The following is a 72,089-nucleotide window of genomic DNA, read 5'->3' as shown; positions in this document are numbered from 1 at the left end:
TGAAGCTATCACACTGAATTAAAAAAGGAAAGTAATATTCAGCAACGATCATACTGAATTAAGGAAAAAAAATGTGATCTCACCTTTCTACACCGTCATATCAATATGGTTTTTTTTGTGTATGGAGTTACAATTTTTTTACAAATGGCAATAGTAAGTAGGACATTAGGTTGAAAAATAAATTTCTTTGATGTTGAAAAGTCATATCAAATTTATCTTTTAAAAGTAATTATATACTTTCACATCGTAATTCTTTCAATTTCAAAGGCTATGTCCAATGACAACTGCTTGTTAAAATCACGTATTGAACAATTGGATTCAGAATTAACCCAATTGCGCCAAACAAACATGAGGCAACAACAAGATTTACAGGTAATTTCAGATTGATTTATGCAACATTGAAAATAATTGTATTCATATGATAACTATCTTGTTTCCCATAACAACGAGATCAATTTTGATGAAAAAATCAGAACACACTGAACATTAAGAATATGATCCAAGAAGGTAAAATGAAAAGGAATATTTGAAGGAATGTTGGGATCCAAGACTTAGAGTGAATATATTTATGCCATCGTGATTGATTCTGAGCCATTTCGCTCAACCTGTCCTACCACCAATCGCTATCACTTGGACCTCAATCAGGTAGTCTACATGTCCTTACGCTACCCAGAACCATAACCAATGACTTCATGGACTGTATTGCGTTTTGGTTTGGCTTTCCCTCAGTTGATCAACACTTAATACATTACGAACCAAGTCACTGTCTTTGCCTAATATCCTATGCCTAACCTCAACGCTGCTTACTCGACCGTTCCACAATACTCAAGCAGTGCTTCGAAGACATATATGATGGAAGGCCTAAAGCTTACGTATATCTACTATTTCTAAAAAAATTATATTATTGTATTTTGTTTTTCACACTACCGTTATTCTTAAAATGCAAACTAATTTCCCTTCCCTCAATGCTTATATAAAGGTTTTCCGGGCTGAAAACCATAAATTACATACAGAAAAAGAAACAGCTCTGGAAGAATTACGTATTAAACGACAAGCAGAGTAAGTTACTTTCCAGTTTTCATTGATTACTACTGTCTTTTATCACTATTTTTTTCATTTTCTCTACACAAAGTGCATGCTTCAATAAAGTCTTAACTATCACTTTCGTATATATTGACTGTTTGAATCACCTTCATAGTTTGTTTTGCTTTGGTAACTAGACAAAATAAAGAATTTCAATAAAAAAGTCACATTTATGAATCTCTACAACAAATATTATCTAGTATTAAAAATAATATATGTGAAGCCCCAATGAGTAGAAACTAGATTTCTGACATTTCTTGACTTGTTGTACGCCACTTCTGAGAATAAAAATAAATAACAAATTAAATTAACACGTCTAAATAGTACTAAGGACACAAAACAGAATATTTTAGTACAATCCAAATTAAAGTCGTTCTGATTATGTTAACATTATCACATCGTTTCGGTCAAGATTATTTTTATTGTATGAAACCTAGCTGTACACAATTATGTGCGTGTGTGTGAATGTAGATGAAAAGTGTAGTGATTGTAGTGTGAAAGAGATTCCAGTTCTCAATTTTTTTAATGAAAAAGAAATCCATTGTTTAAACTCTTCAGAATTCAGGCAAATCAGGATCTATAGAAAAAAACTAATGAAAATAAAAAAAAAACAGTTACTGCCAAAGTTGATTCTGATGCCTTAAGGATGGTTCATAATATCTCAGACAGAACTCTCAATAAATACGAAACCACTCTCAGGAAAAGGATTAAACTTCAAATTACACAGAAAACCACTTAACACACTAGTAACTATCCCCCCCCCAACCTCTACTCGAACAAGACGACGTATGATCACATACTTCAGAAATCACCTCACATTTTGACAAGACAGAAACGCCTCCCACCTAACATCTCAAAAGAGAAAATGCAAGCTCTACGGCCCATCAAATATCTAGGATAAAATCGCCAATCAGAATATGGACTTCTATGACCCTGTCCCTGTGTTAAACCAATGATACATCAGCTAGCACTAGCAGCCTTGAGTCAGTATAGTGTAGTGAACGGAGAGGTCAAGTGAGGAAGACTAATTGGTTGTTTAGTGCAAAATTATAGTGTATTCGTAAATTATGAAAACCATACATTAAATACACTTGGTATCGTTGGCTTGTATCTTCCCATTGTTGTATAGGACTGCAATTGATCAGTCTCTTATTGACATATATGCATCCTGTACGTATTGCCTCGGTATTGTCTTAATTCACAGTATGCGCATATGCCAATAGGAGACTGATCAATTGCAGTCCTAAACATCAATGGGAAGATTCAAGTAAAACAATACCAAGTAAATTTAAACTTCACCGCGTTGCGCAAGCAAGTGGCTATCAGGACTCAGTAGCTAAATGGATAACGCGATGGTGTTTGAAGCGAACGGTACTGCGTTCGAGTCCCAGAATGGACATCAACTCTGAGATGCAGGTACGTCCAGTTGGCGAGTCCCAAGTAGGACGAAACGCGCATCCTGGATTTCACTACTAGCCACTATCCATCTTTGCATACATTAAATACTTCATGTTCCCATATTCCATCAATTGTTTCTTACAAAATTCATCATTCCCTCATTCCTGTTGTTATTGCAATTATTTTGTGTTTACATTCTTGTTGTTCTCAATTCGATCTTCTCAACATTTGCTGCCATGCAGTCCACTTCTGATTGGTGTTACATACTACTTATGTCTGTCAACATAAGTAGCATGCACCACATTAGTTCCAATGATCCAACTTGTTTTTTTTATTACCACAGACAAGTAGAAAATGATACTGTACATATGGAGTTAAAACGTCGGTGTCATGAACTAGAACTAGAAAAACAGAAAAATCAGGTCAGTTTATTTATTATTATCTCTAAAGTTATTATTTAAATTGTGATTGTGTTGATTTTACTTTCTTGCAATGATATTACAAGAAAAATGTGTAAGGTGGACAGTTTCACATTCACTAAACTATTTGTAATTGTTGAGACTGTTAAGTGAGAAAGAATAAAACTTAAATAAAATAAGAGAACTGAAGTTGAACATTTCTATTTTTTTCTATTTAGTGTCATGATGATCAACTAAACAGTGTTTTGTGACAAGTAAATGAGGCTATGTTGCTTTGTTTTCTCTCAGTATCCAATACAAAGCTTGACACACTACAAACACTTTTTAATATTATCCAGAGATATTTTGAACAACCGTTGTTTCATTAGCGTAATTACTGGTTTTGGCACCCTGGTAGTATCACAGCCCTCACACAAATCAAACGAGATTTGTGTGGCGCATATATATCCGGTGCTCCTTTGTACCAATATTCATGTGTTTAAATAAATAAATAAATAATTACTGGAAAATCTATCAAATATGATCTGAATAACCACATGATAAAAAAGAAGAAAATAAGCAACACACTTGAAATATGATTTATTTACGGTTGGAGAAATATTCTTTTGTTGTTGAGCTTATTTTCGAATGCATGCCGCAACTTACCTATACAATCTAATTCATAGTTAGATCAGTTTTGTAAACACCTTTTATAACAGTGAGATTTAGTAATACCAATTTGTTTAACTCAAATTAAAGACTTTTTTTGACTTTTAAGAAACATTATTGTTGGATATAAAGGACATTGTGCTTAAGAGATCTGTACTTTTCAACTTATAATTAAACATACAGATTCAAAGCCAGTCATGCGTTGTTATTTACAAAATATATGATATATGGTCAGAAATTTCATCGTTTACTGATAATAAGAATAATAAAACATAAACAAATATTGCGGACACTTATTGATGAAATTATTGTTTTCAACACAAGAAATTTCACTTAATTCACATATTTTAAAAAAATTATATTATAGGAGTTGTCTATTTCTCTTTCTGAGGTAAGAGCTGAACTATCACGAAGTTTACAAAAAGAAAAACGTCAATCTGAAATTATTAGTAGTCTTGAATATCAGTTTGCTGTAAGTGAGTCTTTCATTAGTAATTTTTAATTCTGTCTCCTTAACATATATTCTTTTCTTTACAGAAAAGGATTATTTGGTATATCATTACGTTTAGCATGTTTGAGTAATCTTTAACTATAAATACATCACATGTCACACTTGAAAAGTAAATCAATCATAAGATAATGATATAAAAATGAGTTGAAAATAATAATTACTAGTTCTGTTGTCAAATACCGGACAGTAAAATACTAATGATTAGACAAAAGTCCTTTTAAGTGATCAGTAAAATAATAACATTATATGTGTTATTTTCAAAACTGTAAATTATCCTGTTAAAGACATCAAACACTAGCGACTATCGTAACCAATGGTTGGAAACTCTGTGTGACATGGCTCAGAATCGGTCACAATGGCTCAGGTGTATACACTCTTTATCTTCCCTTAAACCTTGAGATTGAAACTGCTTAATATGGCTTTCTTCCTGTACAACCTTTCTTTTATATATTAACACCCACTAAATTAACTACTTTTATGAATCCGGTGTTCATCTTGTTGTGTTAACGAGGTATGGCAAGTTGGACCGATGCATATATGTGCCTGGTCCTACGTTGTAGCTGGCTGACTGACTGACACTTTTAGATTTGTAAAAAAAAATGTATAGATAAATAAAAAAAATATTCACGTATGTACGCATGAGTTTAAACATTCTTTGTCTTTGTGACACAAAATAGTATAACTCATCTCAACTTATCTAGTAATTTAAATAGATTTTGGGCTATAGGTGTAGACTATTTCCATAACTGATTAGGAATTCTATCACTCATTCGTAAAATATAGCTTTTTAGTTTTCTGCTTTGGTACAGTTGGACTATTCAAACAGTACGAGCTTGTCATTATAATAAATGAATAACCCCAAAAATCATATCATCTACCTCAGTATTACTCACATTAACAATTGTTAACTTTCGTTAGACTCGAAACAATTTTACTCTACCTGAATACATTTCTATTTACCTCAGTGTTTTTATATCCTTGTCTAATTAGGAATTGAATGTACAAAAACAATGCCTACTTGATAATGCTAATCAATCGAAAATAGCTTATGAAACAGCATCTAGTGAATTAAGAGCACAAGTGGCAAATTTATCCAATGATTTAATGCGTATTACTAATGAATTAAATAATAGTGAACAAAAAGTTTATGAATTAACATACCAGCTAGAATCTACAGCAAAATCATCCAGTAATAATAGTGATTTAAATGGTGAACCAATCATAATTAATATTAAATCAGACGAAATATGTATTAATAAACAAGATGAACAACATAAAAATGAATTATTACATAATAATAGTAATGATAATATATATGAAGATTTACGTAATCGATTATCCGAAGTTGAAAATAATCTCAATGCCGCTGAAAAAGAACGTGCCACATTTTACAATCTTTATCGATCTGCATTAAATGAAGTGGATCATTACAAGGTAACAAACTTCAAGTTCCATAGTTTCTTTTATTTTACATAATATTCATAGAATGATGAGGTAATCTACATGCTAAATATAAACAAAAGACATCGAATCATTGAGTGCACTAGAAAATTTCTCACCCCGGCTGAGTGGTCTAAAGGTTAAGTGTTTACTCGCGAGACAGACGGTCCTGTGTTCGAGTCCCCTGTGTGGGGTCATGGATGTGCACTGCTGAAGAGTCTCGTGCTAGGAAGAAACAGCCTCCCAGTGCTTCCAGGTTTTCAATGGTAGTCTTAGATCAGTCCATAATTTTAATGAAATTCAACAATCTCCACAACCTCATACTGACAAGTAAAATAAATTACTTCGCTTGAGTAATTCTTTTCAAGGTTCGTTGATCGAACAATGAAAAGTATTTTATCAAACATTTTGTAAATTGTTACTTATTCAACCATGTTTATATGTTGATTATGTTTCTTACTGTGATTACAAGTCATATGTTTACATGCGTATTATATTTGAATTAGAGTATACACGACAATTAAGTGGATAGATTCATCTTAGTCATTATGTATGTTGCTTATCTGTGTCCGTGAAAGTAGCTGGAGCTGCACCAGCGCTGATTTGTTTTTGATGTACTATTGTGGTGTGGGTTGCTTATATCCACATAAGTAATATGTGACGATGTTCAGTCATAGAATGTGTAAGGATGGCTCGTTGGTAAACTGTAGGAAGCCTCCAAGAAGCCCAGAAAGAGCCGAAGACATTCCATTCAATCACGGCTAGGGGAATATTCTAGAATGTTGACGTGTAGCTTCCGCATCGGATGGCTAAGAATGACCCCCTATGTGCCTATTGGTTGACCGAAATGATGATTTACATTCAGCCAATAACTATAAATACATGAGATTTCTGTACTCTATTTTGACGCTGTTTTGGGGAATAAAATTTCCTACTTGCTAGTCTTCTGTCTTCTCTCTTGCGACGTTGCGGGTCCTATCGTTCAAGTAGTCTAGTAGTACGCAGCATAGTAAGAAACAAAGCTCTATATATAACAGAATGTATTTCAGTAGAAGATCAATAAGAACAGAAACGAAACGAAATTGGTATGAAAATGAATGAACAATGAAATCTGAGGCAATAGACTGATATTTCCAAAGGGAACAGTCAAGTTTGAGACGATGAACTGTTATTTTGCAAATTAACTGTTTACTGTATGGTTGTCAGATTTAAGTGAGATAGTCTGTAATTTTGTGCTCAAATAAATTCTATTATCCCCACTCGTCTTCTTGTTCACTACAGTTCACTGCAAACTATCAATCAATTGTCTCAATCTTGACCGTTCCTTCTGCAAATATTAGTCCGTCGTCTTTGATTATTGTTGTTCACGCATTTTCATACCAATTGCGTTTCGTTCCCGTTCTTTCGTTATCGATATTCTACTGGAATACATTCAATACCTGACCATCGTTATATACTACTTATGTGGATATAAGTAGCCCACACCACAGGACTACCCGGTTGTCCCAATTGAAGTAGATGGAGCGGGGTTCAAGTCAATGACTTTGTCAAACGCTCTAACCATTGAGCCACCTCTCTACTAAAATCCACATATTCTCATCGTGGATTGAGATTAAAGTGGTGGGGGCGCCTAGGATTTAACTCAGGATCTCCAGTATACGAAGCAAGCAGTCTATCACTCTAGTCTCTAACTAGATCAATATTTCAGTTAGTTGTATTTTGTTCTTTACTAAAACAGCTTCCCAAATTGGTGGTCTATATAATGTATACAAACTAAAATATATCTTGAATTTCTCATTATTAGCAACTTTCGAATTTAAGAATTCTTGACATAGGATATGTGTCTTTTCTTCATTCGTAACTTGTTTCATATTCTTATTGACTTTTAGTCAACTTTAATACAAACTGAAGAAGTTTTAGCGAAACTAGAAGAATCTGTTAAACAGACAGAAAGTAAATGGCGTCAACTTTTATCAGAAAGTGAATTTGAACAGATCCAACTTCGTAAACAATTGTCAGAATCTCAATCAATGTTGAAAGATGTAAGTTAAATCCAGTCAATTGTTTACACTGAAACAAAATATTCTGTACATTTCTAAATATTTCTCGTTTTATGTTCCCTCCGTCTATTTATGCACCCGTATTAAATACTCAAGGGTCTCCTACAGCAGTTATTGTAACTGGTTTTTATGGAACCCTTAACAGTCTATCTAACTCATTTACCTCAACCAGCTTTTTCAACTATCTGTGTTGGCGAATAAACCTCTTTCCACAACCTATCTGAACCCTACACTGTTTACTTTTTAATATAATTACGTTTCATCAGTCAGAATACTATTCCCACATGAAACTGAGAAAGAGCAATTTCGTTGACATCATTCATGATAAGCACCTTGCAAATACGATTTTAATAATAAAATTAGTTGTTTCAGCTTTGATGAAAATGCTCACTCATCTAATCTGATTACTAAATAGAGTTATCCTCCAACTGCTCTCAACGTATTTACATATGTTTTTGTTAACTTCCTCCAATTGTATCACAATATGTTCGTCTGCTTACTAAAATGTGAGTAAACTGTCCTGAAATTCGCTACATGTTAATTTATGGCTGTGAAACATAGTATACTAAATTTAAAGATTCACTTCGATTGTCAGTATTCGATCATAGATTTCTTCGAAGCAATATAGGGACGTGGTAGAGTAATGAGAATTAGTCGTTGAGGTCCTTTTAGAGATAGTTAATTGATCAATGAGGCTGTAAACCTTCACACAATAAGGTGGATGGTACTTGTGTTATGCGTGCTCAACCATCTCCAACCCTAGTTTTTTAATATTAATTAACAATCATATTATTCGTCCTAAATATATTTCCTGGTTGTTGGTTTAAATAGGCTAATATATCCTGTAAACCATGGCATAAAATAATGATCTATGCTATCCTTATATTTACTGATGTAATCCAACCGATAAACATAAATAAGTAAATAAACAGTTCCTGCAATAAAAGACCATAACATTGTATTATTTTGCTGTTGAAAAAAAGAGAGTTACCACACTCTGATAAGAAATTTAACGTACAGCTAAAAGCAAAAGTATCGTACTATTAAACAGAATAACAAATAACACTCAAACCGCTAATCTAAAAATAATAATAAATTTAATCCCAATAAATTCCTTCACTACTTATGACAGATTATCTAAATCCTATCATAATAGTGACAACCATTTACTTCACGCTCACCATTCAGCATATACGTACCTGATTCAACGTTGTAGCTGACTGACTGATATATAAGTTATCCATTTTCTTGTTGTTTCTGTTATTTTAATAAATAGATTACAGGAAAACTGAACCAAGCCGATAAAGAAGTACCTACACTAAAAAATTCTAATGTTGGAAAAAGGCAAAAGAAGTCGAAAGCACGTAAACCAGTAAGTTCATCATCATCGTAGTCGTAGTAGTAGTACATTTTATTTTTATCCCAACATGTGGTACACAAAATCAGTATATTTTAGACCATTTTGAAACTCAATTTTACTCTGTATCAATGGTTCTAGTTAAAAATAATAAATGGTATGACTCGATTATCAGTCCTAACTGTTGGCTAACTTTGTACTATAGAACTGCCTGTTATCATATTATCACTACTATCAACTCATCACTATACATAGATCCGTGTACTTTACTGTAAACCACACTCTAAATGTAAAGGTTATTGATATAGACTATTCGGTTTCCAAAACCAATATAGGGAAACGGGGTTCGAACCTGTGACTTAGTGACCAGAATTTCGAACAAAACCATGAAGCCACCATTCTACCTGAATCGAAATAATTCTGAAACTGTAAGGGGTCTTTTTAGTTTTATAACGCAAAATAATAATATGATTACTGACTGTTACTTTTATTATTATTATTATTATTATTATTATTATTATTATTAACCCAGAAATAAACCTTTGTGGCCACTTTTGCAAATTCATTACTATTTTTGCCCTCATAATTTATTAACGTATCATAGTCCATTAACTGACGAATTCTGTACTGTTTAACTTATTAATCTCCACATTTATTTGTGAATAAACTTAAATTTCTATTAAAATAGGAAAGTTCATCTAATTACTAAGGTCTTGTAAGAGTAGCGAATGAGTGTACAATTCTTATGGAACATCTCAATGATAAAGATTTGCTTAGAGTAATTAGCAAACGCTTCATTAATTTTGCTCAATTTACACTTGTTCTGTGCTTAGCGGTTAAGACGCCTGACTTGCAGCCACTAATGGAGTAATTTGAACATCACTCCACCTACTTCTTTTTTGAGAAACCGATTAGTCTAACTACTTCTCACACTTAAATTGTGGTTCATTCCCAAGTACCTGATAAATAAGTCAATCGACTCACTTGTTTTTTTTGTTCTATCCTTCTCGATCTCACTTCCCTATTTCGTCCCTATTTTCTTTTCTAGACAGATTCAGTAGCTGGATTGAATACAGAAAAAACTTCAGAGAATATTCAGCCTACCGAATAGAGAATATATATATTAACGATAAAAAGCATTACTAATAACTAGTTGAGCATGTCAAACTCCATGATTTCATTACATTTACGCATTTGCATACTTTCTGTTATTATATTAATATTATCCGTATCGATTCATTCTGCATATACTTATATCGATATGCTTGAATGCGGTTGTGTGTTCATGTAGCTCTTTGTATTGTTTCGCTTTTTTGCTCCCTTTCTTACTTACTATTTTGAACACTTTATTTTTGTTTTCTCTATCTCTCGCGTCACTTTCATGTGTTATCGAACTCTATCAGGTCAGTATTACTTATTCTAGCGTCTTGTTTTCATGAATAAAATCATTGCACAAAAATACATTGTTTTGTGCTTATTTGTATGTTAAATAATTCATTGAAAATCTTGTCAAATAATCCAAGTATTTCTGTGCAGAAGTGAATTCTTAGTGTTGGTTACTGTGTGTATTGGTTCAGCACCAACAATTTGTTTCCTTTAGAGGAGAATCAGTATTGTTATGTCGTATATCCCGTCAATTGTCTCATGATAAGATCGCTAATCAAAACACTAACTTATACAACATTAACCGTGTGCCAAACCGATGACGCGTTGACCAGCAAGAGCAGCCTTGAGTCAACTCTGGGTCTTTATTAGTTCTTCTCGCCTAGCCCTACCCGTTGAGTTCAGAACACAATCTCAGCTTCCACTGTATGAATCATGTATTTCAGAAATACGCAGTTTATATTTAAGCGAACCAGACCACATCACACCACAAAGTAGAAAATAAAAATTATACAAGATCAAACCGAAAGTGGCTGTGAGTATGGGAGACTGTAACCAATAAATCGGAAGTAAGTTAATAATGGTAAATCGTATCACAATAGCCAACAGGACAAACGAAAGGAACACGATATATATATATATATATATATATATATATATAATCTAGTAGGAATATATGTAATGATAGTCCATTTATTATTCCTAGCAGTTATACGTCATTTATTCTTCGTTTAGGATATATCAGGTTTCCTATCGATCTGTGAAAGATGAATGAAGCAAATGTCCAGTGGTTTCCTAACTCATATCATATACCTACTTCTAATTATAAATAGAATATTTAAAAAGAATCGGGGAACATATTCAGAAGAGACAGACGCGGAAATCATTCTATTCAAGCTAATTTTTGTGCATCACATTGCCGTACCAAATTTTAATGTATCTTTTAAAATTAAGTATTAAAGTAAGGAAAATAGAAACACTTGGTTTCAAAATAGGTTACTACCTTTTTGTTTTGACCATCTTTTTGTAATAGAAGTATAATGTTTATAAGTGTAAAAATAGGATTTCATAATATGAACTATTTATGATTTTCACCGTTATCACCCTTTTCTACTTTCCATCATTCTCATGTGGTTTACATGTGATCAGATTTTCTGTCATTTCAAAAACTAGTGTCACGTTTCACAAAGGTTATTTCTAATTTCTTTTTTTTAACCTTATAACGTTATACCTGTAAACTGTTAAAACAAGAATTGAATATTTACTGAAATCTCTGAATAGTTTCACTTACTTGTCCTTCTATTAAAAAGAAAACTTTAAGTAAATTCATTATGTCACAATGTTTAAACTATAAATCAATGTATGTAATAATAATAACTGTACAATTTTTTTAGATCACCAAGAAGAATAAATGTGGGATAGGAAATTTCCGTTAGGTTCTTACTATGTGCGAAGAAAAGGTGTAGAAGTACTATAGGAGTATTAGATCCAAAGTACCCTGTATATCTATGTGAGATATGATTTATAAATTTCCACATACGGTTGTCAATCAATAGGTTTCATATCTAAACCCCATCTTATCTATTTATATCTGGTCAGCTGAAGAGTATCACTAGTCTTTACACAAATATTGTAGCTGAAAGCAAGATACAGAATACATGGACTTGGTAAATGAGTTGCATTACTAGAATATATCAATGTAACTATTATGATAAGTTGGTAATTTACACAAAACCTATACCTGAACCCAATCAATACAAAAAAATACAGGATCACTGGCCAACGGACAGAATATTATATTAAAGAAATATATCTACCGTTTGTCCATAATTATAAACTAGTCAGTATCAGTTACTAAGCCGTGATATTTAAACAGTAATTCATAAAATGGTCTGTATATAGTTATATTACACATATAAGCATAATTAAAATGTACACTTCTTATAACTGTAGATTTCTAAAAACGTTGAGGTTATTAGAATGTGATAAAACATTTCATGTTTTAATTCTGTATGATTTTAGTTGATTGGTACATCCGTTTTCAATTCAATGTGATATTTGTTCATCATAATACACGTTTTATTTCTGTGTAATATTCCTTGTATTAATTTAGTACACAGTTTATTCAATATAAAATACAGCATACATTTTGTATTGATTTTGTGTCAATCCTTTTTGTATTTCTCCTGTTATTCATCGAATACCATCTAAACTAACAAATAAATAAATGCATTTGGTTTAAGTGGTTATTGTGTTTCGGACGGGTGGTTAAAATCTTTATCCCCCCATCAGTCTTTTTCTTTCCTTAAGTTGTAAGAATCTTGCAGTTTTGCCTATTCCAAATTTGAATTTCCACGACTATACCCCAAATGCCCTGGTACGACCGAGGGTGGGGGGAGTCCGTTCTCCCTCTCGAAATGCTTTCAAACGGCCAGGCGTATACAGGCGATACCAGGAAAACCCTATTCACTGCCTTCTCGCAGCAACGATTAAGTTTCAGATGTTACATAGAAGCACAAAGAGGAAGTGATTTTGAAAATACAAATATATTTTAAGTGAGGAGATATACACGTATTTAGCTAGCTCATTTAGTAAATGAAAATGATAGCTCAAACAGTATTCAAAAGTCATCTCAAATCTTTCTCCAGTTTGGCTTAAGTAACTTATGATATTTAAGTATTTTTCTGATCTAAAGGGATTTATTAATATAACATTATAAACTAGTAGTGTTCCATGTAACTGTAACTCCCTAAGGATATGAGATCCGGTTTTACCACTATCCACATGCTTAAACAATGCCTGTATTCATTCTCGGATTACTGCTGCTCTCAAGTCCGGATAAAGGAGGAGGGTTGCGCATAGAGTCAGCAATCCCACCCCGTAGAAAATAACCTTGGTAAAAAAAACGCTAATCAGAAAAAATTTAAACTTTGACCTGATCTTTATTTAGAAAAGTTATGACACCTCATGGTGAAAGCCGATATTCTTCGGAAATCACGAGGCCGATGCACCTTCTAACAACCGCAGTGACAATTTTTGTAGGTATATGGAATGTTCGGATAATGTGAGAGACCGGGAGATACAACTTGGCGGTTCTTGGAATCAGTGAAACCCATTGGACCCAAACTGAACAGCAAGGGTTAAGTACGAGAGATATGATGCTGTAATCCAGCACGAAGAATAATATGCTCCTCATACACACCTCTCAACAACAGGTTCCAAGCCTTAAAAGATCTACTGAAAACAGAAGAAACTACTATGAAGGACCATTGGAAAGAAGCATTTACAATCAGAAAAGGATTTCGAAAACACTTACTGTTTATAAAGATTATAAGTTTCTTAAGAATATTTTAATTAAATATCCATCAGTGAATTCTTTTACTGTATTCATTAGCACACAAATCAATTAAAATATGGTTATATATGAACTGATAGATGAATGAACTTCTCAACTTTTGATGGAGTTTTATTCTCTGAGCTGGATGGTTTGGTCGTGGAGCTTTCATCGTCCTTCTGAACGACATCATCAGCACAAACTTCGAGTAGAAGTGAAGTGTTTGAATTTCTCCACATGTGGTTTACAGCTTGTCCTGTGCACCTCGATGTTGATTGGTTCTTGTTGACATCAAATCTGTCATTGTTTATTTCTTTGTTTTGGTTGTATCTCCCATTGGTTTGATTTTTGTTCCTATGTTTCTGCATAATTTTCCTGATTGGTTGATAAATTGGATTGATTTCAATGTGCTTGTTTATTGCTGATTGACCTGAGTGCCAAGCTTCTGAAAATTCTCTGGTGTTTTTGGAATTGCCTCTATCCAAAATCTCCACATTTTTCCAGTCGAATGTGTGTCTGTAGTTGTCCACGTGCATGGATATAAGTGAAGACATGTCATGGTGTTTGACTGCTAATTGATGTTCTTGCAGGCGAAGATGAAGAGGGCGTCCGCTTTGTCCGATGTAGTGTTTGTTGCAGTTGGCACAATTTATTTTGTAGATGATGTTTGGTTTGTCTTCTTTTGTTATTTCATCTTTTGGTTTGCATAAGATTGAATGGAGGGATTTTGTTGGTTTGTGAGCAACATTTATTCTGAAGGCTTTTAGCAGTCTCTTTGTCGTTCCCGATATACCTTTTATGTATGGTATGGTGATCCTTTTGTTGATTTCTGTAGTTGACTTTATTTCTGATGATGGATGCGGTTGGTATTTTTTGATGAAATTGATTAAGTAGCCGTTCTTTTGAAGGATGGTTTTCAAGTATTTTTCTTCATTTTTCTGTGCTGTAATTGTGTTGCAGTGTGTCCTCGCTCTCTTGAACAAAGTTTGTACACAGTTGATTTTGTGAGCTCTTGGGCTGTTGCTATTGTAGTTAAGAATTTGATCAGTGTGGGTCGGCTTCCTGTACACTTGAGTCTCCAGTTTACCTGTGTCGGTTCTGGTGATTAATATATCCAAGAATGATAGCTTGTCGTTCGACTCTTGTTCCATGGTGAACTTGATGTCATTGAAGACGTTGTTGATCTGCCTGTAGGTGTTTTCTAGTTCATCTTTTTTGACGATGATGAATGTGTCTTCTCTATAACCAACCCAAATTTTTGGTTTGATCACTGGTAAGATCACGGCTTCTAGTCTCTGCAATACTGCTTCTGCGGCAAGTCTTGATATTGGTGATCCCATCGGTGTCCCTTTTTTGTTCGTAGATTTTGTTGTTGATTTGGAAATGTGTTGTTAGGCATAAATCTATGAGTTCTAGTAGACTTTAACTTTGAAGCTTCGTGTACTTTGAGAGATTTTCGTCGTTGGTTAGAAGCAAAGATAGCGTTTCTTTTGTTGTTTGGTTCAATTGAGGTGAATAGCGCTGTTACGTCAAAGGATATCATCAGGTCGTCGTCGTTGATTTGAATGTTCTTAATCTGATCAAGGAATTATGTGTCGGATTTGATTGAATGGTTCGATGAATCCACTAAATGTTTCAGTATTCGTGAAATTTCTCTTAACAAATGGTACGTTAGCGTTCCCGGTAGTGCTACAATTGGACGTAGTGGGATGTTTGGTTTGTGTATCATCGGCCTGCCGTAGAATCGAGGGAGTACTGGTCCATTGGATTTCATTCTCCATTGATCTTGCTTTGTTATTTCTCCTGCTCTGACGAGCTTGTTTAAAGTTTTTGAAGTACGACTGTCTAGCTTTTTGATTGGATTTATGTCTCAATTATTCAAGTTCATTAATCAATTCAAAAATAGTTACATTTTATTATTACAGTTTCCTTTAGAAGAATCATTTATTATGTATGTCAATCAATATACATTATATTTATTTAAGATATGGAAAATTTTTATATTTTTAAGAAAAAACTTCATTTTTATTACTTATTCAAATTAGTTTTCTTCAAGGTCAAATTTATTTAAAATTTAATAGTCTTTACTATTTAATTAGTTTAAATAATCAATAGAAAATGACGGAAGGTATATTTCATCTCTTGAATGTTTCACAAAAGTACAACATTGTTTAAAAACAAAAAATCTACGTTATAAATATAAAGATAAACAAAGATGGATAGTGGCTAACAGTTAAATCCAGGACGCGCGTTTCGTCCTATTTGGGACTCGTCAGCTGGATGTACCTGCTAGCCACTATCCATCTTTGCTTACAATGCTTGTGAATTAAGACTATGTCGAAGCAATACTCACAGTATGCAAATATGCTAATTAGGGACTGACCAGTTGCAGTCCTAAACATCAATGCGAACATTTAAGCAAACAATACTAAGTGAATAAAGACAAACGGTTAATATAGATTATTTATATTAAAGTTTGTTTTTATTTTGTACTTACATCAGATGGAAAAGAATTGGCAAAAACGAAAAGGAGAGCCAAACTTATATGTTTTACCCTAAATTGATATTTGTCAGTAGTACACATATATAACCTGATTTTCATTCAGCATCCACCATCTGTTTACTAAATCATATCTAGTTCATATTATTCTACATATTACGTGATTTCTGACATTTAATTACATTATTATCTCCCTTAAGCCATGTTAACCATATTTATTCTGATCATAAAGCTCATACTTTAATGTGATGTATATACTTATTCAAGTCAACATTTCATACTAGTGATCCTGACAGTAACGATTATTTTTATTTTACAATCCCAAATTCATATGCTATGATTTTAAACGATGTATTTTGTCTTAAACCGATATTATTGTCACGGTTATTATGATTCTTGACCCCTATTAATAAAAAATTTAGGGGTACGATTATAAATATTTACCAATAAGCGATTAGTTAACTTGTATTTCAAACTATGTGCTCATGTAATTAGGAAGACACTTTTCGTTACTTGTAATAATTTGTTAATCGGTTGTCAATGATCCATTGCTGTAATCTGACTAGTTGAGACTTATCTAGTATAAACTATTTTGATTGAATGACAAAATTTACATTTTTACATTAGAATGTTTCTAATTTTAAAAAATTTGTCGAATGTTTTCAGTATCGTGAAATAGTATATCGTAATTTTTCATAGTTGAAATCATGAGTCAATTGAAGCTAGACCACCATGGAAAACCTGGAAGCACTGGACGGCCGTTTTGTCCTATTGTGGAACTCCTCAGCAGTGCGCATCCACGACCTCGCCTCGAGAGATTCGAACCCAGGACCTACCAGTCTCGCGCCAGAGCACTTAACCGATAGACCACTGAGCCGGCATCCAACGGTGTTAATGTCTAACTTCAACCAATCCACGAAGTTTGAAAAATACTGAAATCTCCACAAAACCCCTTCTGAGTATATCGTCACTTAAGAGAAAAGTTACATAAATTATATTCGAATGCTATATGATGCAAGTTTTGTTTCCATTAAAATAAGTACATAGATCACTCTGGTGTAAATATTGTTCAAACCAAGTCACTTTTTTCGATCATTAATTTGGATATGTAATTATAGAATCTGAAGAGAACTGATTGAAAAGAATATTCTTCGTAAGGCTTTTGTCTCTTTGACTAACAACAATCTACCCAATGCGCAGTCTATTCGAAATTATCAAGTCAAATCTCGGTAACGATACCTATCAGTGAAAATTGTTTAAGAAGACAACGATAATATTGTCAAGTATTTCCACCCACATAGCTATTTTTTTGTAATTGTAGTGGTATGTAACAGCTGATGAGAATTTATATAATGCGCTGAAAAAATTTGTATTGTCCATGTTTTTAATATTTCGTACTGGTTAACTTTGTGATTTCCATCACCTGTAAAGGCCACCGTTAGATCTAATTCTTTTGTTTTTTCAGATGGTAAATAGTATACGAATAGTTTTAGCTAACTTAAAATGAAAAGACGATATAGCACTCTCAAACCAAAATAAAACACGAAAAACCCATAGATTTATCCAACCCTTTAGTGAAGCCTTTAAGTATGTTGGTTTAAACAATTTAGATATTAAATGACCCTCAATGTTTACTTTACAGATGAACTTGTTATCTGTTCTATTAGTCTTAGTAAATAACAACTAGTAGTATTGTGAAACTGGACCGATTTGATTGACATTTGACAACCTACATCATCTGTAGCAGATTTAAGATATATGGTTACTCATTAAAGTTTTGGTATACACATTAGCGAATAAATAAATCTAACAGAGAAATTTTGTATCTGAATAGAATGAAACTATTGAGAATAGTGGATGAAGATTAACCTGCATTATTCTTTCCATTTGTTGATATTTCATCATTGCTTCTGATGTTGATCTCCTTTTAAAATATAATGATTTGAAATCGGTCGTTGTTATGACTGGTCGTCAATAACTGTTATGTCGAAATCACTTATTACTTATACTTGTAAAAGAAGGAACCATTGTAATTTCCATGACGCGAAATAAAAACACCAAGACTGGTATAAATGAAGATTTATTAAACTTAAAACATGACAATGACCCTAGTCGAAAATACACTCATTTATAGATTAATTGCACACCTATTTTGATTTATGAATTTGGATGAAATCATATATGTGAAAAATTACCCAGAGTTATAACAAATCACATGCTACATGTCATGCTGAGCATAGCTCATGTCAATTGAATACAAGAATGTATTATGTTATACATAGGGAAAAATAAACCATGTGCTACACTAAGTAATCATCACATTGAATTAAAACGGAAGTAATGTTGAACAAAAATCTAAGTGAGTAAAAGAATGTAATTTTGCCTTTCAATCTCATCATATCAGCTCCTCTTCTTTTTTAATGGAATAAGTTTTCCGTGGAGAGTCTATTCGAAAAGTTGTTGTTCTTTTTCATACTCGCTGGGATCTTGGCCGGTCATGCTCCATCTTCCAGATGGATTTTTCAGCTTCATTTGTAAAAAGTCTATTTAACCTTGTAATTTCTTGCTATGCTCCTTCATTCAATGCATATATGATTCTTCCTCCACCGCGAAACAATGTTAGATCTTCACATAAGCACGTTACAAATAATGCGACATTATTGATCTGAACTGTCCCAACACTACTTACTCTTCCATTATATGAAAGTATTGAGGGTGTGTGGGTAATCGTAAAGGTTGAAGGATCCTTTTGTATGATTTTGATCTGTTTGGTTAATATTATACATGATGATTTTTCCACCTTTCATACGAAAAATTACGATGACATTATTCCATTCACAATACGAATAAGCACATTTTATATTTCGACTTGCCAGTAACAATGCATGTGATTCATGTTGGCTTGCTTAATTTCCAAAGCATTCGAACAAGGTTTACCTTTATGTATCTGACATTCACTTTTTCCAAATAAACAAGAAGGATATTATAAGAATCGTCAATTATTTTTAGATAGCTATAACGAATCCTGAATTTTGATAACTTCTCATCATACAGTTTTCCAGAAACACTGAATACCTTGTGCAATTTGTTCATATATAACATTTTTGGAGAGATGAAATTAACACGCTTTTTATCTTTGTTTGACCCCAGATTCCTGGGGTAAGCATGAACTTTTGAGTCAGTGTCAGCCGCTTTCTTTTAAATAAATCTTCATTCGTATCATCGCATGCACCAAGCATTACCCTGTCAGGCTTGGGGACGGAATTTAGATTTTACCACTGTATGAACGACATCACCCATGGACATTCTGGTTTCAGGACTGCTTTGCAAACACTTGTTATATCAAATGACTCATCATAGCATTGAAGAGCGATTCTACGTGACATATATGAAGTGTGAGAGCACCCAGCATCTACTACTACAAAATCTGAATTTTGATCAGGCTATGACTCATTTAAAACATATTTCTCACACTAACTAGGACTGAACGGATTGTGAGGATAAATAACATTTTATATGGAACCATCAAAACTATAATTAAATTTGAACCTATTGAGAATTTGTGTTTCATATTGACTAAGGTTTTCACTAGAAGTAAATTCATTGTGAAGACAAGCAACATTTGTCATGATATCACCAGAACTTGATTAATTTGAAATATCTTTCTGAATTTCATTAAGGACTTCATTAGAAACTAATGAATCACTAAGATAGTCAGCAACTGATATGACATCATTAGAAATCGTATCAGAAATTGATTCATTTGAAACGTTTGCCTCACAGTAATTTTGAATTTCACTCGACGTGACTGGATAATTAGAATGAGAGAAATCTGATAAAGAAACATGTGAAAATCGCCCGGAGTCAACCTTAATAAAGAATTTGTTGACGATCTTCCTCAATCACAAAAACTGTTCCTTATTGCAACAGGAAATATAGCAGTTACATCGTTAAATATATCTATAATTTCTGAGTGCAATTACGGATTTGATTGTTTAAGCATATGTTCTTTCAATGCACCGATGAGCATTAAATGAGATCTGATGAAGACGCCTTCACAAAACGGAAGCATTGATTTTACTTCTGCAACTGAAGTCAACATGTTCTTACACCAATAACCGCAGCGTTTTTTGTAACAGCGATTTGAGAAGAGAGCAGAAGTTTATTTATCACCGAGGAAACAGGGTTTGGGGTAAGTTGAACTGGCAACTGAATTATAACTGGAACCAGACAGTCACATTAAAAACTGAAACTTATACATTGACCCCTTCAGCGATTGTTTTGCCTTTCTTTTCCCCGGAATTCCCATAGCCAATTCATTATGACTGGTCGTCAATGATTGTTATGTCGGAATCACTTATTACTTATACTTGTAAAACGAGGAGTCACTGAAATCGTATTGATGTAATACATCACAATGTCATCTTCATAATATTTTTTGAGTTACCAATTGTGTTTTTTGCTCTGAATTAATTTATATGACTAAAAAATATCCTTGCTTAAACCAGCTTATGTTATTTTTGTTATAAATTGTAGCCTTGTGCCCTATCAATATATAACGCAATGATACCGCCAGTTAGAGAACAGTGACTAATCGATCGAACCAATGACGTATACAACCCGTGCGAGCAGTCTAGAGTCCTTATCGATCCTTGCTTCCCGCCTAGCCCTGCCTGTTAAGTTCAGAACACCAATATCGACCTCCACGATATAAATCATATATTTCAAATATACTAGGTTTATATACAAACCAAACAGACCACATTACACCATAAAATAGAAAATAACATTTGTACAAGATCTGGCCAGAGGTGGCTGTGAATGTGGGAGACTGTAATTAATAGACTGAGCATAACTTAAGAATGGCAAATCGTATAATAATAGTCTATAGGTCAAAATGAGGCTTATAATAAGAGGAATATAAATATACATAGTTTAGTTATTTAATAATTATACAATAAAAACATATGTATAGTATTAGACCATAAATAGATCCCAACAGTTACCATTGATTATCCTCGTCGGGATATATCGATTTTCATGAAGATAATGGAGATATTCATCTTTGATATGTCATATTCAGAAGTCATTCAACGCAGTAAATAACTTTATTTATTAATTTTGTAATCTCAATACTTCACTGGTGATTTACATTGTCATTTGCTAATTTTCACATTTAAAAAAATCATCAAAATATATTTACACTAATTAATTGATCCATGCTCATCGTACTTCTAGGGATCAGTCCTATAATTAGTATCACCAAGAGGTAAAATAAACTTGACCCTGGCCAACTAATGCTCATCATAATTAATTTCAATGAATTTATTCGATTTGATATCAAAATCAATTATTCGACTGATTATTTGTTTACAGTTGACTGACTTAATAATTTTCTCATTTATATTAGAAAAATGTCTGTTCAAGTAAATTTTTTTAGTAGTAGTAGTAGTAATAATAATGAATGCTCAATACAATATGGAAATAACTATTCTCTGGGAACTAGAACTTCACTTGTCAAATAATGTACATAAATGTTGTACAGTAACTGATACATTTTGCTATACAAGTGAAAAATGGTACCTGGAATAATGAAAAAAATATTTGTGACTATCAGAACAGTAATACTGTATTATACAACCGGGTTATTAGTATTTTAGAAAAAAGATATATAAATGACTAGCAGATTGAATTCAGAGCTGATTTCTAAGAAGTCATATAGAAAATGAAGTTAGTCATATAAGAATTCGACTAATTATAACAACTGTGCATCTATTTATACATTTTACAGTTGAATAAGTGTCTAATTAAAATCAAATTGTCTATTTACACTTCCAGTCCCTCTACTCATTTATCAATTGAATTCAATGATTTCGGCAACAATTTTTCAACTTTAGTGATATTCACATGTTTAGTTCGAATAAGTTCTTTCATTGTTATAATTTATGGATAGTATATCTAGCCTTGATATTCTTTGTTGTATTTGTTGGAAATTATTGATTGTTTTGACCATTCCTAAACATCTTTGATAGTTCAATTACCTAATCCATTGCAGATTAGGCATAAAAAAATATTTTTACCTCTACTGTTAAATTCCACTGATTATTTATTTCGACTGCTCATCAGGTCTCGATAATTCTTTTTAATTTACCTTCAGTTATTGTACATATGGCGAATTTCCTAACGAGAATTGTGATTACTAATGATTGCTTTAAAAGCTTTATTTATGGTGTCACATTTTTATTAACTGTTAGAATATATTTCTTTATTTTTTATGTATTTTATTTAAAATAAATATTAGTAAATTGCATTTGAGTTCAGAATTTTCTATCCATTACTTTCGATCTGCTCTAATATCACTGAACTTAATTAACGGTAACCACAATTAGAAGATGGAAATGGCATCTAAAAATAGAACGTGTATACGAGATCTTTTCCACTCAAAAGTGTAATCGGATGAAATAAGTAATTTTAAAGACTTTTCAAGTAATACAACATAATTCATCACCGCATCGCTTACTTTCAGCTGCACAAAATTGTCTAGTTACGATGCGTCCATAGTAAACTAATTAATCAACAAAATTTATTTTTACTACTAACAGACCTTCGGACGAAGCTAGGAAAATAATGTTGATGATCAACAGATCAATTAATGATTGTGGTGAGAAAGTTTATTGTCCTATCATGAAATAAATATGACATCATATGACTACAATGACATTTGAAATACTTACTCATTCTGATTCAGTTTATGTCGACAGTGTAAATCAATGAAGAGTGATTCTTTTATGCATGTTCACAGTCAGTTCTCAGGCTAGTCATACTACCAGTAGTGTGATAAATGATTGTAACGTGTCAGTATATAAATAAATTAGAATGTGATCAATGAATTGACATCTATCAGCTTAATAAACTGTTCATTTAATTTACATTTGTCTTTATTGACTCATAAGTGAAATAATCAATGTTGTAAGGTTATTTAAACAGTCTCTCTATGTAAGTAGTTTACCACGATTTCTCCTATTCTTTTTCTACATAATATCAATTCATGATATCTGTGAAAAACAAACTACCTTACAGTTTTTACTACCCGTTTTCAACATTATAAACAATAAAGAGAGAGTAACAAATAAAAAAAATTATTTATTCTCTTTCTATGCTTTCCTCTTGATATTTATGTGTGTATATATACATAAATACATAATATATTGGATGCATTAATTATGTAAAAAATAGCACACAAAAAATTTTTAGACAAAAATCTAACTACTAATTAATATAGTTGAAATCATCAAAACATCCGGGAAGCATTTTCAAAAATAAATCTGTCTATATTTGTATACACGTTTTCTGTATGCTACTTTCCGTTTTTTTTCTTTGTATAAATAACATAAAGAAATAACGCAATATACCTGTGAACATTCAATTGATAATAATTATATTTGTTGTAAACAAAAATGAATATGTAAATTATGTAACTGGAATATGAAATAAACTACAATTGAATAGGTAAACAAATTATGGTTTTTTTTTTAAAAAAAAAAGTGAAATTGCTATAGATGTGATCTTGTGGGAAGGGATAAGGACGAAGTGGTAAGGATAGAAACCAAAATAAGGAGAAAAAAATCAATTATTATTAACCTAAACAGGAAATATATGAAATCGTTTATTGATTCTCTATTATCTTCATTTTTATTCTTATTATAAAAAATGTACAACCATATTTGTGTATATATATACATGTAAATACGTTCTAAGTGTATAAATGCACAATAGTGCATGATTTCATTAATATAAAAGTTGTATAGTAGTAGAAATATACCATTTATTAAAAAGTAGAAATGATAGTGATATTGATGATTGAGCTTGAAAAATAAACATTATTATGTAATTCATGTACGAGTTGTTAAATATATATTCACAGTATATTTATGCAATTTGATAATTCATAGTTAATTAGATTGTTATAATTTTGTTCTAATAAATAATCCACATATCTACTTAGGTGATAAAATCAATTCTTGTTCCAATACAAAAGGCAAACATTAAATAATTTAAAAATTAATAAACAGAACAAAAATAACTGTGAATTCTGTTTTTTAAAAGACACTACTTCGATATACCTTAATCGTATTAATATATATATATATATATGATGTTTCTAAGGAAACAATATTACTATTCATTTGAATAATGTTCATTTATACACAAAATATAAATGAATGAAAGAAACTCATTTGAAAAACACAAATACACATAAAAAGAAAAAAAAAGAAATAATTAAATCATAAAAGTTTTTGTCAATTGCATAGGTAATTCATTAATAGATATTAACGTATAAAAAGAAATTAACGAAAGACTAATTTTTATTTCAACTAATAACTAACCAATTAATTAATCTGTTCTAAATTATAATATTTCAATTGAGCACCAAGGATGCACATAATATTCAATTGTTTCTATACATCAATATTATTATGCTGTAAGAGAAAAAAATGAGGTAGACGAAAAGAAATTCATCTGTATAAATTACTTGTTGTATTGTAATAGATTTATCAACAACAATAACAAAAAAAGACAATAAAAATAATTATTTTAATAGTTGAGATCATGAATCAATGGAAGCTAGACTGTCATGGAAAACCTGGAAGCACTGAATGGCCGTTTCGTCTTATTGTGGGGCGAAAAGAAATAAAACATTGTGAACAAACTACTAACAATTTTGATTGTTTAACATATTACGATGAAATAATGAACAAATAATTCGTTTTATAACTCAATATGAAAAAAATGTCAATGCAATACAAAAACGATAATTGAATACAAATTTATTTACAAAATAGTGGTAAAATTAAGGTAAATTATTTACTTAGTATTGTTTGTTTGAATCTTCCCATTGATGTTTAGGACTGCAACTGGTCAGTCTCTAATTGTCGTATGTGCATACTGAGCGTATTGCCTCGATATAGCCTAAATTCACAAGCATTGTAAGCAAAGATGGATAGTGGCTAGCAGTGGAATCCAGGAAGCGCGTTTCGTCCTATTTAGGACTCGTCAGCTGGATGTACCTGCATCTCAGAGTTGATGTTCACTCTGGAACTCGAACCCAGTACCTTTCGCTTCAAAAGCTATCGCGTTATCCCCTCGACCACTGAGTCCTGATAGTCACTTGCTTGTGCAATGGGGTGAAGTTGAAATTTACTTAGTATTGTTTGTTTGGATCTTCCCATTGATGTTTTTTATTAAATTTTTTTATTAAATTATCTTTTCCTAAAAATTTATTCCAATGAAAAAGCTTAATTTTAGATTATATATCTATGGTTTAATGTCAGTTGAACAACGTTGCAGGTTATCAATATAGATAAGGAAATATTTAGTGAACTAACTCAACTTAATTGCCATCAGGATAAATTATCATATCCGGAGAATTATTTAATACATTCTAACTTATGTCCAACACTGTTAATATATCATTTTCCATAAAACATAGTTATATTATTTAAAATAATCTAGTATAACAATAATAATAATCAAGAACAGATACTTGCAGATGACTTTATCTGGTCAGTAAGATCCAAGATTAGTAGAGATTCGAGCCTGTGACTCATCAGTTGAAAATCATCAACAACAGTTAGTTTAGGTGTTACCGAACTTTAATATCATACTATTGAATTGCTGATAAAAAATAAAATTTACTGATAAAATTCAATATAGGCGCAGTTATATATATATATATATATATATATGGTAAATTGACGAATTTTAATCCAATTAAGCTGCGTTTATTTATTTATATGAAATTAGAATATATAGATTTTTGAAATAATTCAATTGAAGAATCATTATCAGTTTCTCAGATATGGATTAAATACTATTGCCGTTCGTAAGAATTTCAAATGTGTATTCAACTACTAATAAGTAGTTAAAAAATTTGAAATAGAAAATAGGGAGGCCAGTAACCATGACAAGCAGTTACATCAAATGGGTGTTTTCTGCAAAGATTTTTTAGTAATTTTTTATAAATAGTTGAAATCATGAGTCAGTTGAAGCTAGACCACCTTATCATATGCTCACTAGTGACTGAATCCATGAGGTATTTCCTGGAGTTCTAGTGAGAAGCAGTGACCAGTGGAGTTCACCCAGGTCTGTCTGGAGATATCAACTCACTGAAGACATTGATGAAATGGTTGCTCAACTTCATGGATTGGTTGAAGTTAGACATTACCACGACTGGATGCCGGCTCAGTGGCCTATCGGTTAAGTGCTCTGGCGCGAGACTGGTAGGTTCGAATCTCCCGAGTGCGGGATTGTGAATGCGCACTACTGAGGAGTCCCACAATAAGACGGATCAGTCGTCCAGTGTTTTTTCCAGGTTTTTCATGGTGGTCTAGCTTCAAATGACTCATTATTTCAACTATATATAAAAAAGTTACGTTATATATATATATCAGTTTCGAAAAATATTGTTACTGAATATTGCTTCGATATGAACTATAATGAATTTATATAATTATTGTTCAGCTGTTCTCCCTAACCGATTTAAAATAAGGTTTTTTAATCCCTAATATCCATAAAAAGTAGTAGAATGTCGTTTTGTCACAAAAATACAAATGTGACGTACCGTTGTCAGTTCAGTGTTTCAGAAATATCCAAATGTTACATATTCGGTTACTCACTAAACAATAGTCTGCACTCACCATTTAAATGTTTTCTACCTTATAATAACTTGGTAAAACCACGTTTTTGTTTATTCTTCATCTTTATTTTCATCAAGTAGAAAATAAGTTACCATACTTCTCATCTATACAAGCTTTGCAATTCAATAAAGATTTAGATTACTGGTAAACTTCTTTTGGAATTTTTAAGTACTTGATTAATGACATTATATCAACCCATTTTTCAACAAACTACTGAATGTGTTAAATAAGTAACATTATTGAAAATAAAATTCTTTTAACTGATTTATCTTTGGCTTTTTTCGAACACTATTCCGTATACTACCTACTAACATTAATTAACTTTTAAAAATAAGCATCTGAGAAAGTGAACTAGTTTTTAAGAAACTCATGATATGTTACCTGAAAATTTGAGTGAATGAAAGTGATTGCATAACAATGAAGATGATATTTGCAGTATTGATCAAGAAACTTAAGAATAAAAAATTTTGTCTGACATTATCAGTGTATGCTTTCTGCAACAATAATAGGAAACTAGTGAAGATAATGCGAAATGATCTGGTTCATCCGATAAGTCAGTAGTTCACAATAAAAAAACGGTCTAAATCAATGAATAAGTATCTCAGAGTATATGTTTACTGGCAAATTGAATTTTATTCACTCGAGACCTTATAATAGTGTTTCATTTCCTTCATTTATCATACAATTGACTAAAAGTTAATTCCCTTTTTTTCAAGTTTTTCTTTATCCAAGGTCATCCACTTTTTTTATCATTTTGCAAATCTCATTATTATTCTTCTAGTAAATAAACAACTGTTTACATTTGTTCTCTTAACTTCAGTTTATACTTTATCTCTATAAATATCAATAAAATGGGTAATACTAGTTTTATTGATTTTCCTCGCCTATTTATAAGCAAATCGATTTGTTAATGATAAATTTTCAACATTTTACTAGTCACATTAAGTAATTATCCGAATTAGCCAGAATGTAATAATAATATGTAGTTAATTATACTGTCAAGGATAGTTTTGATTGACTTATATAAATAAATTATAAAAATGAAACATTGAATCATAATTAATGTTGAAAATCAGTCTCAAATTATCCACAGTGACCCGAATATTTTCATATTTATTCATAATTAATGTGTCAGAATTCACAATTAAACAATCATTATACAGTGACCAAAATCATGTTTTTCTAGTCCTTTATTGCAGATCTAATTTAATAGACCAAGTTACAGGGTAGTCTAAGTGACTCGGCATTTCGTGAACTGTTCTGAGATGCAAATTGTTTGGAAGCAGTCATCAGGAAACGCTGGATCTAGGTTTCATGCTGTAACGAGGGAACTGATGCTCTTTGGCGGATTCGAACCTGCATCATCCAACTCTGCAGTTTGAGACACTACCACTGAGCTATTCGGACAGCAAATAGCATCTCATAAGACTAAGATATTTATAATTGATTGTTAACTGAGTAGTGACCAATTACATGTTTTTTTAACATTGTGGCCTAGTGATAACATCTCAGACTTTAATGTTAGGTCACTTATATTCAAATCCTACATGCATTAGTCCCCCAAAGACTGCAGTTACACCTTGCTGAAAAGTGTCTATTAAAATGAAAATCAAATCAAGCAGGGCTTCCTACGGACTACCTTCGACCACCTAAAATATTATTTAATGACGACTGTATAAAATTGTAAGCAAACTCATAAAGAAATAAATTCATTTCCTAATTAAAATAATTCACGAACTATCCACCTTTTGTTCCATCCATTACGCCGATTCGGATGACAACTAAGTATGTATGTATGTATGTATATTTATACTATTCATCATAGATTAGTATTGATAATCTCAGCTGTATGAGCAGATTGTAGATGCAGAGTTATAAGCCCTAATAAAGACAGGTGGATACATAAAAATAAAAGTTTACATCTAAAACATTTTTAATTGAAGTAAAATGTTGATATTTAAAGAAACGAATAGTCAACAAAAAATCAGAAGTAATGGTAATGATGATAGTAATTATAATTGAAGAAATTACTGTCCTCAGCATTATTTGAAGTTACAGCTTTCAAATTATCAGATCTATTGACTGCTAACTAAACTCTGACGAAGTTTTAGTCACATCCAGTTTTTGAGTATATGCTTACCTAGATTTCAAGTGAATAAATTGATCTACCAACAAAGACCATCTATCCTTAGACTTAATACTACTAAATTTAATTCCATATCAGTAGACTATTTGTCAAATGATATTTATGGTAGTCAATCAATAAAGTTAGTCAAGTAAGCAAAGTAATGTTAAAACACCAACATTGTGTTACTTATTTCTAGGTAAAAATCAAGAAGCACTCAAACTTTCTTGTTTACTAATCCTTATCAGCAAAGCAACATCTTATGCTGTAAAAAGTGGCATTTGTATTATCTTCTCTCGCAAAAACAACTACAAAGTGTGAAAGCTGTCGTAAGCAACAATGAAACAGTTCAACCTTACAAGTAGTCACACATACACACACAACTGCACAAATATGCCATTATTGTTTATCAAACAATTTACGTCAATTAACGTTTTTTCAGTAGACTTGATAACTAATGATGAAAATTAAGTTCATACGTAGAAAGTTATGATATGAAAGGCAGGATCAATATTCATTGGAAGATGATTGATTTATGTAAAGACATTTCTCTGTGACTTCTACAAAATATTTGATACTTTATTATCAAAATTCTGTGAAATCTGTCATTTCATTACATTATTCGTGTTATTATTAGGAATATAATAGGGCCAAATATATTATAATAGATTTAATTTGAAATAAAAAAGTTTAAGACTGAATAATGGCATTTCGGTGAAGATAATTCTGTTTTTGAAAATATTATTTACTAAAACCGTTTAACTACACAGATATCGAAAGATGATTGCAAACCAGTCAATATCTCCATTGTTGAACATTGTATCACCTATCTCTACCAGAAACGTCATTTAAAATTACCCACAAAGTCAAACAAACTGACTTCGAAGAAAACTGGGTAAAAACATTTGTGCATAGCTTAAGTTACATCTTTGTCTTCAGAAACGAAATATCTAATTCCTTATTTTACTATCATTCCAATTTATAAGTCGTTCTAATTAGTGTTCATTTATTTATCTTCTTTGTATTATCAATGAAGTCATGAATCGACCAATGTTAAACTACCATTGAAAACCTGAAAGCATTGAAGGGCCGTTTCGTCCTAGTATGGGATCCCTCAGAAGTGTGCATACACGATCCCGTACACTGCATCCAAACCCAAACGCTAAATCTTCAGACCACTGAGCCGATATTCAATAGTCTTAATATCTGAATTTAACCAATCCACGATATTGCGCGGCCATCTTCCATTGTCTTTGATGGCTAACTGCCTCATACTTGACACAGTTGACTCAAACTGGTCACGGCTTCCAGATTTTCAATTTTGTTCTAACATTGATCGGTCCATGATTTCAATGAAATGCAAAAATCTTCACAACCCCATACTGAGAATCAATATGTAATGTTTTGGTTTCTCCCACTGTTGATGTTACTGACTGAATTTTAACCACTAATAATTGGTATATGTGACGCTTGTGTGGGTTGCCTCGATATAAACGTTATTTCAAGAAAATAGATGGAATGTGGAAAGTGGTGGAATCTAAGACATACATTTCGTCCTGTTCGGAACTTGTTGGCTGGACCTGTCTGGGTCCTAGTGTTAATACTCACACTGTAACTTAAATAGAGTACCTTTTTCTTCAAACGCTTAGCGAACCATCCATTGAGCTGGTGTCATCAAATAGCCACTGGCTTGTTCAACGGATATGAATTTGAATTCATTTTATGATGGATTTTATTACTTAGTTGCACAAGTATAGTGGCTATATGCAGTCAGTAGCTCAGAAGACAATACGTTAAGTGTTTGAAGTAAAAGGTAATCTGTTTGAGTTCCAGTGTGAACATCAAAACTAGGACCCAAGTGACCCATCTGATGAGTCCCAAACAGGGCAAAATAAATGTATTGGATCCCACTACTTACCGTATTGTATCTATTTTATAAGAATATTGGCGAGAAGTTATTTTGTATAGTGTTGAAATGGAAAAATAAAGGGATACAACAAAGCATAACTCGTAATCACAAATGATGGAAGTAGGTTATCATCTGGATACAAAGATATTTACATGTTTTTACTGTATTTTAATGTCCGTTAGCTAAAGTTTTATTTCTGTATTTCTTGAAACAATTTTAAGTAGAAGTTTTATATCTATATGTTCAAAACATAGTTTAATAACATTTAAAATTATACTATAGTTTAGAATGTATGTTAAAACATACTGTTACATAGTATCAAAAGGGGTTTATTGTAGAGATTTTGGTAATTTTATAGTTGAAACCATGAGTCAATTGAAGCTAGACCACCAGGGAAAACCTGGAAACACTGGACGGCCGTTTCGTCCTCTTATGGGACTCCTCAGTAATGCACATCCACGATCCCGCCTCGCGCGATTCGAACTCAGGACCTGTCAGTCTCACGCGCGAGCGCCTAACCTCTAGAATACTCAGACGGCATCCAACAATGTTAATGTTTAACTTCAACTACATAGTAATAATGTAACTTAAAATTGATAAACAGAATCATCGTAACAGAAACTAATAACCTGACAAATCGTTATTTAATATTTTCATCCTAAAACTATCATCCACTATGAATAAATTAATGAGTGTCTATTTATTTAATGGTGAAGTATATTTAGAAGAACAATATTAATGTTTGTTTCAATGAAGCTATGTGTTGAAAAGATTAACTCATAAATAACATACATGGTGACCAATTCAAATGTTTGTATCATCTATTTCAAATTATGCAGTTATTGCGATGAATTTACTTGATAAAAAGAAGTAATTATATATGTACATCACAAAATGTCTTTTTATCCCATTGTAAAATGTTCATAACCTAACATAAAAACATTCAAGATACAAGCAGAAATATCACAGTTATTGCGATATTTTACTTTTCCTATAAACTTTATAGAAATACAAGGAGAATACAATGGAATTCAAGCATTGTTGTAAACGTTTACAGCGTAAGATGAATAGGAGATAAGCAACGTTAACATCGTTCTCATATAGATGTATGTTATTTTAGAACTTATAACATTACTGTACATATAGTCATCCAAACTATTTAATGTAATTAAAAGTACAGTATTAAATAAAATAGTTTTTATTATTGTATTTTAAAGTTTAATTTATTCGAAAGCTTTTATTTCTTCAAAACTATTATCAAGTAAATATATTTAATATACATGAAAGTAATTATTTAACAGCTGTTGGTTATCTCTGCTTTAAAATTGGCTCTCATAATAGAGTACATTCATTTTACATGATTTATGTTTAAACAAAATACCCATATGAACTTATTAGATGTGTGATTTTGAAAATTTGCCAATTTGAAAAGATGATGAAAGTAATTTTAACAATAGTATTACTATTTAATGGATAGATAACTAAAACAATAAGAAAATATCTAACAAACAAAGTTAAATATATCAATGAAAATAAACTAACCTATTCCTCTGTGTGTATCTTTTATAAACTGATAATTTCAATGACTTCATTTTTCATTCTGTATCCCGTGTTTACCATCCATGAGTTGTGTATTAGTTGATAAATCTTGATTAGATTCACTGTTAGAAATCAACGTAATAGGAATAGTACATGGTGATTCATTTTCAAATTGAAAGATCCTCATATGTGATGGATCCCTTGTTATTATTTGATGATCATTAATTACAGTATTATTATTAAGTGTACTAGGTAATTCATTATCAGGTTGATTTGAATGACATAATTCATTGACAGATGATAAATTATCATGTGATTTCAAAAATTGTTCAGATGAATTACAATTAGAATTAGTTACAGAATTACTAGGATTATTTGATTTATTCTCGTTGTCAACGACATTTAATGTACATTGATCTACCGGTTGATGATCACAAATACCAAACTTTCTACCCGATGTTAAAATAGATTTTGTCGGTAATTTTTTTGTCGGAGATGGTGAATAATCTTCTATGATCCCCTGAGCCGGCTATAAAGTAACAGTAGGAATTGATTGATTAATTATAGTGAAGTACAAGTCTATGAACGGATTGAGCATTATCATTGACATATATGATAAAAAACAATAACGTCAACAAGACTGATATATCTACCATTTTTATTCAATGAAATTGTACATGCGTTCTGAATTACTGAAGATCAACAATGATTATAACGTTACTTTGGAAATAATCTAACTGTTCAACCATTCAATGATTAAAATCTATCAAAGCAAAGAATCTAGTAATACTAAGTAAAGACCATTCGATCGAATGTTCAGGATTTCTCAAATAAGTATGAGAAGTACTAAGCCAATGTTCAATATTATTGCATTTTACCCATTTAAGAATTATGAGATGCACCAAACTATGAATCCTTTAATGACGATATAATGTGTAAATGTGAATTTCTCTGTTTAAACTAGTTGAAACCTTCGGAAAATTAACTATTTGTCAGACCTAAAGATGTGTAAGATTGATTTTCTGTTTAACTCTAATTTAAGCCATCAAGTGAATCCCATAACTTGGTAAAAATGATTGAATAATATAGACAAGTACGTTAACTATGAAATACTCGGTGAACAATTATATTATCACAAATCACCCGTTTAATTGACCTCATTGATAGTAATATTAATGATAATAGTAATAATAATAATAATCTAAGCCTAAGAAGCAATTGTCATTTGAAACAGGAATCAGATTTCAATAAATTGAAAAGAATTCATACAGTAGTAAAATAAGTAATGCTTTTCTCAAAAAGGATCAATTTAATTTCTGTTTGTACTAGTTGACCACTTGAAAAACATATCTATATTTCCATATTACAGATTCATTTCTACAGTCCTACTTGAAAATAGCAGTAATCAGTGTTTTGATGGTTTATATGATAGTTCAGACGTATTTCTATCAAAGTTTTGTCCTTAATTAGTTATATTTGTGAAGAAAAACAAGTATATTTAGGTGATGAAGTATCACTGTTGCTACAACTGTCATTCATTAAGAAAACACAAGTACTACCTAGTATTACATTCTTTGCTATTTAACAAATCACAAGATGAATGAATAGGTAACTGATATGTCTATGACTTTAGTGAAAATCTTTACAAACTCTATATTTCATCCACCTAATGTTCAAGATAGCTTACTTAAGTTTAAACGATATGTACGATCTGACTCTTTATAGCGATATGAGCCAGGTTCAGTGTGTCTATACAAAAAAGAAAAACACTAGTTTCGTTTTTCGAATACTCTGGCTATATTAGAAAAACCAGTAGATTACAAGAAACACATCTAAGGCTTTCAACTTTTACGACGAACATGATATTAGTCAGTGTTATTTTAGAACTTGTATGATAAATAGATGAACTATTTTACAAAACTTTGAATTGCGTTTTCAAAATATTTCCAACGAAGCTTTCATTGAGTATTATTGTAATAGATTCTGAAAGGAAAGTATTTTTCAACCTAAGATTTTAGTGGCTCTCGATAAAAATGATCCTATAATGTATTATAATAAAATTACGTTGCACTATAACGAAGCAAAAGTTTTTACTTTTTAATTTTAGACATTTAATCAATGAATTGTAAGTTATTTAAAACGAGTTCAGGGTTATAATTCACTTGATTAATAGATAAGTTATTTGGAAAACAAGCACTGAAAAGTACAACATTCCTTCAGAGCTGCTTTTTCCATTAGGCAAAAAAAACAAACTCCTATTATGATCAATGACTTAATATAAATAACTAATGGAATTTTACCTCAAATAAGTGTAATTATATTCAGCAAATAAACAAAATAATGAGGTATTTAATGTTCTGCTTTTTTGTTATTTTTATAACCTTTAAAGCAGTATTACTTACATAACCATTGTAAACTAGGTTACTGACTAACAAATATTTAATACTTACCGTTTTATGAAAAGTTTCAACGAAAAAACAAACAGTAATTACGTGATTTTAGGTAAAGTTACTTAGTAGACATCACTGGAATCCAGGCCACATATTTCTTCCTATTCGAGACTAGTCAGTTAGATTAATTACATATGATCATTGACCATGATATACGTATAATTTTTATGGATCAGTCTTTTTATTTTCAAAATTTCATTAACGGGAAACATATATCGGACATATTTACTCCATCTTTATCACTAGTTCGTATATTGTGTAAGAATCCTTCAATTTGGTGTCATAAGAATCATACATTTTCACATCTATCAATATGTAGCTTGGTAAAAAGAAATATTGAACTTAAACTAACCTTATGGATAAACACCAAACGAAAGTGCTGTGAATATTTATGTAATCGATATGTCTGGATCATGTCTTTAGTAGAGGTGTATTCTATCTAAACGGGGCAGAACATATTACTACAATTGGGAATATGGTAACAAAGAAAGTTTTACCAGTATTCAATGGAGATTTCAGGTAAAGTCAAAGAAAAAACACCCTGAACAACTATAGTGATGGTCGCTAAGTTAAATAAACGATCAGAAATCTAATAAATCAACTGAAAATCGAATTGCTGGATTCTAACCTATAAATCTAAAAATACTATGCTCCCTATGAGATCAAAAACATTTAGGTGAGTGTACACTGGCGAAGTATCCACCTAACCCAAGTTTACGATAAAGAATTATATGTATATTCAACGGACTTTTTCAGAAGTCACTTAAGTTATTGACCATAATTCAAACCAGATTTGATAATCTAATGGAATACTAAGAGATGAATATGGGTAAGTGAAGAAATATACTATCGTCTTAAGATAAAAATCCTCAGATTTAATTAAATTATAAGACTATAACAAAGTGGTTTACTTCCTTGTTTATACCTAGTCTCAGTGAACATAAAATGTCCTAATATATCTAATATCCGTCTCATGTTATTGTTGATTATTGAAGGTTTAATTACGAAGTACGGGACAAAAATGGTTATCCTTCTACAAGCTAAAATATCTTGTATTCTATTTTAAATAACATGGAAATATTCAGTCTTTAGAATGAAGCTTTTATACTATGAAGTAAATGAAAGTTATGCACTAATATATATTGTGACTCACATCAAGCCTGCACTTTTCATAAGGTTCCCCAGATTCATTATCTGTTTGTTGATTTAGTATAAGAACACGTCTTTCCCTTGAATAAGGCTGAGACTTAGAAGCAGTTGGTTGGTTAGAATTCGATTTTACTGGTGGACTTTCATTTGATTTCTCTAATGAAGAATGCTCTTCTCTAGAATAAAATGATTGGTTAGATGTATTTGGAAGATTATTGTCATCTGCATCATCAGTAAATAAGGTAAATGTAGGTTTATTTTCATTTGGGTTATCAGAGGTTTCATTGATCGACAACTCGTAATTAGCGTCAACTTGATGATTACTATGTTTCGAATGAGACGAACTTTTTCCTAACGATCTCATACGTTTCCAAAATCGATAAAATGGATTTCTCTGTTTTTCCTCTTGTGAAAACAAATCGTTGTCTTCCATAGAGGCTTTAACTTCTGTTAAATAGTTTTCGTGCTCAGTTTCCGTAATATCGTATATTCTTCTAGATCTTAAGTCGGATGCTTGAAAATGACTGAGTTTATGTGGTGAATTAAAAGATTTGTCCCGTGTAAAATCAGGTACACTTCTTCGGCTATCATTCGGAGAATATCCACCCGGTTTCCCTGGATATTTCGAGTGAATATTTGGTCGAGCCAATTTTGAATTAAATACACTATGAGAATTAGAATTTCCAAATGTTGTCAATGATGATGTTCTCGGTGGCCTTTTAGGTAGAGGTGTAATAAATATATCACGAACAGCTCTAAATTGACCGCAATTATTCAAATGCTCATTCTCCAAACGAAAGAAATTCCATATGAAACGTCTTGAATGAAATCAATAAAGATACGATTGTGATTTCAGAGATTTAAAAAGGTTTAAGAAAGGGCAATAGGGTCTTGATAATAACCTCATAAGTTCAGTTGGTAACTGTTTGTTATTTTTGAATCTGAGATACAAATAATTAAGTAGTTATTTAGAATCCATTAAAAGTTTTCCTCGTACACGTTACTTTGTTGAAAACACATAAATATGATAAGATAGAACTTTATATATTTTTATTGCCCTGGCTTCCAAATGTAATACCGAATATAGCACACTATTTGACTGGTGATTGACTCTTTTTATGTATTGCAAGTAGAGGAATATAGTGAAAAATGATGAACAGGATTCCGCATCTTCTTTGAAGTCTGTCCATCAGCCAACCGTGACTAAGTCATTGAAATGATAAGCATCACAATGTCTACAGTTAGCGACCACAGCTAGGGCCCTTAGTTGTTGTCGTCTCTTTCACCAACCTCTCCTTCGGCCTTTTCACAACAACCCAAACCTATAGTGACTTGACGTAATAGTTAGACACTTACTTCAAGAACAGATACTACTAGAAGAATTCCTGATCAATGAAAGTGAATGTTCCAAGACGGTAAGTAGAAACAACTCACGCTTAAGAGTTGTAGGTACTTGCGAAATACAACATAATGTAAGGTCTTTCAATGAATATGTCTGGAAAGAAGACATTTGCCCTATGACCTTGACGAAGATCATTGAAAGGCTGACTTACAGTGTATTTGGATGAGAACAGCCATATATTTCAACACAGAATTAACTCATTGACTTAAATTTAAGTAAGTGAAAGTGGGTTTGAACCTGAGACTTGGAGGCTATAAATCGGACACCTTAGTCACTAAACCACTGTTTCTTCTACAATAATGTGTGCTGTGTTTTTACAGACTGATAATGATCCATTACATCACTTCCTGATATATTGACTTCATGGTAAACATTCAAAAACCCTTTATCTGACCGAAATGAAATAAAAACTCTTCGGAAAATCAATAAATGAATGATGTATAGTCAAATGAAAAGTAAAAACTATCTGTTTTCAACTGAGTCAACAACAAATAATGAGGCAGGTAGATTTTGTTTATCACCTTTTGACAAGAAGCATTACCAAGAACGGTAAAATGTTATCTATATATATTGTTTACTTTTTTTGAAAAACGAAATACAGTTCTACCTTTCAAGCAGTCAACGATTTGCCGAAATACCGCACCTTTTACGAAACAAATTTATAGAAAGAATTACAACATTTAATATCATAAGATATGAATATATTCCATTTTCACTAATCCTTTACTGTTTAGCTTTTTTTCTGTAAACACAACTATGAACGGGAACATTGGATCTAAGATAAATGTATGTTATTTTTAAAAGAGTACATCTTACACATGTACCTAAAAGAATCGAGTATTAAGACAAAAGAATAATGTAGTGAAGATGGTGATACTAACAGTAGTAACAAAAAAGAAGCATTTGAAAGAAATATCAAAATAAAATACACACAGTAACAAGATTTTCAAGATTCAATGGAGGACACAGAAAGAATAGTTTAAAGTCTGTGTTAAAAATAATAGTCTACGTCAACCAAAATATTTAAAGATTGATCTTGACTGTCACTAGAGGGCAAGTATCTAGAAGATTGTACCTCTATGTACATCTAAAGCGATAAGTGAATAACATAATGGATCGGTCCTGTGCCTTGTATATATAATTGTTATTCTTTGTTCAACGCATTCTCTTATTTCACTCAATATGTTATCAAAATGTGTGTGGTAGCTTGATTTAATATCCAAGCTTCGTAGTTGATGACGATTCAGTTTTTTATTAAATAACTCACTGGATTGTTCATTACTGTACGTTTTCTTTGTTTTGTTTTAATGTTTTAGAAGCTTCCCACTTGGGTGAATCATTAATCACCAAACACATTGAAATCTAACAAATTTATTAATCATATAGTAAATTCATGTACAAATATAAGATGGAGAGTCAGTTCAAAGAGGGAGACAATCAAAAAATATGCAGACAGCAAAAGATTAAAGGTGAACAGTAAATAACTAATCAAGATCATGTTCGACAAAATAGGCTGTCAGTCGTACGTGGAGAAATTCGAATACCTCATTTCTTTCTGTAGTTTGTGCTAATGTTAATGTTCAGAAGAATAACAAAAACTTGACAGCGCAGGGTTGTGGAGATTGTCGAGTTTTAATTGAGATCTTGAAGTAATAAATGTTAGACCACCATTAAAAACCTAGAGGCACTAGACGACCGTTTCGTCCTAGTATGGGATCCCTCAGAAGTGTGCACACACGATCCAGTGTACTGTATTCGAACCCAACACATTCGGTCTTGCGCACAAACGCTAAAACTTAGTCTTAATATCTGACTTCAACCAATCTACGATATTGCGCGGCCATCTCCGATTGTCTTCGGTGGCTAACTGCCTCATACTTGACACAGTTGACTTCCACTGGTCACGGCTTATCACTATAAACCCGACAATTACCGCTCGAAGATAGTCATTAGTGAGCAGGATCGTGTATGTGCACTGCCGACGAGTCCCACACTAGAACGAAACGGCAGTCCAGTACTTCCAGGTTTTCAATTATGGCCTAACATTGTTTGGTTCATGATCCCAAGGAAAAGCTTCACAATTAAATTATCTAGTTCAGAGAACGGAAAATGACTCATCTAAGTTATGAATTTCCTCCACTGACTTTATGTAAGTTTGAATGATAAGAATATTTTGAGAATTGGCTTACACACACAACGTTTCATTTGTTATCTGGTTTAACTTAGGACAGAATTGTGTTAATCGAACAGGGACTTAGCAGCAGTTCATGAAGTCATTGAATTTCGATATTAGCCAGATCAAGAACTTTATACTTGTTTCACATGATTCATAGTGTATTAAAAATTAATTGATTTCTTTGCTACAAATACATTCAGTCATTATTCTAACTTTATAGTTTCATGTTGTGTGTATTTTCCTACACTTTAAAGTTGAATATATGTAATTAATTGTCCTTGTTAATAGTTATTCCGGAAGCTTTACTATATCTGATGGCGACAATTTGAGGTAATCAACTGATATGTTAGGTTCATTACTATCCCGGCCAAAAAAGGAGTACTACATATCAAGTTGCATCAGGATAGAAACATATTGTAAATGAGATTAAAGAAGTCTATACATACCGAATAACTTCAGTTGTCAAGAATATTGTCGTGATAATTTCCATCCGTGCAAATCCAATGCGTTCAAAACTTAGACGAGCTATCCATGTTAAACGGAGTACAAAATCTTCAATGATTGCAAAAAAATAATAACCTCTATATCTGTAGACTAGTTCATCACGTAATAGTTTATCTTCTGACCGACAATCTAATAAACCCCAATCCATAAGAATATCCCATGCATATGTATAACCAGATCGTATAATACTAGATATAATATAAGCTACCAATGGCCAAGTACCTGTTAATATAACAATATATAAATTGAAAAAAGTTTAAATCAGTAATTATTATAAATGGGTAAATGAGTAAAAATAACTTGTTGTAACAGAGGATAGTAAATCATAAATACTTAGGCGAACTATATTCTAGGAAGAATAAAGATAATTTATCAAAAAACTTTTCTTTTTGACAATAATATGTACTAAAGCTATACAATCGTAATTACAGTTAATTAGAATAAATAAGCCTAGAATAAAATAAAATATTATTGAATTATATAAACGATTATCGAGAATGTTTTCAATTTCTGAAAAAGGACTGAGTAACAGACCAAGGTGAAAATAGAATACAAATAAAATATAATTATTATCTTGAAGAATATTAAGAAACTGTGAATGAGTTAGTCAGTCAGCTACGACGTAGGACCAGGCACATTTATGCATCGGTCCAAGTTGCCATACCTCATTAGCACAACAAAATGAACACCGAATTCATAGAAGTAGTTAATTTAGTGGTGATAATATATAAAACAAAGGTTGTATATAAGAATATAGTATAGGAAGAAAGATATGAAGCAATTTTATTCTCAAGGTTTAAAATAAGATAAAGAGTGTATATACCTGCGCCACTGTGATCGATTCTGAGCCATGTCACACAGAGTTTTCAACCATCGGTTACGATAGTCACGCGGACCCCAACCAAGTAGTCTGCATCTGCCAACATGGCTCAGACTAGAAGTTAGTGGCTTCAAGCACTGATGCCACGTTTTGGTTAGGCCACCTCTAACTCTCTTCCAACCATCCCCTACACTAGTCAGCATTGCGCGTCGTGGTAATCGGTGTTCAGGCATACGTAACACGTGGTCCAACCATCTCAGTCGATGAAAATTCACAACCTCATCAACTGATTCACCATCATTCCCCAATACCCTGCGTCTAACCTCACTATTACTTACCTGGCGATCCCAGCAGATGGGAGCAATATTTCTAAGATATCTGTGGTCGAATACTAGTAACCTACGAGTATCTTCTACTCTTAATGGCCATGTTTCACAGCCGTGAAGTAGAACAAAGAGAACTGCTGAGTTGTATACTCGTCCCTTAATTGATAGATGGATATCTCGTCTTCGCCATAGGTGACGTAAGTTGGCAAAAGCCAAACGAGCTTTCTGAATCCGTGCTGAGACTTCGTCAGACACCAACCCATTAGGGCTGATCAGACTTCCAAGATAAGTGAAGTTGTCGATGCGTTCGATTACTTCACTTCCTATCCTTAGTTCAGGTGTTGATGCAGGCCAGTCCTGGAGTAACAATTTACATTTGGATGGGGAGAAACGCATCCCAAACATCCTGGCATTATTACTCAGTTCTAACAGAAGACTCTGCATTTTGTCAGCGTCTTCACTAAACAGGACTATGTCATCTGCGTATTCTAAGTCGATAAGTGAACCTCCTGGTAGAAGATCAATTCCTGAAAATTCAGTCGACGAGAGCGTTATTTCCAGCAACAGGTCTATAATGAAGTTAAACAAAAATGTGGATAGTGGACAGCCTTGTCGGACACCACTTGAGGTTGTAAAATCAGATGACAGTCCGCCATAAGCTCTCACTCGACTGTTAGTGTTCGAGTAAAGAGCCTTCACAAGGTTTATGTACTTCTCGGGTACACCTTTCAATGACAGACACTGCCACAGAGCCTCTCGGTCTACAGAGTCAAATGATGTTTTCAAGTCAAGAAAAACTATCACTGTCGGACACCGATAAGCATGCTTGTGTTCTAAAACCACTGTGAATGAAGAGTGGCATAATGCCATGAATAGCTTGAAAAATACAAAATACAGGAAAAAACCATGAATGTCTGATAAATAATTGCTAAAATAAATATATTTTATGGGAAAGAAACAGTTGTTTAAACTAATTGAATTTACATAATAATAACTGGTTATTAATTATGAAGAATTAATGAACAAGAAATAACAATAGATTATCGAATATAGAAGATAAATATTTGAGGTGTGCAGTTTGTCAACGCTTCCCAATCTAGGTAGACTATAATGAATATGATTAATTTATGAATCAAACTCGATTAAAACAAAGGAAAGCTTGTTTATATGATGACCATTTGTTAGTCCAATTAAATGGAATAGCAACCACCTGACCAGTAAAAATGATGATTCATCTATGATATACTGTTGTACTCTATTTATCCACTAATTCAGGCAAGTTTTTATTCGTGCCCAAATTATCATAATAACATGCAAGTAAGATATCCTGTAGCTTAGTTTTTGATAATAAAATATTAAGTGAATATACTGAATAATAACTGAAGAACCAGTTATTAGACTGAAGTATCTATTTGTATATTTAATCTATTAAACAAATAATATGCAACAGTTTCCAATCATAAATTGAAATTTAGGAAGATTCATTGAGTCTCTTAAATATAATTCTAAAATGATATAAGTGAGAAAGGCTTTGGTGAAAGGTTACAAGAGGAACGTGTCTTATAATGATCAAGGATTCTAACCTGAAGTTAAATGAATTACTTCTAGGAAAAAAGTTTGTTCAGTGAATTCAGAGAAATTAAATGTAGCGATAGACATAACAGTCTGAAAAAAAATTCAGGCAGCTTTCAAGTGTCTTTTAAGTCTTTTACAATTCCGTTACATAATTAAGAAAACGTTTATAAACCTAAAATTTAACGAATACACAAATATGATTAGTTAGCCCTGGGAATTTTTAAGAACAAGCCTTAGAATAATAGTTTGACTGTCTCACAAACTATTTTCATTTTAGAAGTTGAGAAAAATCACTTTCTCAAATTGATCTATATGGTTTATTATACTGATTAACAAGCGATAAAGACCTTCATTTAATAACCATACAGAAATCAATCATGATAATTAATAAAGTCCTATTTATTGTGATTTTTTAATACCTCGCTTGAGTTAGTGAATATTAAGCACAAGCTATCAGAGGGATGTCAAGATTGGGCCATGAGTGTTTCAATAAAAATCAACCGCCTTCTAGACTTAGTGACATTCTTACAAACAAACAAATAAGATTAACAACTAAAATTTTATATCTAGGTCTTGTAGCAATTTTCAGATTAAGCAATTATAGTGTATTGCTAAAGAATCTGTATTTGGAGGCTTGTGATACCATGAAAGTTTAACGTGAGTTTTCATCTCAATAGCTTGTGGTCAGTGGTGTTCCCCGTAGATATTGACTTTCAAATTTATTATTGATGTAGGTCTACAAAAAGTAAAGTGAAGATAGACCTCTGTTTGAAAATATACTTTATTTCATTTTGTATACACAGATAGCAAAGTCCTCGACTGTTTGAGCGCTAGAAAAAGCAGTTATCTGAACATTTCGTAAGAAAATGTAGTAATACTTCCCGAGATAAACCAAGGTCTGAAATGGTTGAGAGAACTGATAAGTTGAATAATGATCATTGTTTTGTAATATGATCTATTCTAGTATACCTAGACCAAAAATGAGAGGCTAAAATTTACTAGGTAACACTTTTTCCTGCATGGTTACTATAACTGTTTTGTGAAAAATAAACAAAATTAGATAACTTGTTGAAATATCTAGATGACAGGAACAAGTAACCCAGATATTTGAACAGGCCGCCAATCAATAAGTGGTCTCATTTAGACTGTCATTAAAGACTTAGAAGCACTGTTCGATTGTTTCGTCCCATTACGATACTCCTCAGAAGTGCGGATCCACGACTCCACATCCGGGAATCAAATCTGGGACCCTCAGTCAGGTGTGAGACAGTTATCCACTACTGGAAATGGATGGGGTCTGGGCAGCACCGTGAGTCGGTTGGTGTCAGACATTAACACCGTTGGATACTGCCTCAATGGTCTAGAGGCTTAGCAACCGCATGTGAAACAGATGGCCTTTGATTCAATTCCCGGATGAGTGGTCGTGGATGCGCACTGTCGATAAGCATCATACTAAGACGACATGACTCCCCAGTGCTTCCAGATCTTCAATGGTTGCCTAATTAAGATCGGTTCGTGATTTAAAGTATAAATGCTTTGCGTTGTGTTTTAATTTGCTATAATAATTCAACAAATGTTCATTCGAACTACTTCAAATTCGACTTTTTGTTTACGTCAAAGTGAAAGCCTATTGGGTATTAGGGATAATCTATTAGGCTATTTAAATCCACAAACGGACAGTTATTTAGTTCTGTAATGGGACTTCTTAACACTGTGCACCTATGACCCTTAAAGTCCCAGCTTAATAATTCTAATGGTCAAACATTCATTGTAAGACCTGAAGGCTCTGAAACCGATCCTTGGTGGGGGCATGGGTACGTTCTGATAAAGAGTTCAGTACTAGAACGAAATAATTATTCACTCTCCCCTGGTTTTCAATGGCACCACGAATAAGATCAATATTCGTCAAATACTGTATACAAATGCGAATTCAGTGACAACCTTCAGCTTATCAGATTGATAATTTTTCTAGCTGCATTTTTATCAAACATTTATCTGAAAATTAAATTCTTCATTATAAACATTGAACTGATTGTTTCTTGGAAATAAAATATCGAGAAACACCACATTCATAATGTGTGTCGTGAAAACTATTTATTAAAACATTATAAGCAAAGTGTTACGATTAATCGTTTTCCAGAAAATTTTGCTTTACATACCGACGCCAATTTACGTCTTTAAAATGAAAGAGTCTAGATTCTTATCCGTGAGTAAATCTATGGAAAAAATGAGAAACCCTGGATAAACAATTTTCTTGCCAAATTTTCACTGCAATAGAATAACATAAGATGTAACTGAAAAAGTTTGAATTCGTTAATAAAAGAAACTTGAATGGAATTTAATCTAATAGAGCTTATTAAAAGTCATTTACAAAACCATAATAATTGACTGAAATATAAGAAGCATATAATGAGTACTTAGCTTCTTAAAGTTAGTCAGGCCAGGTAACAGTAGTAGTTATTACTCATGGAGAATACCTCTGTAGTAAAAGTATCCTGAATAGAGTGATCTACTATAAAGTATCTTACCCACTCATATAATAGTGAACTATTAACCGAGACTCAGGAGTTTGTTACGAAACTTATAAAAAGAATTAATCACAAAGACAAAGTAATTATCGAAAAAATCTTTACTTTCAGAAGTTATTCACATGATTTCATTTCAGAAACAAAATCATCATTTAAAAACTATGGAATTCTTTCAACTGTCCCACTAACTTTTGAATACATACATACTGAGAAGAAATACACAAAACTGAACGACCTAACATAGAGGGCACTTAAGTTCCGATCCATCCGTTTGTTGTTACATTAAGATAAAACATATCTAGATAAAAACAATATGACGAATAACAGGCAACAATTAATGACTAACCTCGATCGAATGCCAGCCAGACACCACAAGTAGATACTAGAAATGCTGTAGAATATTTCCCTGCGTTCAATAAATGAGGATTGGCTTTTTTAACATCCATGTCTCGATAACGCCTCAAACATTGAGCGAATCGAAACCAAGACGGTAATACCTTTAAAATTGGATCCAAACCAAAAAGAATACCTTCACATTGACAGCTATTAGCTAAGAACACGAAAATAGAAATATTCATAAGCGAAAAATAAAGCCGAAAACGGAATAATTTGCAAAATACGATGAATTCATTGTATTCCATTACTTTGTCTTCAGTTACATAAAAGTTAATATTTTTAGTTGTTTTCAATTATTAACAAGATGTTTAATTTAAATAATAAATGGTCAATAATATATATGGACTATGTAGAATGTAAAGGGAATTAAGAGCCCAACTTTGTAACAGGAATTTGTAGTTGTTTGGGAGTAAAAATTCTGGAATATTTAAGATATTATTACGCGATATAACAGAATGATAAGTGTGAAATATTGAGTGAGGCCTTGGAAAAAGTAAATCTGTCTGCAGTAAATTTAACTAAGTTTAGAAAATGGAGCCAAATGATAATCGTTTTCAAAACATAAAAAGGTAAAATTATTGTATTACCAATATGATGAAGTGAACAGCAGTTATCAAATAAGATAGGATATTTATATAACTTGTAACCGTGACTTAATGATTGTTCCAATTACCATAAAAAACAATATAAGTTTGCAATAAAAACGTATCTTTTTTGTTCGAGTCAATTTTATTGTCAATTTTAAGGAACCAATCGGAAACAAATAAAAATCGTCTTCAGGAACTTTTGATAATAAGTTTGACCAATAGGTCACCGAAGACTGGTTATAAAAGCCAACTTGGTGACTGAACATATGGAGTAAAAGGGCTAACGGGAGAACCTTTGATGATTAGTTGAGGTTGAAGGTCGTTTTCTCCATGATATAATTCTAGCTGAAAAACTTTCTAAAATCAATGAGCTCGCGACTGTTGACGTTCAACGATGGTGATAGTTGCACAGTCATCACTGGTTCTATCAGATGATTTCTGCGTTGTATCACGAATTGACTGCAGTTAAAAATGTTTATCAAAACAGTGATCTAAGGGTGCCGTGTTCATCACAGTATTTGAGGATTATTATTGATCATTGTTGAAGTGTTTCAAATCTAAATGGAACAACTGCATAGTACTTCCTAACTTTCGTTGATTTTTCGTCAAATAATAACACACCAGAGCTAATGAGTTTTAGTAATTTCAATATTGATTATCGATTAACAATTATAGATAAATTTAAATAATAAACAATTAATAACTATAGAGTAATAAATTTAAATAAAAACTAAATATCATTTTTATTCAATTTGAAATTTGTTAATAAATGTAATTAATTCATTTTCTATCCATATTAATGTGTCAATACCATGAGAGTTCATTTTAACTCTTCACTATAATCTACCTTACATTAAAATTTGTAAAATTTTCATAAAAAGGTAACAAACCTTTTTTTAAATTTTTTTTATTAATTTTGTGCATATAACAATCATTGATAAAAAAACATTTTGTTCTATATACCTTTTTGATTGTTATTATAGGCATGATAATGTAGTAATCTTTCCACTTATTTTTTTTATTGTGTGGTACTTATTAATCAGTTGTAGATGTAATTTTGAAAGGACTAATACTTTTCGAGAAATTCTAATTAACGTTATATCTTGGATAGATTACCTACAAACAGTCAGCGTGAAACCAGCCACATGTGTACATAAGTTCACGTCGTTACACCACAGGCGTGACCATTGGAGTTCAACTCATTGAAGATAATGGTGGACGATAGCGCAATTTTGTGGATTGGTTGGAGTTAGACATTAACACAGTTAGATACCAGCTCAGTGGTCTATAGGTTAAGCGTTCATGCGCGAAACCGATAGGTCCTGGGTTCGAACGTCGTAAGGCGGGATCGTGGATGGTCACTGCTGAGGAGTCCCATACTAAGATGAAACGGTATTCCACCGCTTCCAGGTTTACCATGATGGTCTAGCTTCAACTGTTTCATGAATTCAAATAATAAATTACTATAATATCCATAAAACCCCTCTCTAAAAATAAAAATGACATGATGAATCCTATCACAAACATCGAATAAAAATGTATCCCGAACAATTTAAAAAAGACTCAAATTAGTTATTTTTATTCTTATTTAGGAAGTAAAAAATTACAAAACCATTCATGAACAATAACTGTTATAGTTTGGATTTATTCAACTGATGAAACTTTTAATGAACATTGACAGTAGCCAAATATTATAAAAATATTTTAACCAAGTGTTTCATTGAAATAAAATGTTTTGATCTTTATCAAACAATCAAATAAGTATACTGTTTATAAGTCTTAAATTTTATAAAAGTACTCACAAACAATAACTATAAACATCTACAATAAGTTCATTTAGTATTGTTTGTTTGAATCTTCCCATCGATGTTTTAGGACTGCAACTGGTCAATCTCTAATTGGCATATGTGCATACTGTGCGTATTGCCTCGATAATATGTTAAAATATTTTCATTTCAGTATTTTTCACGAGATGGGATATACAGATAATAACATATCAACAATCTTGCAGCAGTAATACATCAGTTTAATCATGAAAATTATTTGAACATAGAATAAGTATCAAAAGTTAAATATTCTTAATTAGAAAAGAAAGTTGTATGTAGTCAAAGACTTCTGAACAATCACATTGATTTGTTTAAAGAACTTTTATGTTTAGTGATTTCTGTGTAAAGACATTCATAGTTATTTGTTTCAGAAATCAAGTTCTTACTCCTTGTGTGACTACTTCAAAACAATCTAACGTTAATCGCATTCTGTTATATTGTTTCGTTTAAAAAATAAAATGTTTAAATTTTTCAATAACAGGATCATTATGGTAAAAGAACCAATTATATGGTTGAAATTTTTCAAGTTTATAGCTTTATCATTAACGCAAAAACTTTGAGTCATTTATTCCTTATAAAAGCCATGAAAAGGATGAATAGCAACTGGAAAGAACTTGAAAAGATCGCCTAGGACAGGGTTGGATGGAGAGTGCTTGTGGGCGGCCCATGCTCCTCTACGAGGGGTAATGGGCGTAATTAAGTAAGTAAGAGAGGTATGCACTTAGTTCATTAACACAAGGGCTTCGTAAATATAAACTGTTTTGTATAATCATAAAATACAAATACCTTGGTTGAAATTCTTGTATGATCTAGTACTATACATTTGAAACGATTATAAGGGACTTTGCCAAGAAGTTGTTACTTATGAAAATAAATATGTACTATCAGTAGACATTTCAGGAGATTGTTAAACGCTATTGATATTATGAACCGCATAAAGTCAGTACAATATCATGACTTGATTGAAGTAAAACATGTACACCAGTGGATTTCAGTTTAGCAGTCAAGAGGTTAGAAGTTCACACATGAGAACAAAATTCAAGAATTCGAGCCCCTGTATGGTCAGAGAGGTCCAATGTTGAGAAGTTCGATCTCATGACAACATAGATGTTCAGTGCTTCCAGGTTTTTAATAAGTGCCGAACTTAGGTCGATTCGTGATTTCAATACGATATGCAGCAGAACTAAAAATGAATACACACTGTTATAGTTCGCCTTATTCGATGATATTTCAATTACGTTATATTACTTTCTATGCACATAAAGTGCGTAATTAGCAAATAATAATCATGACCAACATACTAAAAAAGTTTCAGCGGAGTTGAGATGTGCGCGGAAGTGGAATCGAGGACACGGGTTTCCTCCTATTTAGTTACTATATGGACTCAAAAGCTCAATGGATAAATGAAGAAATGGATTATAGCTCCAGTATCAGTATCACCATTGTGATGCAGTGAACCTAGCTGACGAGCTTCAAATAGAACGAAACACACATCTTGGATTCTACTGTTAGACCCATTTCAACAATATCAATGCAATGCGCCCAGGCGAAATATATTTCTGAAAAGGATGATCAGATGCCGTCCTTAATATTAACAAAGGGAAAACTTGTATCTATACGTTTACAAAATTAAATTATTATTTTTGATTGTTATAGGGATATAATTTAATGTCTTTTCGAAATAATCCTAAACCACAGATGTGAATTTTGAGAAAAAAACAGAAGAAATCTTAAGTAAAATAAAAACTCCGGTAACTCCAGATGGTATTTAAACTCAAGTTACTTCTCAGAAGAAACGGATTTGCACTTTTGTATATATATATAAACAGTGTACTCAATCACATGACATACTTAGTAAGTACATTGATTTCTTCTGATCAAACAACTAGAAGGAAAACATGAATTTACATTTTTACACGATGGTTATATTAAACACATCTCATCAAGTCATATTTTTAGTGAATTTCAGGCTAGTAATAATACTCTAAAATACTGGATTTTTATAAAAGGTACTATTTTTTTACTAAAGAAATTACAAAACCTGTCTAAGACCAACTCACCTAAATGACAATATTGCAGCGATAAATAAGAGATTTTTAAGCTTATGGAGAAAAGTCCAGTGACACAATGATTTTGATTATAAATTGGCATTAGCTATAAAACGAAGAATAATTTAACAGTCATTTGAATTTCAGTGCTTAAGCTATTGCAAAGAGCCCAATATAAGTGTATTTTTTGTCATTAGTTAATCGGTTCACATTTCCGCACATGAATTTAATTCTACACCTCTAGGGATAACCATTCATTGCAACAGGTAAAAATTAAGTTTTACCAACAACATAGTGTATTTCACAAGTCACAAGGTTTCGATTTTGAAATTAGTTACTAGTTGTCACTTGATTTTAACGGGACAATAAAATAGATTATGTACATAAGATATCTCGTTGTTGAACAATGGATAATAATTTTACACAAATAAATCTTCAAGATATCATAACAAGCAAAATACTATAACCAGCCGTATATTAATCAAAAACAAATAAATTTAGAAAGCATTTCAGGATGGAAAATAAAAAATCACTGACTTCATTAATCGGTCAATTTTGGCCAATCTATCAAACCAATGTGTAAAATATGTATAATCAAAAGTTTGTATACCTTTTTTTCTACGTTTAGTTTTAACATAGCATTCAAATCTACTAGTTAATTAAACCATTTACCAGAAAGTCGTCGCTAGAGAACGCGTTAAATACCATTTCCATTGATTGCTTCAAATAAACATGAGTTAATTTTAAAAAAAATAAGCTAATACCAGAAATATATTGATAAAATTTACACTGTATTGTATGAAGTTACAGATGAAGAATGTAAAAGAATTTCACGCTAAAAGTAGGCTATTATTCCCTCCTTTATATTTTGAAATTTCTCACCAACTCTTGATGATCAATACAACTATAATGTATATGAAACCTAGTACATAAATTACTGTGACTTAATAAAAGATATGAGGTGGTTAAAATCCACTTGTATAGTTCAAAACAGAACTAGATGACACATAAATTACTGTCGATCCGTCCTGATAGCTCTATAATGAGCCAATAAAAAAATCTTTCAAGGTAGAAAGAAACAAGTGTTGCACTTTAAAAAAGAAGCTAGAACAATGAAATATTGATAAAAAAAGTCATGAAGAGAATGTATGGTTCTGGTAAACATTTCATAAGTATACAGAACGAAACAATGAACACTAATCTTTTTAAAAATCAATTGAAAGAAGTTAAATTATACTTCAATCATAATTTATAATTATAAGAAGAAAATACACAGAGATTAATGGAGAAAATAAAAAGATCAATTAGGTAAGATGTTTTCTACAATTAGATTAAAATCAACTTGCGACACAACTTATTCACCTAACTGTTTCAAGGTTAGAAAATATCATATTACCCTAAAATGGTGTTTGTTTCGATAATCCTTGTATTATTCTATCAATGTTTAAGTCTTAAACATATGATAGACTATATCTTATACAAAACACTGACATCAAGTTTTATTTATTGTGTACTGAGACGTTCCTGAACTCCAACCTAGATGATTTCGAATAATTGCTTAAGTAAACTTTAGGTTTTTAATTATCGAAATCATCATTTACATTCATAACACTTGAAAAACTATTATAAAAATATGCAAAAAATAACTGAGGCTTTTAAAAATAAACCTCGTTTATTTTTTCAGTAAACCACAAAACTACATAAATTAATATGAATACAAACACAAAAAACTTAAGATACTATTCAAGTGAAATGTTTTTCAGAAATAAAATAGGTATTCTGCTGATGCTTTACTGAGTGACCATCAGTTGTTTGCTTTCCTCACTTCTGAAAAATAATCTTGTAAAGATGTCTGTTTTTCTCTTAGACATAACATATTACAAACCGGAAGAGTGAAGACTAACTGTAACTGACAGTTTCCCTTCAAGTAGACCATAAACTTAAATTTATATTGAGTGAAAAAATATTGTAGGATTACAATATTTACATTAACACTATAGAAAACTATCCTTTAAACTATGTTTTGAATTACCTATTTATAAATAAATTATGCAATCCAATTTGAATAAAATACCTTATTATTGAGAATAATATTAATACTATCTAAATTACACAAAGTCTTAAGTGGACACTGTCAACAATTTTACTCTATTTTTAACAAAGCTTCCTTCAATACTCATTCCAATTTTAAGAATTATTTAGAGACAACCTTACCAATGAAAGATTAATAGATAATATCAAAAGAACAAAATCCCAATTTTTCATGAATATAGATAAATATATTTTTAACGTAAAATGAAAATGAACATCATCAATCATATCCATCCAATTTATGGACTCTGTATATTTGGTTTATCAAAAATTGATACATGACTATAATATCTGGCTATGACAAAAAGAGTACCATTCCAAAAATGAACACATTCTACTATGTAGACTAATGTGCTGAAAACATAAACTAAAGTACCAAAATGCAATGATGGAGTTCAACTAGGCAACAAAAGCACAGAAGGTAGACAATTTAACAAAAATGAAATAATCATTTTACAGATGCATTAAACAAATCAACAATCAAAAAGCTTCAGAAATTACATTTTGAAGCTTTAAACGTTTAATCACTATGAAGTTTAAATTTTCATTTTCTATCTCTTTACAGTGATTTATATTCAACACTTTATTTATCTATTTTCCTGATTTTACATGATCAAACTTAGGAAATCACTCAAGTTCTAATCAATTGTAAGAAAAACGAAATAAATTTACAACGAATATGGAAATATATTACTGTTTAAACAAGCTTTTGACTAGGGAAGAACAACCAAGTACTCCAAGAAATTAAATAAAGAGCAAGCTTTTAACAGTCTATTGTCAACAAAGATTAGATCCAATATTCAAACCTTAATTCCGTTGATTAGTCATAGGTTTACAAAATTACATATTGTATCAAATTGCAAATAATTTGGATGATTATTAATGTTTCTTTGCAGCTAAATACTTTATATGACTAAAGATATATGAGATTTTCCTTCTCAGTTATTTTGTTTATTGACATTCATACATTCTTGAGTTTTTCGTCATTAATCAAGCTATCGTAAACAATATTCTGGGTCATTTTACATCACTGTCAACAATCGATGTTATTGTCACGGACACGTTTATATTTCTTTACTACAACAAATGGCATCAAACTGTTGTTAATCGATTAAACCTTGGTTATTATCTCTTACGAAAACAGCGTATTTTAGCATTCTACTGAATCAACTTTTTTCTTGATCAACTTTTTTAGGAATTACTATTACACAAATCATAAAATTCTTACATAAAAAAATTATATCTATCCGATCAATATTATGTATATATATGAAATTAGTCAAATAGCACTTACCTATAATTTCATTTGAATGGGAAGCACAAGAAGGAATTGTTAAACGTGTTGAATTAGAATATTGACTATTATGTCCCGTAACTAGTGAAGGTAACGTCACAGAAGAATTTTGTGGTTTGTAACTCATTCCATTAGCCCAATCAATTTGTGATGAATAAAAACAAATAAAATAAGCTATATCTGGAAATATAAAACTTAAACTAGTTAGTTGATCTGCCAGCCAAAAATCTGCGAAAGACACTTTTGCAAATGGTGCTCTGATAATTCGTCCCTGAAAAGAAGAAAAAACAAAATAGAATAACTGCACACATAGATATGACAGTATGAAGATTTCGTGTACATTCACATGAATAAATTTAAATAAAAAAGCGTTAATATGTAACCATAGAAAAGATTAACTGTAGCTAATAGTAAGATTCAGGACACATGTTTCATCCTATTAGTCCTCTCAAGATGCACATATGACGATAGAGACTGATCAGTTGCAGTTCTTAACACAAATGAGTGAATAAAAACTATTGCAAATAAAAATACAACTGTTAAGTCATATGAAAAACCTACCAAAGACAGTTTTTTTCGAGGTAAACAGATTTATACTACAGAGTAAATTATATTATAAAACTGAGATGACCCAATAATCGACCATTTTCGGATATGTAAAATGTAATACTAATGAATCTAAATTACATTAATGAAATAAGTTATGTGGTATTTCAAAGATATAAAATAATAACGAATAGCAATCAAAAAACAGCACAAAGTAAACAGATAAATATAAACACGAAAAACAAGCCTGTGAAGAGTTTGCAGAACTCAGTTAATAAAAAAATAAAACGTAAACCAGATCATATGACGCCGACATTAAGGTAATAACAAAAAAGAATATGATTTTCATATATATCAGTAACTCTTCTCTTGATCTATATACCTTTTTTTATAGATTTTAAAAAGTATTACATATATGCTGCTGTAAAAATTAACGACATAAATCGATTCACTTTTGATGTTAGCTACATAAATCTGTTTGTCTATTAGATCATGTTCATATGCCGAGTTTCTATAAATTAACGTAAGCTAACTTGATTGAGATAATGATTACACTGTTAAACAAAAATATTTATATCAAACTTGGTAAATGTATATACTAATTATTTTCTTTTTTTCATACGGATCTGGTTATATATGCATCACGGCATCTTGATTGCAGAGTAGTATTTTGAAAGATATTACACTTTGTCATATAATGAGTACACCTCATCACTAGAGACAAACCAAAATTGCCATCACAATAGTTTTATTATTCTCTATCCTCCTACATTTCATATTAAGAGATAACTGACTATTTTGATGGAGTTTTGTTCTATGAGCTGGATAGATTGGTCGTGGAGTTTCCATCGTCCTTTTGAACAACAAACCAAACATCATCTACAAAATAAATTGTGCCAACTGCAACAAACACTACATTAGGACAAAGCGGACACTCTCATCTTCGCCTGCATGAACATCAATTAGCAGTCAAACACCATGACATGTCTTCACTTATATCCATGCACGTGGACAACTACAGACACACATTCGACTGGAAAAATGTGGAGATTTTGGATAGAGGCAATTCCAAAAACACCAGAGAATTTTCAGAAGCTTGGCACTCAGGTCAATCAGCAATAAACAAGCACATTGAAATCAATCCAATTTATCAACCAATCAGGAAAATTATGCAGAAACATAGGAACAAAAATCAAACCAATGGGAGATACAACCAAAACAAAGAAATAAACAATGACAGATTTGATGTCAACAAGAACCAATCAACATCGAGGTGCACAGGACAAGCTGTAAACCACATGTGGAGAAATTCAAACACTTCACTTCTACCCGAAGTTTGTGCTGATGATGTCGTTCAGAAGGACGATGAAAGCTCCACGACCGAACCATCCAGCTCGTAGAACAAAACACCATCAAAATCATCCACCTGAGCTAAAAATCTTCTCCACCATAACTGACTATTCATTTCAAGAAAAATATGATGGAATAAGTCATATTGATCAAGAAAACTACCTTGATTTATTTAAGTCCTTACAACATTACACTAATTGAATCCATTTTTACTCATTATATCAAAAATTATTAAGAAAATTGTCCACACATTGGACTTAGAAGACACTTTTTACATTCTATTTATAAAAATGTTTTTCTCAGTTTAGACTTATTTACAGTATCCACAGATTTTCGAAACAGTAAGTAAAATTGTATCTCCTTAGTCGGCACTACTAAATAAAATGTATTAGTTTACTCAAGTATACAATTTTCATGTGATTGTATGCAAGAAACTTAGGTTACTAATTTACTAAAAGTTAAACAATAAATATAATAGAATTCGTACTACAAATAAACACAACAAAAGTCTAGATTTGAAATTTTATATCCAAAATCATTAAATCCATCCTACTTTACCCTTTTAGGAAGTGTGCATCACGTAACCATAGTTTAGATTACGCTTTCCTATTACATGTATCATTATCGGTAACTTATAAAACTGAAACAACTACAAGTACCCACTTTATTTGGTCTATTAAACTGAATTACCGAAAGTAAGAAGAAATGATAAAGAGTTGATATAAATGCTTATTATTAATTTTCTCGTGATTTAATTGATATGATAATATTTTAGAGACCTTATTTGAACGATAAAATGTTGGTATCAAGATTAAAAACAATAAGATAATAAAAAGATCAAATATCGTTGATCAGCACTAAAAGTGAAATGAAATACTCAGCAACTGATTGAGAGTCCTGCAGGTCAGTCGCTACTCAAATAGCTGATCATTATCGTCTTAGAGTGTGGAATTATATGAAATGGATTTGTATCAGTTACTAAAATACTTCAGGTACGCATTGCTCATGAGTGTCAACTATCTCTCAACCTGAATTTAATATTTCTTATCGAGCAACCCCGAATGCCTAACATCATAATAAGTGATTCTCATCACTACATTGACAAACTCAGAAAGTATTTTCAATACATTGAATTCTTTTAAAGAAAGATCCAAGACATCAATCATAAAAATTAACGATGAGATTTCAGTAGGATAAAGGGTAAATTAAAACTAATAATAATGATGATTTTTAACTGCTTAATCTTTGTTTATATTATATAATCACTCTGTACTATGTGTTCTACCGTCTGTTCCACTGTTTTTTGTCATTTTCTTGTTATGGTTTTATAAACTAAGATCAAGAGTTTTATTTTATCGAAATAAATCAAAATTGATAGATAATAAGAATTGTCACATCTGCAACTAGTCTCATTCCTCGTAATAAAGGAATTCATAGACCAATTAGAATAGTTTCCTTGAAAATTTCAATTATTAATATTAAAAGCCCTCTAATTTAATATAAATATTCCACCAGTTTACACAACAACACTTAGATACTATCTTTATTAATAATATTCCTTAATGAAAAATGTATATAAATCAATGATTGTAAAATGAAATATATTTTTTTTCGGCAAATCAATCGTTTACTATTCATGGCAGTTGAGAATAATATTAATCATATGACTTTGTTATGAAATAATATTATTGTCATTTAGATTCATTTGACAGCGTATAGAAACAAAAAAACTCAATATTAATTTTCAAAATAAGATTTTTGACTATTTTCTATGTTTTAACTGTGTAACTGTACAATTAATTCTGTGATATATATATATATATATATATATATATATATACCGGTAGTTTCCATGAATTAACTTTCATATACCGAATAACTAACTAAATAATTATAACAAACTTACTGGTGAATAGCTGTGTGACGGATTCTTGAAGTTGTTTTAAAACCATTATATATGGAGTCTGAAGTGTTGAAAATCAAACACTCATCTCTAATAATGTAACTGAACAATAGTCGAACTATTTGATCTTATCATAAGATTTAACATATTTAAAATGAATTACCTACTTGAATATTGATTGTTGAGTTGTTGTTTAGAGGAAGCTACTCATAGCTGTTAGCCAAAGTTATTCAAAAGGATATATGTCAATTATTCTTTGTACATTCATGTTGAAATGATTAACACATTAATAAAACAACATTTTAAATTATATTAAATAGAAAACTTACTAATACACGTAATAACCAACGACGTGCTTTGGAATGAGCAAAACTAAACGGATTGACTAAGTAAAGTGTCATGAATGAAACAAGTACCAATGGTGATGCATAACCAGGTGAATGTAGAACTTCACTAAATAAGAAATAAATCAGCGCACATCCCCAAATCATAGCAAAGAAAAATGAAATCTATAATGAAAAAAACATTAAATATTATGGTTTTGAATACAAGGTGACAATAATAGAATCTATATTTATTTATAATATCACTAATAATTATATTGAGATTTAAGCGAAAAAAGTAAAACGTGAAACTAAACGGAATAAAGTGATCACCTTTTTCCTGTATTTTATTAAATATTTATAATACAGACTGAGAAAGTATAGGAAACAATCTAGAAAAACCAGTAACTGTATCAACATTTACTCTTTCCATTTGAGAAAAGTATACCTAGTTATACTACGACATCTTGATGTATCACTTATTCAGAACACTCCCAAATGAACCGATAACTGTTAAAAATATCCTCATTATTTAATTTACTCATTCCAAAGCGTTCAAATTAATGACAGGCAAACTGAGTATCTATGAAGAATACACACATATATGCTTGATGGATAGGGTGGTATATTTCAGTTTATCTGATTTTTTTCATAATAATTCCATGTTTACTACTTTCATTGATTGTTCCAAGTGTTCCGTGACCATATAATATGTTATTTGAATGACTACAACACTACAACTCTTCCAATATCTGTCATCTTTTTTAGAACCCCATTCACTGTAATACATTAAGACATTTAACAGCAAGAGAAAATTTCCAACGAATATCTGCTGAGAGAATCACCAAAGATTATTTTCTGATAACTTTCATTAAATAAATCATAAGCAAAACAATTAATCAAATTAGAGAATTTATTAAATAAGTTTAATTAATCAAATAAACCACTATATTAATTTGTATATGTAAGATAAATTGTTTCCGATTAAAATTCGAGTTATTTTTTCTACCGAAATAATATTGAACAAGAACCAGTTGCTACTGTTCCAAATCCAAACCTTACTTGTTCTAATTTGTTTACCAATATCCCTTACATAAAAATTGTGCCTTAAAGCTGAACACATTCATTCATACTTGATTATCATATTTTAATTATAAGTTTACCAGTAAATACATATTTTTAAAATAATGAATCATTTGTACGAATATTTGTCAAGGTTAGAACGCATAGCTGGACAAAAATTGGGCGCCGAGTATAGAGAAGTCATTATATGCGAAAAATTATATTTGAAATAGTCTCAGCGATTGGAATTTAAATAATTCCAACGTCTCATCCGGCTGACTTGTCTGGACTTCCTCAGGGTAATAATCAAAATCATTTGTTATTGTTAAAATTAAACGATTACCTATACTGTACGGTGTTAACATATTTGGTATATATATATATATATTATCAATTACTATATCTCAGTTAAAATAAAAGGATATTTAGGATTAGTTTACCATAATTAGTCAGTATCAGTTTAGTGATTATTAGATAGATTGAATATTGATCATAAGAAAAATAAATTTATGTAGTACACTCAAAGTCTGTAGTTGTATCCATTCAATGGTAAAAAAAGTACACATGTACCTTCACTAAGCCAAATTATTGTTATTCTATGTCAGACATTTACCATATTACTTTCTTTTAAAAAATTTGCTAAAAGAAATTCCATTTCATATCCCATATTTAGCTTATTTATGAATTCAGCTGTGAACTGATGTTGGTATTATTCACTATCAAACTAAACAACAATTGTTTTCAGTTGGAATTGATATCTGTAGTTATATATATAATGAGAGTTATGCTGCTTGGATGTCAAAATAAAACGCAACAAATGTAAACCATTACAAAATATTTCATTTGAACCACCCATCAGTTCTATGGTTATGCTTTTAAATTTTCATTTTCCTTGTATAGAAACAGAGAACGGATAACTTACAATTTTAAATTTATGATCACGAAAATCAAGTGAACATGAATAGCCAATATTGATTTCCGTACCCTAAAGCATCAAGTATAACCTCTAGTGAATGAGGTGACAAATAGTAAGCATAAAGATAATGATTGTAATGCAATACTTTTGCACTGTGAGTTATAGTCGAGTGAAGACAATCTGTAACTGACTTGGAGAATTCGTAAAATTTACACAATATGGTATCTCTCTCACTGTAATAAAAATATGAGATTCTAAAATCGATAATAAATAGTTGAATACATAAATCCATCGTTTAAATTAACCTTCTGTGAAGCATGAAATCGCAGCACCCTTCTTGCTGTTTTATGAATAAGTCTACACACATACAACAAGATAATAACACTCACTTTCATTACAATTGCTTTCAAAAATAACTGAATTGGAAACACCAGTAAATATTAAGAAAAAACACAAATGACTTCATTTAAAGGCCCCTTCAACTGCTTAAAACATAACTTAATGAAATATTGGTGAAAGATTACTAGAACCGTTTGTTGATCAATTGTATTTAGATTAGTGTAAGAGTTTCACAAAGACAAAAAACGCATCTGTTATGAGAGACCCTTTCAACTATTGCCCATGAAACACAAAGTACAATGCTTTTTCTCATTTACTTGTTCATAGGGCCTCTCGGAATCGTAACAGTATCCTTGTTAACACGGTAAAATCACATGCTTAAAAATAAGTAAACATTTTGCTAATTTAATTCTAGAAGGAATAATATCTGTAGAAAATTAACCAAAGAATATTGAATACATTACCAAGTAAAAGACAATGATTAATATACTCTTTTATCTTTTAATGTAAAGATCAAAAAAATTAGTGAAGATCAACCAGTGTAAATTATTATCATTCTTGTGTTTCAGTATAAAAATATATACCATCAGATTGTTGAATTTACCAACGAAGTTCAGTGTAAAACAAAGCTTTTACTTCACCCACATGGTAATTCTTTAAGAATTTACTACAATAACTACTGTCGCTATTAAACTTATTTCGAGAACTTGACAATTTTCTCAAGAATTAACTTTGTTGCATGTTTCAATGGATGAATCTACGTGCATTTTAAAAGTAATAATTAAGGATTTTATTTAAACAAATGATAAGTACATTTCTAATAATACTAAAACGATATTCAAACAACATAGATACATTAAAATTAATTATGAATATTTAAAAATATCAACACAGAAAATAGTTTTTAATCACTATACAAACCTCATGATCCTATATTAAAGCTATCTGTATTTAAAATATATATTCGCTTTTTGTCATATAACTCACAAGTCACGTGGTTTCAACTGTTATATATATATAGATGGTAAGAGATAAATTAGTATCATGTATTTTCATTAAAACGAGCCCTATATCAAATTACATTTGCTATCAATATGAAATATTATTTCCATTGTAGTGACACAATTTTAAAAGTGGAATCATGAAAATATTCACATGGTGAAAAAAACAATCAATAAATCAATAATTTGATGTCTGGTAAAATTAACAAATTAATTTTTCATATCATTCAATATCCTCATATATTAATGATATATTAAATGTCACCTAACAATTAATATTACTTTAATACTAAAATGTATTCATTACTAACAGAACTAACAACTATATAAATGGTAACTCTACAGATTGAATTAGTGAGAAATTATTTACGATAGAATATTGTTAAAGCAAACAAGTATTGTTATTGTATTTTGATATTCATTGAAATCAGTATATAATAATGTCTAAAGAAAAAATCTACCGTTACAAAATATTTCAACTAGAAAAAAAAGTGAACAAAATAGATCATTTATTTAGTTGTGCTTTAATTTTATTCACTAATGTGATAATCAACTGTGACGTACAATCAATTGTACGTCAAAAGATAGAGGTAATGCTTAATAAATATGTATTTTTGAGTGAATAAAGCATATATATGTATAATGTAGATAAATGTGATCGCTAGTTTCTTACAATAAGCTATAACGGAAACAAACATAGAAGACTATTAAGTCTCTAAGTAGAATATAGATAATTCAGTGGAGAGAATCTTTTTGATTATACCAATTAATTGAACTGCGTTCTTCGGAAATTTTAAGTACGGTAGTCTATCATAAAGTAGAACACTGTTATGTCATTTAGCAAGCATATCAAAAATGTCATTGAAATCATACGTCGATCAAGGTTAGACCACTGTTGAAAATTTCTTATAAACCTGGAAGCACTGGATGGCCATCTTGTCCGAGTATGGGAATGCACAGCAGTGAACATCCACGACAACGCTCATGAGAATCAAACCCAGGACCTTTGCAAACAGTAAAACATTTACTAGTATCTAATATAATAAAACACAGAGACATTGTACCATTTAACAAAAGAATGAAAAATTATCAAGTTTTTAAGTATCGGACCTAAGTTGCGTCAGAGTCTTACAGGTAATAACAAAATAATAATTTTTACAAAGAATCAAAGAAACGATTGTCAACTTTAAGAATATGGAGAACATGGAAGATAAGGTGTTTATTGACACTAATATTTTGTGACATCAGAAGCCATTCTAAGACCATGGTAAAATAAGAGAATAATCATAATCTCTAGAAGAACCAATGCAACTGACGATAACATTTTAATTGGTCAATCTAAACACTTGATCTTTAAAATGAAATAAAAATTTGAAATATAATTCGACAGGGACAAATGAAACTGAATAATGAGAAACGCAAGGTGCTACTAAAATTCAAGATCAGATTGGGAATAAAGAACGAACAAATGTGCTCTAACACTGGTTTGAAGCTATATTTACCAGATTCTTCAATAACATAAGACCACTGTTTTTTAGACTACAATCAGGAAGTTCAAACCTCACTATATGATTCGATTCAGCAATCTATGACTCCATGAACTGAGAATATATATATATATATTACCAAAGAAGAGCACTTTGACGCTTTCAATCTCTATAAATAATTTGAATAAGATTCCATTTTAAAAAAATATTTGTAACATAGTTATTACATTTTTTGTCTAAAAATCGATCACAAACAAAGCATAAGATAACAGCCACATAATAATAAAATAAAAAGGACTAGCTGCGTATGAAAGCATAGACTGTATAGGTTGACATGCATTGACTTTGACCTTATTCCAAATTGTAATGTTATTAAAAAGTGATTAGACGTAACATAAAGGCTGACATTAGTTGAAGAAGCTCAAAAAACTATAATCATAAACTTTTCTTTTGAACGTGATTTTGTTTGAATGTTAACGTGAAAACTGCTTGCCTAGTGGTGAAAGCGCTCAAAATATGAGGAGATAGTTGTAGAACACGTATGATAAAGATAGATAAAAAAACACAAAAAATACCATATTTTCCAGGTACTGAGATTAACTGACACTGATGGATATCGTGCGAATTCATTACAATGTTCAGAATCATACAAGTTTTCAAATTCTTACATTTTATTTCAAACTAATATTTGAAACCATTTTCTGTAAATACAATCAAGTCACAGTATTAATGGACTTTTATATTATACTAAGAAATACAGAAAATGACATCGGGTACATGTAGAATGATTTGATAAAATGGTATTAAATAAAATGGCTTTTTAATAATCTCGGAGAAATCCATGGCAAGCCTATAAAGCTTTACAAAAACTAATACATGTTCTAAATAAATAAAAATATAGAAATCATAAAACTGCTAAATTCAAGGCTTTCTGGTTTAAAACTCAGGCAATTCATTAGTTTAACAAGAAATTATTCTTACCGCCTATTACAAAACGGATTAAATATGTGAAAGCCAATAACATCAATCAATTTGTGACTCCCACTTTAAAGCTAGATAAAACTGATCAAGTGACCTGTTATTAACAATTCAATTGATAAGTCATTGTCTAATATTACTGAAAACTAGTACCTTAATGGTTGAAACTTTCTCTCTTCATACCTCAATGAAGACAGTTTGATAGTAATATCATTACTAGCTCTTTTTGAGAAGGTGCGATTAGCAGCCATGGACAGTTATCTTTAGTTGATCATTATTACAATTAAATTGCTAACAATCAATTACTGAATAGAACCTATTCAAAATGATATTAATAGAAAAAAGCTGAATTCAATTTTTATATTGAAGCACAATCTTCATGCATGATTTGCATGATTTCATTGTCAGTACTAGTAAATCAGTTCTATTAATTTTGACCAGTGATTCAAAAAAATAATTAACACAAAACACAAAAAAGTGATTTTTATGTCATGTTTTAACCGCTCAAATATTAGTGAATAGCAAGCTGTGTCAGTTATGAAGCTGTAAACCCAACAATAAATTTCATATCATATTAAACGAATGCTTTTCATGGTACACGTTTTAAGTGAACTTTAAACTTTATGGTAAATATTATGGACAAAAGCATTTTGTTAATGTTAACAGGTGATATAGTGCTTAGAGTGGAATATGTCACCTAAACTTTGCTGCCATTCAAACCATTCGGTACTCAAACATATAAGTTGTTACTGACTAATCGAGTACTGAAATCTCGACTATCCTGCGTATATAAATATACACTTCGCTCAGTTCACACAAACATAAGCCATCATTGTTGAGTGACAATTAGTAGTTTCCATTAGTATGAATTTAAATCAATAGGTTAGAGTATCGATGCTTTTCTGATGAGTTTACAGAAATAAATGAGTTAAATATTTACTACTTTAGGGTGGCAAAGAATACTCGTAAAATAATCCGCGCACTAAAAATAGCATATTCCTACACATTTTCTGGGACTTAATTTACCTGAAAGGATGTGAAGTTTATTGATCAGCAACCGACATGAATTAGCCAAATTATAAATGTCGATGTTATAACATTATTCACGAAAAAGAACTAGTTTCCATTACGGATTAATATCACTTGCAAAATCATCTTAAAACCAAGAAGTACTGGATAGCTGTTTTGTTCTCGTTTGGAACTGCTCAACAGTGACTATCATTGCCCATATGTAAGATCAAACTAGGCTTTTTGATCATTAATACAAGCGTGGCGTCTTTCACCAATGTGTTAAAATCTAAGTTACGTTTCATAATATCAGTCATGTGGTGACACTGAGCGAGGATCTATGGTGCTCAAGCAAACAATCCTAATCGCAGTCTCCACTTCCATTAAAATTCGGAAAGTACCATTCTAATCTTAAAGAAAATTTTTTTGATGTTCATTATTAATAAGCAATGATTTTCCGAAATGTGAAACCTTTCCAGGTACCTTGAAGACATTTTACCAAAATGTTTAAAATACTATTTAGATAAAATTAATGCTTAACAGACCGTTTTTGTCACGAATTGAAATCGATCGGTAAAACCAGTGAAAACTATAGGTTAATACATAGCTCTATTAATTTTTTTTCTTAAAAAAAGAAACTGTCACAGGATATAACAGCGTATTTGTTTTTCTAACAAACCAGTTTGAAGTGACCGACTGATTATTGTGTTTACTCTTTGGATTTGTTATAAAGGTAATAAGCCTACATATCTTAGTAAAAACGAATCGAAATTCTTAAAGCTTTAATACTAATCCGAAGCTCTAGTTTAAGGAACAAATGTTTTTCACACTTAATGTTGTAATTCCTGATCTAACCTTTCATAATCAATTTTTTGACAGTACCACATAATATCACTGCCATAGCTATGGAATGATAGCAAATAAAAGGCTTACCAGATACTCGCTCTAGTTTTATAGGTCACATTTCAAAACATTACTGATCCGAATGATATGCAGTATATCTGCCCATTCACGAAGCAGATGAACAGTAGCCAGGTACAATGAAAGATCTTTCTATCTAAAGCCTCTAAATTATTTACAGGTCTCTTGACAGATTTTATAAGGTATGTGGTGGTAAACTACAACTATCAGATACGAAATCATTAAAAAAAGACAAAGAAGAAATCGATAACCCCGTTTTTATTACCTTGGAATACACCAATATTTGTACACAAGTGTATGGTCATAAATAGATATCAAGTAAGAAAGAATGCTATGAAATTATAACAAAATGCTTGCACTCAACTACCCAACAGTGCTTTAGTTTGATTTAAATGAAGATTTACGCTTGAGTGTGATATTGAAATGACATATTTGGACACTAGAAATATCGAAGGCAATTAATTTCAGCCCGATATTTCAAAAGTAACATGACATCGGGAACTTCATAAACAATCTAGGATACAAAATAATGTGGAGTTTTGAACCGCAATAAAATATTTGGTCAGTCATGTGATGTTTTCAATGATTAAGTAGCTAACATTGCTTCTTTGTGATACTTATGTTAAACTCTTCAAATTCTGTGCAAGCAAAATGATATACTCATTTCCTGCCTACAAATATACATTTAGGTGAGATCTCAGTAGAAAATGAAAATCTAATATCTTGATATTCTCATGAAGAAAGAAATAATATTTATGCATTACAAAAATCGTTTAACTAACAACAATAGTAATATTACTAATATATGTCTTAATATTTAAACTGCTCACCTGTAATAATTGAAAATGATCTAAATGTGTTCTTGGATCCAATTCAAAAATAAGGACATTGTTTACACCAGATGAACGCCATCCATATGTATTTACACCAAATAAACAAAGAAAGAATATAAGAAGAAATGTTCCCCGAAATAATCTTAAAGCTGGAAGATAATGTGGTGGTAACGGGCGTAAAAATATACCTAAGTAATATAGTTAGAGAAAGAAAAGGAAGATAAGCAAAGGAAAACTGTTTTAAGTAAAAAAGTGATTATCACCAATAACGTTATTACTATTATCGTCATTATCTGGCAATGAGTTACATCAGTTAAACAAATTCAACATTTTGATTTTGGAAAATTCATCCTTAAGCTGAAATAATCAATAGTTTAGTCGAAAATTATTGATAACTCCATAAATCCTAATTGTTGAATACAATTTTTCTAACAATGGTTTTTCCCCAGTGACTTGCCTTTTGTTACAAAATATAACAATAAACCGAAAAATGTACAGCGGCAAAAGAGCAGCATATGACTAAATGAATCATTCTTTCCTAAAATATATGAAAAGATTATTTTCTTTTTTGTCAGTACAGTTAATACTGCGAGTAAAGAAAATGTATTTCTACTACTGATTATTATTATAGTTTTTCTTATCCTGAACTAATAATTCAAGAAATCATTTACTGAAAAATAGAGATGGATGGGTAAATGCCACTGAGGCGTCCTCCATACCAAAATGAAATAAATGTTTACTGCTCTTTAGTTTTCAATGGCATGCTAATTAATGTCATACCATAACAGGTAATCAACTAAAAATCGAAAGAATCTTTACAAAACCTCTCAACAAAAATACATCGGATTTGTTTTATGCTTAAGCCTTTTACTCCAGTAATCAAGTAATTATCATCTGAGAAAAAGAATGAGCTCTTATCATTTTTTTCAGATGGCGCAGTAACCCAGTAGCTAAAAAAGCTAGACTATTAATCACTGAGTTGCAATTTCGTAACCCCCATTTCGCCTAGTTTGATTTGGGCAACTGTATAGTAGCACTAGATCATACATTGAAAGAGTGGCTCAAAGTCGAGTGAGCGAAGTTATACTTAGTCAAAAAGTTGCATTACATTAGCTATCTCTATGGTCATATTATAGTTAGTAGACATTTTTTCTATGCATAAACTCACGTGGTTCATTTCACATCGACTCAACAAAAAGAATTTCATCATGTTTAAGTTATTTTACCGTTTATTCTGTTTTTTAACTCATGAAATCCGCCCACTTTCACGTTACTTAGTAAATCAATGGGGGAAAAATTTATTTTCAAAGAACAACTTTATATTACTTTTATATCTCCTAAGCTATAAATTTGAAGTAACCCATTATCCATCACTTTCACCCAGTAAATAGTATGAGAATAGGTGTGACAATTTTTATTTTAAGAAAGGATTCCTTTTTTTCATTGGTCAAAAATCACTTTAACAAATAGTAATAATACCATAAATTATATAAAATACAAATAATTAAATAACAGTATAATCTCTACTCTGAACGTTTCAGTAGAAAATTACGATTTATGTGAAGTTGAAAGTGAACTAAATCGTTAACATTGAAGAACAACTATGAAGACTGTCACGAATCGAACCTTCTTTGAAGTTCGACATCACGGACTGACTGTAGCTAAACAGTGATTGAAACCTAAGAGCATTAAACAATAGTATAAGACTTAGAACAGTTCATCCACTAACCCATCACACTTACAACCATTAAGCCTCGAGGCGAGTAATGAACTTTTGAATCACTGAATCAGTATCTAATAGTTTTCATATTTAACTTCAGTCAGTTCACAGTGGCTTACAAAAACAGAACTACTTGAAACAGTTTTGTTTATGGTAAAATGATCTGTTAAACACAGTCAAATGCGGTGAAATTATCTTTTTTTAATTTATCATATTCATTAAAATCTTTATTAGAAATTAAATGAACTAAAGAGAGAAACATCCGGTTGAACTAAGCAAATAATCAAGAAACTAAACTTTAGTTATAAAGATTTTCTAATTTCTTTAGTTTCCTTTTGTTGTTGAGTAATAGTAATTTTTAGTCAATAATTACTGGTTAATATACGTACTAAATTTAATTATGTAAAGAACATCTTGTCAAAATGTTTACAGCTCTAGTAACCATGAATGAAATTTTCACGTGATTCATGATTACATGTCTTTAAAGATAAACATCTGATGCAGAACTCTTGATTACATGTAGATGAGTAAATCAATCAGTCAATCTAAACTTTGTTTCTTGGTTATTACAGATTTACTTACAAAATTAAATAAATTCATCAAATACATTTTGACCATTTTTCTGTCTTCTAAATCCACTTTATTTATATATTCATTAGCTTGTATTTAGTGCTTAATATGAGTGGAAGGGTTGTCCAAAAACATATTTTTCATGAAAGCATGTAATTTTTCAGGACAACTCATATCAGATAATCTATGTACGATTAAGTGACTTTAAAGACTGGAAAAGGAGGCATTTTCAGAAAACATTTGTCCATTTCTATATATATATTAATAAAATTTGACAGAGTAAGGACAAGAATTGTAACGAAATATGAATTATTCATTAATTTTAGGGATTCCCCTTCGTTGTTAAGGTACAAATTAACTGAATATATATTAGTTTACAATTCTATCCAGTTAGACAGAATGTAGCGAATGAAATGAGTGGCAATACAAACATGAAAAAAGTCTAGGTTAGTAGAAATTGTGGGAATTAAAATATGATTAATTATTTACAAGTAAAATGAATATTCTATCAAAAGATATTTAGAACCAAGATCTTTGTAGAAATTACAAATTATTATTGATAATGATATAATATCAGTTAAGAACAATAAACAGTTATTCTTTTTTTATGTGGTGTTCTAATTTTGTTTTGTTGGCAATATATTACTGTGTTATTCAGCTTTTATAATTTACCAACTTATTCTCAGTGTTTGCCAATTCTCATTAAATCTACAATTATTTCCAGTATTTACATATGGCTCATATCGAAATAACCTAAATGCTAAGAAGCATCTGGAGAGAATTAATTAAATCAGACTTACAAAAGTAATATACTTTCAAATGTATTAAGGTTTTGGTTGGAAGATTATTTACAGACTAAATATAACAAACTAGTATCGCTGACTATTTATATCTGCCAGAAACCTGCTGGTTTGCTTTGTTTTTTTGTCTATACTATCAATTGTCTTTCTGGATTTACTTGTACTAATTACTAGTTACAGATTCTTTACTCCTCAGTGTACTGGCACAAATGAAGAATTTTCATTATGAGAAAGCATTTGATAATAATCTGACAAATAACAACATACTTCTTTTAAAAGTTGTGCTACTTATATAAACTGAGGTGAGACAATCTGAATTTCAGTTCAGATGAATCTTAATTGTATTTCAACGATTAGTTAGCAAGCAGAACATGCATAGCCACTATTAGTCATTCCAACGATCTTGGACAAACTGTTGAATGGATACGCAAGTACATGAATTTTCTTGATTTCAAAATCTACTTCAGTCATGTGTTAAGTAAATCTAAGTTGTTTACACTATGTTCTTGGATATTTGGTTACACAAATCCAAACCATGAATATGTGATTTGATTAATGTTTTTAAAACCCAGTAAAAAAAAGTAATGTACAATCTTTTTCAATCGTCTTAATTTTTTCTAAACAGATTAGCAACTGAATTATGTTGCACATCTGTCTCCTAACTTGGTATGTAGTTTGATCATGTGAACAATGTCTAAAAGAGGTATGAATCGAAGGTAGTCCTATCATTTTTTTATGCCAACTCTGTAAACAACAGTTTTCATTACTAATATAGTGAACGAAAACTCAGGTAAGGTAAGCCAATTTATTAGTTTTCGCAAAATCATACAGTGCCTTCGTAAAATATGAAAATCATACACTAAATCCATCATTTGCGCATCTTCTTTAATTTATCTTTCATATACTCCATCATTCCTCTAATTATATTGTTATTTCGATTGCTCTCCGCTTTCCTTCCTGTTCTTCCCATTTCAATCTTCCACTGGTGCTTATTCCATTTCCTATCCCTGCTACATACTACTTACATCTTTCCACATAGGAGCCCGCAGCACAGTACGAAAATTAAATCATCTGATTACGAAAACGGGAAACATGATATAATGTAACAGTGATTAAATCTAATACATTAATTGTGTTGACAAATATTTATATCGACATAAACCATTTCAGATATTCGATGATATTTACCCTACCAACTGTCTGATGTATAAAATCCATAAATCATATGTTAACATAGTTATAACAATAATATCAAAATGTCTAAGAGATTTCACCTAAGTAAATTAGCATGAATATTTTAAAAGAAACAACAAGAATTTCGTACAGATTATAAAAAGCATCACTTAAACTACAACAAAATAATACTGAAAAGTAGACGAAAATTGGTTTAATCCTAAAAATAACGATAAAACATGCTAAAGAGTTAAATAAACTGAAAGATTGATAGTAGCGGCAAATTATTAATTCTATATATTTACTCACTTGGTATTGTTGGCTTTGAATCTTCCCATTGATGTTTAGGACTGCAATTGATCAGTCTCTTATTGGCATATGTGCATACTGTACGCATTGCCTCGATATTGTCTTAATTCACAAGCATTATAAGCAAAAATGGATAATGGTTAGCATTGGAATCCAGGACGTACGTTTTCATCCAATTAAGGACTCGTCAGGTGGATGTACCTGCATCTCAGAGTTGGTATTCACTCTGGGACTCGAACCCAGTACCGTTCGCTTCAAACGCCATCGCGTTATCCAGTAAGTTACGAAACGTGGTTCCTGGATTCCACTGCTAGCCATTATCCATCTTTACTTATAATGCTCGTGAACTAAGGCTATATCGAGACAATACGCACAGTATGCACATATGCCAATAAGAGACTGATCTATTGCAGTCCTAAACATCACTGGGAAGATTCAAAACAAACAATACAAAGCGAATTTAAACTTCATCACATTGCACAAGCAAGTTGACTGTCAGGACTCAGTGGTTAAGTGGATAACGCGATAGCGTTTGAGGCGGATGGTAATGGGTTCGAGTCCCAGAGTGAACATCAACTCTGAAATCCAGGCACATCCATATGACGAGCCCTAAACTGGACGAAACGCACGTCCTGGACTCCACTGCTAACCACTGTCCATCTTTGCTTTTAATATTTTTATGTTTAAAAAAGTACATATATGTTAAGGGTGGTTTGATAGCCTAATTTTCCAAAACGAGTTCAAACAATATAATATTTAAATAGAAAACATTGAATTCATGTTCTGGAAAAAATGATGGCAATGTTATTTGTTTACTTTCAGCTAAATGCTTTCAATTACCTAAAATCAGACAAAGCCTAATAACCATTTTGAAACTAAACACAATACTGTCATACTATTGTGCCTACTAAGAAAAAATCTATCACTTTGACTGTATGGTTTGGCAAAGATTTGATTTACCATAGAAGGATTTTATCTGACACTAAAAAAATATTTGAATGGCAAAACTACTGTTTTCAAAAAGGGCTTAGTCTTAAGGTGTATTATTTTGTAGTAGAAACAAGATACGTTTACATACTTCAAATTAGTTAATGAGTTACGATAATGAGATAGTAAATATGTAACAGATCTATAATACCTGACAAAATAAGATCTATAAATTATTTAGAATACCAATACAGTTCTTAAGATAACGTGTCTCAAAATAAAGTTCGCAGAATGATGTTTCTATCCATCATGTTTTTCTGTGAGGAGCTCTCACCCGATACACTTAAT

General features: G+C 31.2%; 2 protein-coding genes across 4 annotated transcripts in view; one reads left to right on the top strand and one right to left on the bottom strand.

The window, feature by feature from the left end:
* The window catches only part of Smp_034940.1 (putative protein C10orf118 (CTCL tumor antigen HD-CL-01/L14-2)), a gene marked incomplete at both ends in the record, with an annotated part of 19,844 nt that extends 9,394 nt beyond the window's left edge, over positions 1-10,450 (top strand). The window contains 8 exons of one of the 3 annotated variants that reach the window (XM_018793404.1): positions 268-372; positions 980-1,059; positions 2,825-2,903; positions 3,940-4,020; positions 5,050-5,493; positions 7,389-7,541; positions 8,836-8,931; positions 9,965-10,450. In XM_018793404.1, the coding sequence (XP_018647920.1) occupies positions 268-372; positions 980-1,059; positions 2,825-2,903; positions 3,940-4,020; positions 5,050-5,493; positions 7,389-7,541; positions 8,836-8,931; positions 9,965-10,027 (1,101 nt within the window). Of the gene's footprint in view, positions 1-267; positions 373-979; positions 1,060-2,824; positions 2,904-3,915; positions 4,021-5,049; positions 5,932-7,388; positions 7,542-8,835; positions 8,932-9,964 lie in introns of those variants that run through there. The other 2 variants (XM_018793405.1, XM_018793406.1) reach the window with 2 other exon arrangements.
* A 22,002-nt stretch (positions 10,451-32,452) lies between these two features.
* On the bottom strand, positions 32,453-59,426 carry Smp_141100 (putative xenotropic and polytropic murine leukemia virus receptor xpr1; the record flags this gene model as incomplete). Its single annotated transcript, XM_018793403.1, has 7 exons — positions 32,453-32,932; positions 36,007-36,820; positions 40,027-40,306; positions 45,680-45,883; positions 53,576-53,846; positions 57,704-57,883; positions 59,373-59,426. 7 exons carry the CDS (start codon positions 59,424-59,426, stop codon positions 32,453-32,455), a joined length of 2,283 nt encoding a protein of 760 aa, XP_018647919.1.
* Between the last annotated feature and the right edge of the window lie 12,663 nt (positions 59,427-72,089).

The sequence above is a fragment of the Schistosoma mansoni genome, chromosome 1, assembly GCF_000237925.1.
Source record: "Schistosoma mansoni strain Puerto Rico chromosome 1, complete genome".
NCBI classification, from domain to species: Eukaryota; Metazoa; Platyhelminthes; class Trematoda; order Strigeidida; family Schistosomatidae; genus Schistosoma; species Schistosoma mansoni.
Note: the sequence above shows the minus strand (reverse complement) of the source record. Positions and strands in the feature narration are given on the sequence as shown.